The following is a 71,852-nucleotide window of genomic DNA, read 5'->3' as shown; positions in this document are numbered from 1 at the left end:
GTATGACATCTGAGCCCTGTCCCCAAGGCAGGGCCGTCTCTCTGGTCCCACTACTTGGTCAATCTCTTGCTGTATGAGTTCCGCTCCATCCGAAAAGAGGTGGGAAACAAGAGTCCTGACCACGGGAAGGGGTATTGCCCTGGGCACCTGCCCGCCTACCTGCCTCCCCTTCCCAGACTTCAAACCAGGATGTGTTAAATAATCTCTCTCTAGCTTCTAAAATGGGTGTTCCCACCAGGCATGGTGGCCCACACCTGTAATCCCAGCAGCTCAGGAGGCTGAGGCAGGAGGATTGCAAGTTCAAGGCCAGCCTCAGCAACTTATTGAGGCCCTGAGCAATTTAGCATGACCCTGCTGCAAAATAAAATATAAAACAGGCTGAGGATGTGGCTCAGTGGTTAAGTGCCCCTGGGTTCAATTCCTAGTGCCAAAAAAAAAAGTTATTCCTCCAGCTCCCAACCCAACCTCCCAGCAATACATTACAAGTCCTTGGTTGTACCCAGTTTGACATCAGGTTGGGGAGGGAGAGGGCTGGTCCTGTAACCTGTGGGAACTTCAAGTGGATCAGGAGCCCATATCTGAGTGTGGTGCTGGTTGTCTCCATCCCAGCAAAGAAGAGGTCCAGAGAAGAATTCAGCAAATTCTCTTGTGAGGGTCTCTCTGCTCCTGCACAAAAGCACAGAGTATCAGAGTTATAGAAGAATCAGAAGAAACCATCCAGCCCAGGAATGGCAAATATGTGGCATGTGAATGTTCACTTCCAGATTCTTGCCCATAGCAGGCATTACCGATCAATTCCACCACTTTCTATTTTTCGTACCAGGAGCACTTAAACCCACTGAGCCACATCCCCAGCCCTTTCTGTATTTTATTTTGAGACAGGGTCTCGCTGAGTTGCTTAGGGCCTCGCTAAGTTGCTGAGGTTGGCTTTGAACTTGCGATCCTCCTGCCTCAGCCTCCTGAGCCACTAGGTTCACAGGTGTGCGCCACCGTGCTGGGCTGCAGCACTCTTTCACATTAAGCCTTAGAAACCTCCTCAGGTCCCTGTTGTCAAATGAACAAAGATGACACATGAGCTGAACCTGGCTATAGTTGCAAATCTAGACCAAAGCTCCACTATCGGCATGTGGATTTTACTGATAGAAAACTGGAGATTTGGAGAAAATTGCACCTGGTTACACAGGAAACTGAAAGGCACAGGGTTGGGGGGGACCTGTCCCATCTGAGGGTGCTCCAAGAACCTCAGGTCCCAAAGATCCAGAAAGGAGCATGTCTCACTGTGAGCCTAGCTGCTGCATGCGGCTGAGGAAGGTGTCAGTGAAGTCCTGAGGCTGAGCTGCCTCCAGACAAGCCTCGGGTTCCCTCACCACCCGGGCCTCAAACGCCCTCTGCTTCTCGAAGACCTCAAAGAACCAGTTGTGTGGCTGGGAAGGTGCCTCAGGAGAGTGGGGAGGAGACCATGTGCCTAGGGGGAGAAGGAGGCCCTGGGGAGGAAGCGTCTTAGCACCTGCTATTCCCTCTGCCTTAAACACTGTTCCACATCTTTCCTCTCCCCGGGCTCTGCTTGCTCCTGTTCACTGCTGAGGTCTTCACTGGGATGGAATGTCCTCTCTGTCCTTCAGAGAGTCCCCCCTGACCTCTGGACCCTGCCAGGCAGTGCCTCTGAGCTTCCACAGAGCCTGCCCCTCCCCGTCCCATCCCCCACCCTCTCTCTGTGCCTCCCACCCGGCACTGTCCATCCTCAGCGCCCACTGTCTGTGACAGATTCACCCCCCCCCCCCCCCCTTGAGTGAGAGCTTCATGAGGGAGGTCCCCGGTCTGTCTTGGTCACCTCGATGTCCTCAGCAGCCCCTGCAGGCTGGCATGGAGCAGTGAGTTCAATGGACGCTGGTGGGATGGCTGTTCAGTCCCTCACGGCCTTGCCTACTCTGGGTCACCGTGGCTGCCAGCTCAGGAGGACAGGGCTGGGGCTGCACCCAGCAGGATCTCACAGTTCAGTGGGACCTGGGAGGAGCCCCAAGGCCTGGGGCGGGGGGGAATGGAGAGGGGATTTAGGCACCTGCACCCCAAACCTGTCCATCTGCTTCAGGGTTTCAGCCAGCAACCCAGGAAGGTCCTGAAGTTCTCATCCTGGTACCGGAAACTTCGGCCCAACAGGACAGAGCAGATGATATTGGCGATGGAGCGACCAGTGGGGAGGGTGGGGCCAAAGGTGTTCCTGTATGGGAGGCCAGCACACGGGTGCCCCAGGTGCCTGCCAGGTACACGCCTGACCACGTCACTCCCCTGCTCTAAAGTATTCCATGGCTCCTGTGTGCCCTCAAGACAGACATCAAGCTCTTAATGTGGACAAAGAGGCTTCCCAAGTCCCCTCACTCTTGCCCCGCCTCTTGCCTGTAGGCTACAGAAAAATTGAACTTTTCATGGTTTCTCCAGAGCACTGAGCTCCCTCTCTGGATCTTTGCCCATGTTAACTCTCCCTTTCTCTTTTCTCTGCAAACTAGAGTCCATTCATCCGGGAGTGTAAGCACAGACAGCTCCTCCAGCAAGCCTTCTGTGCTGTGGTGGGGGAAGCACAGGGATCTTGGGGACTCAGTAGTGGCTCCCAGCCAGCTTTGTACAGAGGTGGAGAAGTGTTGGTCAGTGGAGACTTCCTGGAGGAGCACGTCTGAGCTGAGACCTGAATGGTAGCAGGGTTTGTAGCGAAAGAGGCTAAGGAGGGGGCAAGCACATTCTGGGTCAAAGGTTTGGTTCAAGTAGAGGTCCCAAGGACCCAAATCTGGGAGGTTGTGCAGGTTGGCACTGACCAAAGGTGCAGCATCCAAGGGCACCATTTCCACTGCAGATTCCTGAATTTACACATCTATGATGACAGCTCAGATGTCTTGAGAAAGGGGCACATTTTCTAATTCACAGAGGGGTACCCTGTGGCCTCAGCAGTTGCTCTTCTCTCAGAAGCTCCCAAAGACTTTAAATATAATATGTAATATTTACTATTTACATATGATAAACTAAGGAAAAAGAATGGATGCCAACGCCAGTACTCTTTAAGGACAGGAACCACCAGGGCACTTTCAAGAGCTTCTGGGGGCTTGGAAACTACCAGTTGGAAAATGCCCACTAACTGCCCTTGAAAGTGCGCAGGAACCGAAGGATCAAAGCGGGGAGGGCTGGTCAAGGTTGGGGTGAGAGGAGCCGGGCTGGGGGTCGTCCAGCTTGGTTCACTCCCACGCTTCTCCACCCGTAGGAGCTCACGCGCGCATGCGCCTCCGCACAGCCCGTCCCTCCCCGACCCAGGGCTCTCTCCGCGGGTGGTCTCCAGCTCCTGCTGCAGGCCGCGCATCTCCTCCTGGATCCGCTCTTCCAGGATCGGCTTCCCCAGACCCAGGTCGCGAAGAGTGGTCAGGGCAAACCGCCACTCGCCCTGACCGAAAGCGATGCCTGCCTGCAGGGGGCGTGTAGAATATTCTCACAGCGAGGGAGAGGGGAGGCACAGAAAGGCCAGGTAACCTGCCCGCTGTGGCACAGCGGGAATGGGCCGCACCTCCGGCTCCAGCATGGGGCCACTTACACGTGGCGCGGATGCGTCACCGAGAGAACCGACCCAGAGCTCGGCGCCCTCCACCCGGGCCTCACCGTAGCCTCGGCTGGTCTTGGAAGTGGTCACGTCTGAGCACCCGCTGACCGAGGGCATCCGCCTGCTCCACCAGAGCCTCACGCTCCGCCTCGGAGGGAGCCGCACAGCACCTCCACGGGGGTCGGGCCCAGGCGCACCGTGAACACCGGCACATGCTAGGTGATTCAGCTTCAGGGGCAGGACAGTGACCTGGAGGCCGGAGGGGCTGCCCAGGGCCTGTCCACTGTGCGTCTGCAGGGGTCGTCTCCTGCAGCCTTGGTCTTTGTGACTGCCCCCTGGGGGTCTCCATCTCTCTGTTTCTTTTGGTTCCTGGGTAGCGCTTGTCTCTGATTCTGAGCGGCGCCCTCTACCTTTCTCCACGCTGCCCGGATGTCTCTAGGATCTGCTCTGGGATCGCCTGCTTCCTGCCTGCGCCCGGGGCTGACTCAGTAGGCCACCTCTCTTGATTTCTCCCATCTCACAATGGCCTCTCTAGGTCCCCCATGCCTCCTCTGGTCTCTGAGTCTGAGTGTCTCAGTCTCTCTGTGGCTGCGGGCTCAGTCTGGCTCCTGAGCACCGCAGGCCTGTTTGTCCAGTCTCTGCATCCCTGACTCCGTCTCTCTGTGCGTCCCAGTGTCTCTTTCCTTCTCTCTCTCTCTGTCGCCTTTTCTGTTTGCTTGCCTTGTCTCTGAGTTCCTCTAGGTTTCTGCCCAGGGGTGTTTCTGATTAGAAAACCCTTCTCCCTCTCTCTGCCTTCTCATGCCCCTGTGCCCTGTCCCCACAGTGACCTGTGTCCTGGCTCTGAGCTGCCCTTCCTGGCTTCAGAACCTGGAGGAAGGGTGTTCCCCTCAGCTGCAGGAGGTTGCCCAGCCCTGGGAGGGAGGGTGGACCTGGGGGTAGGCCAGTGCCTGTGACCCTATCCCTGCTCCAGAGGGCGAGGCCCCCCAGCAGGAGGAAGAGGAGGGAGGAGAGGAAAGCCACTGGAAGGGCCATGGGTCGCTGAGAGCAGGGACCAGGGCAGGACAAGCAGGTCCAGGAAGTAATCCCTGCAAGCTCTCGCAAGCCCGAGGTGCAGGCAGGGAGGGGTGGGTGAGGTCTAGGATCCCTCCTGCCCTCAGCTGCGTGGCTCCCAAGTCCTTCCTCAGCCTGTCTCCAGCAGCTCCTTAGCCATCTCCAGTCTCTTCCACTGGTCTCTGGCTCCCCCAGCCTGTCTGTAGCCCCCCAGACCCATTTCGGGCTCCCCGTGTGCCCCCCATCTCCAAGAGTCTCTCCTGTCCTTTATCCTTGGGCTTCCGGCTCCTCTTGCCATCTTCTCACCTGCCTCTGCATCTTGGGAGAGAAGAGGGAACCACAACAGAGGCTGGGCTGTGAGTCCCCATCCTCAGGGACCGCAGTCCTCATCTGCGTGCCTCCTACTCTGACAGTAACACTCGCCGCACCCAAGGCTGGCGGTGGAACTGCCTGGCTCTTAGCATTTGTGGACCTCACAGATCAAAACAGATGCTGGCGGAAGAACACCTGGAAGGCCAGGGCAGCATCACCTTGACACTGCCAATCGCTGTGTCCGTCTGTTTCCCTGGCCTCTCTCCATCCCGCTGGGATGCTCTCTCCGTGCGGCCCGTAGGGTCCACTGCTGGTCCTTGGTGCCCTCCCTGTCTCACCCTCATCTCGCTTGGGGGTTCCACCTCTTTCTTTTGGGCACATCAAACCTCTCTTTCTTGGTCTGTCTGTCCCTCTGCCACCCTCAGCCTCTGACTCTGAGTCTGTGTGTCTTTCCCTGTGGCAATTACGCATCCACTGAGCACTGGCAAGGTGCCACGCCTCGCCAGTGTAGTCCCCCCGTGGTCCAGACGGGGAAACGTGCCATCAAGGCCCAGCAGCCATTTGCCCAAGTGTCGTTGCACAACCAAAGAACAACAAGCTGTGGTGGAGACTCAGGCCCATCTGACTCCAAAAATTAGCACTTTATTCTGACTCATAAGCTCTTCTCAGACTGTGCCCCTCAGAGCCCTAGACTGGTGAGGGAGGGAAGAGGGCACCGATGGAGAAAAAGGTTGAGAAGCCCAGTAGGCTGGGGAGTGGCTGTCAGACCCTGCCCCCTTGGTGAGTCATTTATAATGCACACATTGGCACTCTAAAGGCACTGAGTAGTCCCGCAAGTAAGAAACCTGTTAACCTTCATTAGCCCTGTCTCTCCCTTGCTTATTTATCCATAAACCCTTTATCCAGAACTTATTTTCTTTTTTCTTTGTTTCTTTCTTTCTCCCTTCTTCTTCTTCTTCTTCTTCTTCTTCTTCTTCTTCTTCTTCTTCTTCTTCTTCTTCTTTCTCTATCTCTCTCTTTCACAAAGGGATTGAAATTGAATGTAGGGGGTGGTTTACCAGGAGTGATATCCTTAGTCCTTTCTATTTTATTTTGAGATGGGGCTGAGGCTGGCCTCAAACTTACAATCCTCCTGCCTCAGCCTCCCGAGTTGCTGGGATTACAGGGGTGCACCACCATGCCTGGCTCTCTTTCTCTTTTTCTATCTGCTTCTCACTCTCTGCTATCTCCATGTCTCCATATCTCTCTGAGAGGGGCAGCAAGGCAAAGTGGTTAAAATAACAGGTACTCAAACTAGTCTGTCTGGGTTTGACACCTATTCTATAGCTGCCCTCGTGAGCTTGGGCAAGGTCTCATACTCTGTGCTTCAGTCCCTCCTTCTGTACACAGGGGAGGACACAATACCTTCCTTGAAGGGCGAAGACTCAGTGAATTTCTTTATGGAAAGCACTTCACTGCTTCCTGGGCCTGGAATGAGGACCCAGGCTCAATGCCACAAGACCCAGCCCAGCAGGAGCAAAGTCCTGAGGTCAGGAAAGTCCATGGTGGCACCTCTCCCAGGTCGGGAGCACACACAGTGCACTTTGCGGCCCGTCCTCCTGGACAGGGCGGCTGGGGCGAGGCAGGGTCTGGGAGTGTGGACTCTCAGACTCACATAAAACACTGCCTTCACCTCAGCCCCACGCACGTGGGTGAGTCAGCCGTCCCCACTCCTTAGAGCAGGATCTTTGGGGGCGGCAAGTGGTTAGTTTGGTTTTGTGGGTAATGTGTCCGCTCCCTATGTTAAAAGAGAGAGAAAGAGAGACAGAGGCAGGCAGATGTGGTCACCTTCATTCACATATGGATCAGGACCTGACCCCTGTCTGGGACAGGGAAGGTGCAGACGCATAGTGATGGAGACCGTCCACCACGGTGGACCCGACTCTGTGCTTCTGGAACTCAGAGAGCAGGACGGAGGGAAGGAGGGAAGGAGAACGGTGGGGGCGGGGAAGGCACCTAATGAGAAAGGCACAGAAACGGGAGAGACATGTCCAGCTAAGTCAGAGAGGCACAGGACACAGGCCTCTCAATGGCTGTGTCCTGATGTCCCCAGTCAGAGTCCCACTGCCTTTCTCCACCCCTTCCGCCCTGGCCTCTGGGTCTCACCTACTAACCTCTCTCTGTTCATCTCTGGGTCTATGTTGGTCCCAGAAGAGGAGAAGTGACAGAGAATGAAATGGATCATCAGCAGAGACCAGGACACACACACACACACACACACACACACACACACACACGACAAGCAGCGCCAACACACAGAGGAGGACACACCACACCTCCACACAGATGCAAATGAATGGTATCTTATGGCCAAGATGAAGTCACAGTGACAGACCAACCTTCCCACAGAAACAACCAGACAACGAAAACCACGTATGCAAAAACAGTTTTCAAGGCACAGGGCATCAGGCAATTAGGTCAGCGGTCCCTGAGGAAGGGGTAACCAAAGAGAGGAACCCATAACAGCCTCAGATAGTGGCCTTAGCAGGCCCTCCAGGCTTCAGTGCAGGAAGGAGGAACCCAGTGCAGCCCAAGGCACTCCCTGAACTGAGAGGAGAAGTGGAGTCTTCATGGACCGAGGCAGCTAGATTCCCAGGACAGAGTGTGGGTTTGGAGCTGCACAGGGAGGGAATCGTGAGATCTTCAGAGGATTCTGTAGAGTGTGTAGCTGAAAAGTGGTTGGTGCATGTGAGGAGATCACCTGAGGTGAGGGGAAGAACCTTGAGAGGATTGGAGGAAGCTGTTCCAGTTGCTCACATAGGGTCAGGATAATGTCTGTTGCTATCAGCCAGACTGAACAAAGTTCATGATTTATGGGACATTGGGACGCAGGGCAGTCTTGTCTAGTGATTGAGAATAATTAATTGTGATCTAAACATATATCAAAACTCACTGAACAAATCTTACAAACAAGATCAAGAAGGAATAAATGTCATTCAAATAACTTATTTGCACCCAAGAACAATGCTCTAGAGTATTTATATGACTATAGTCAGCACCTAACAAGGTAAGAATCATGATTTCTGAAATTGAAAAAAAATTGCCATGCATGAGAATAAGGAGGAAAAATACAGATGTTATAACCAACTGATACAGATGTTATGATGAACAGACAGGAGATTAAAAGAGTCACATGAGTTGAGGAATATACTGGATTGTATTTATGGTAGATTAGACATTGCTGAAGGGAAGATTGGTGAAGTGGAAGTCCTAGCTATAGGAACTATTCATAGTGAAATTCAGAGGGAAGAAAAAGTTAAAACAGAGCATTAAGGAATCCTGTGACAGAATCAAGTGGTCTCACATATGTAAAAATGGAATTCCTGAAAAAAAGGAGGGAAAGGTGAGGGGAGAAAAATGTTAGAAGAAAGAAGGTTGAAAATTTTCCAAATTTGGTGAAAATTATACACATAGACCCAAGAATATTAAGGAACTTCAAACACAAAATTGTGATAAAATAAAACAAAATCATACCAAGATGCAGAATAACCACATTGCTCAAAATCAATATAAAAAGGAAAATCTTTAAAGCAGACTAAGAAAAAGACACAGTACATACAGAGGAATAAACATAAGGATGATAAAAGATTTCTTGTCAGAAATAGGGCAAGAGAGAAAACAGTGGAGCAACATCTTTACTGAAATAACCAATTTCAACCAAGAATACTACACCCAGGAAAATGTTTTCCAAATTGTAAGACAACATAGTAATGTTTTTAAAGACTTAATCACCAGTCAACCTTCACTATAAGAAATGTTAATGGAAGTTCTTCAGGTGGAAGGAATAAAGTAGCAGATGGAAGTATGAATCTACACAGAAGAATGAAGAACACCAGAAATGGTAACTATATGGAAAAATATGTGAGTTTACCCCCATTATTTAAACCTTTAAAAAGAGAATTGAAAGAGATGAGTGGATAAAGAAAATGTGGTGTATATATGCAACGGAGTATTACTCAGTTAAGAACAACTTTATGGCATCTGCTGGTAAATGGGTGGAACTGGAGACTATCATGCTAAGTGAAATAAGCCAGTCCCCGAAAGTCAAATGTCAAAATGTTTTCTCTGATATGCAGAAGCAAATCCAAAATAAGGGAGCAGGAATAATAATAATAAAAAAGAATAGTAAATTACTGGAGTAGACAAAAGGGAATGAAAGGAAGGGAGGAGAGATAGGGTAGGAAAAGACAGTGGAGGAATCTGACAACATTCCTAGGAAAATATATGAATATGCACAGTAAATCTCACCATCATGTACATCCACAAGATACTTATTAAAAAAAAACAAACCTGTAAGTAAATAACAGAAAGGTCAGTAGAGTGGAGGGAAGGGAACCGGGGGTGGGAGGGAAGGAGGGGACAGGGAAGTGCTGGGGACTGAATGAGAACCAATTATATTCCATTCCATGTTTGTATAATTAGGTCAAAGTGAATTCTGTTGTTATGTAGAACTAAAAGGAACCAATAGAGAGAGAGAGAGAGAGAGAGAGAGAGAGAGAGAGAGAGAGAGAGAGAGAGAGAGAGAATGAGAAAGAGAGAGAGAGAGAGAGAGAGAGAGAGAGAGAGAGAGAGAGAGAGAGAGAGAGAGAATTGACTGCTTAAACAAAAATAGGAACAATGTGGTGTGAGGTTTACAGCATATGTCAGGGTGAAATCTCTAACAATAGCCCTTGGACCAGGATATTCTACAGAAGGCCCTTATACTTCAGGTGAAGAGGCAGATGATTGCTTGAAGGCAGACCGTGATAAGGATGTGCACTGTGAACTCCAAATCACCCACCAAAAGAACAAAGCAAAGAGTTCTAGTTAGTAAGTCAATGAAGGAGGTCAGAAGGAGCTGCAGAGTATGTGATAAGGTCAAAATGTATACGGTGTATCCTCAAGCAGTCGGGAGGATAGCCAAACAAGGAGCAAAGAGTTCTAGCTAGTGAACCACATGACAAAACACGATCATGAAAAATATTTAATCCAAAAGAAGGCAGGAAGAGAGGGAAGAGGGGATAAAGAAGAGATGGGACAAGGACCTTGTGTATACACTTATACCTGCCTGGTAACATCGATCATCAGATTAGATGCAAACTGTCCAACTATCCAGACTAAAATGGTAGAGAAAAAGAAAAGCCACACCCAGCTATCCGTTGCTTATCAGAGACACTGAAATGCAAACACACTTTCAGTTTTACAGCAAACGAAGAGCAAAGGAAATTCCTCAGCCCAATAAGACATCTATGAAGATTGCTGATAAAATCATACTTACTGCTTGCTGTAGTGTGGGTGTGGAATGTCCCCCAGATGTTCATGTGTTAAAGGCTTGGTGCTGGAAATTTAAGAGATGGCCTTAGTGAGAAGTCTGCAGGTCACTGGGGATGTGCCTTGAATGGGTTAGGGATATCCTCCTTACTCCCCTCACCTCTTTTTTATTTTGGGGGAACTGGGTATTTTTCCTAGAGTCTTGAACATGTTAGGCAAGTGCTCTCTTACTGAGCTACATCCCCAAACCATTTTATTTTTTTTTTGAGACAGGGTCTTGCTAAGTTGCAGAGGCTGGCCTCAAACTTGTGATCCTCCTGCCTCAGCCTCCTGAGTAACTGGGATGGTAGGCAAGCATCACCTTGCCTGGTCCTCCTTCTCTTTTCCATCCTAGCCATGAGGTGAGTACTGTTGCTCTATCATGTGCTTCTGCCACAATGTGCTGACCCCAATTAGACCCTGAGTTTAATCTCCAACATGCCTTCCCCCAAAGGAAATTGACATGTACGTATGTATGTATGCATTTATGTATGTATGACATGTATGTATGTGTGCATGTGTGTATATCAGACTTTTTTGGTGTTGGAGATAAAACCCAGGATCATGTGCTTGACAGGCAATCACTCTACCACCAAGTTACACCCCCAGCCTCTAGTCAGCTTTCTGTTTTTTTTTTGAGATGGGATCTTACTATGTTGCCTGGGTTGGTCTTGAACTCCTTGGGTTCAGGAATTCTCCCCCAGCCTTTGCAATCCAGGGGCTCTTTAATTCGATGCTACCCCACTTATTGCTTCTTGGCTTTATTTCTTAAGCTTTAGGGGTCCTGTTTAGGAAGTGGGTACCTGTGCCAATATGTTGGGGTGTTGGCTCTGTGTTTCTTTCCTTTTTTAAAAATAATTTATTTATTTTGATTCTCTGTGTTTCTTAAAGCTGTTTTTAGTCTAATTCCTAGGTCTTTGATTCACTTGGAGTTGACTTTTGTGCAGGGTGAAAGACAGGAGTATACCTTTGTTCATCCTACATAATTTTCCTAGCACCATTTGTTAAAAAGATCATCTTTTCTGCAGCACATATTTTTGACACTTTTGTCAAGTATTGGATGACTGTAACTAGATGGGTTTGTCTCTGTGTCTTCTATCCCCATTCATCTTCATCTTCATCTTCATGTATCTCTCCCCCCCCCCACTCTCCACACACACACACACACACACACATACACACACACACACACACAATATAATTTTTTTTTGATACTGGGCATTGAACCCAGGGACACTTAACCAGCCCTTTTTTGTCTTTTATTTAGAAACAGGGTCTCACTGAGTTGCTGAGTTGCTAAGCTGCAGAGACTGGCTTTGAACTCACAATCCTCCTGCCTCAGCCTCCCGAGCTGCTGGGATTACAGGCATGTGCCACTGAGCAAGGCACTACTGGATTTTGTCAAAGGCCTTTTCTGCATCTATTGAGATGATCATACGATTCTTGTCCCTGATTCTATTTATGTGGTGAATTATATTTCTTCATTTGTATATGTTGAACCAACCTTGAATGCATGAGATAGAACCCACTTGATCATGGTGTACTATCTCCTTGATGTGTTTTTGTAGTTTGCTAATATTTTATTAAGGATTTTTGCATTCATGTTCATCAGGGATATTGGCTTACAGTTTTCTTTCCTTTGTGTGTCTTTTTTACTTGTTTTTAAAAATCGGGAAGACATAAGAGGTGAGACCCAGAGGCAGGGGTGGAAGAGGTGGAGAAAGGCAGTGAGACTCTGACCGGGGGACATCAGGACACTGCCATTTGAGAGGCCTGTCTTTGCAGTCCTGTGCCTCTCTGGCTTCATAGGATGCATTTGGGAGGGTTCCCTCCCTTTCTACTTCATGGAGTAATTTGAGGATGACTGGTATGGTTTTCTTAAAGGTCTGATAGGACTCCTTCTTTTCCTGGGCTTTTCTTTGTTGAAAGCTTTTAATTGCTGCTTCAATTTCACTGTCTTTTTTAAAAAATATATTTTTTTAGTTTTAGATGGACGTAATACCTTTATTTTATTCACTTATTTTTTAATGTGGTAATGTGGTGCTGAGGATCGAACCCAGTGCCTCACATGTGCTAAGCAAGTGCTCTACCGCTGAGCTACAACCCCAGCCCAGTCGCTCTTTTTTTAAAGATGTGATGTATCGTTTCCATTTTCCCTATAGATGGGGGTCTCCAGGATTGGCACAGCTTCCATTGGATATCCAGTGCTTTGCTCAGATTTTGGGTCACATCTACAACCAAAGATGTTTCATTTTAACTTTGCGTCAAGCAAGAAAGCCCATATCTTGGGATCAGCCCCTTCCTAAGTCTTTTCTCTTCTGGTAGGGTAAGCCTTGACCCACACAGAGAAGTGCTTACCAGTACAAGCAAATATCTGAAGTTTCCCATGGCATAGGACATTTAGGTAAAATCTATTTGCCAATCATCAACAGGCTGAATTTTTATATATTGTATCCCTTTTACTGTAGGCTGTCTTTTAGTCTTTGAATTGCTTTAGGTGCACAAGACAGTTTTCAATCACCTGCCGAAGAGTCTGTTGACACGATCGTTGCCCATGGGGAAGAGTGAAATTTCCCAAGGCACCCCTCTTCTGGTAAGTACTCTTGTGTGAGTATCTTACCAAGAGCCAGACGACGAGCCCATGGGAACCCACTTGGCAGTGTTGTATCAGGAGTCAAAACCCCTTTCTTTGTCTCATTCCTCATCCTCCTCAGCATAAAAAGGTTTCTGAGCAACTTAGCAAGACCCCATCTCAAAATAAGAAATAAAAAAGGGCTGGGGATGTGGCTCAGAGGTTGAGTGCCTCTGGGTTCAAGCCCTCATACCAAAGGAAAAAAAAAGAAGAAAAAAAATTTGTAGTGGTCTGATTTAAGCTGTGGTATTAGGACCAAAATAAACTGTTCCTTGTGGCCCTTTTAGCTGTTCTCTCAGCGGCCTGGTTTCTCTTGGCCACATAAGTCTGACCAGGATGGTGTATAATTGCTACCTACTCTGATTTGGCCACAGCCTGTATTAACACCAGGATTTCAAGGTCATGCTCAATGTCCTTATTTTCAGCAGTAAGGAGCTGCTTTCTTATTGCTGAAAACTCCATGTGCATGCTCTATCACAGAAGCATATTTTGAGCCAATATAAATACTTACCTTCTTTCCTTTGGACATTCTGAGAACTCTTGTCTTCTGAGCTGATGTTATTACAGCAAAGCCTCAGCTTTAAGTGCCAGTTATCTTGTGACCACAGTGAATTCAGCTATCTGCTGACCCTTGTCTATGAAGCTGCTCCTGCCAGTGCAGAGGTCCCAGGCAGGCTCAGTGATAGGCTGATCTAGCAAATCTAATCTGCTAAGCAGTCTCCTAGATCTCTGAGCAGTAATGTTGTATTGGCGCACTATTATCTGCTGGCGAGAGGCCTGCTGGATTTCAGGTGTGCATAGTTTTAAGGTTGACATTTGGATTGTCTAGTAGAATGTTCTGGTATAACCCCACCCTCCCAGCAGTCAGTCAGTTGTCCCCCTTTAGCTGTGTGGTCAAGCTGTTTTGACAGCTTGGTCGTGACATGTCTCCCAAATGCCTGTAAGAGAACCCCACAGGCTGGACCTTGTTCCTCCTGCACAGCTAGTCTGAACTCCTTTCTTAAGTCAGGCGGGCCTGGGGCAGGGGCAGTCATGAGACTTTGTTTTAACTTCTCAAAGGCAGCTTGGCACTCTGGGATCCAAATCAAAAGTTCTATTTCTGTTTCTTTTAAGGTCTTATGTAGGGGTTTGAGTATTAGTTCAGAATTAGGAACCCAAATATGGCAGAATTCTGACGTTTCCCAAGACCCACAAAACCATCTCTTGTTCCTGGCTTCTGTCTGTACAGCTGACATCCACTGCCATGTCCCTTTTGCCCCATCCCCACCCTCCAGCAAAGGAGGCTGCGGGGCAGGGCAGAGGCCCATTCCTCTTTGCTCATTTCTCTACAGCCCAGGCAGCTGCTCTGGTTTCCCCCAGCCCAGGGCGACTGTTCTTGATCCGCAGTGGGGTGACCTGAGGCTGCTTGGGGCCAGGCTGAGAAGCAGTGCTGGGCCTGCTGGCAATGTGTTAAGAGGATTTAAATCTTTTAAAACTTTTTTTTCCTTGTGTCCTGCTATCCCTGCACACCAGTGACAGTGTCTGTTTTGCACCATCAACTTAGTTTCTGCCTATTCGAACTCCTTATCATGCAACTGCATAAACTCCGGCACCTACAGACTTTTTTCCATTCACCTGACCTCTGATAGACCAATCCAACTGCAGGGTTGTACAATACCTCAGAACACCATTAAACAGCCAGACTGTGTTACAGTCATAGGCTTATAGCTGGATGTGCCTTATTTAACAAGATCTTCCCCAAGAGACTACTGGTGGGATCAACACAGCATTGCCCATGTCTTAAAGGACCAGTAACAGATACGAACAAAAACAAAGAGATAGACAACCAGAGGGAACCCAAAACCAGGGCTGATAGATGGAAGCCTTTGAAACAGACATACCAAATGGGAAAAAAAATTCACTTAGGTTCTCTACTGCCACTTAACTGTGACTCCACATCCATGGTACCAAAAATGTCCTCATGGAGAGGGACCAGATGTGTGGAATCGAGGGTCTCGGCATGCACACCAGGGGGGCTTACCAGATTGTCTAGGTGTCGCAACTTTACTGCATTCAATTTCTTTTTCTCAAAGTAGATGAACTGGTGGAGCAACATGTACCATTCAGGGAGAGAAAGCAGGAGTTCCCTGAGGCAAAAGGAGCCTCAGCAGCTGCTGGATGGTCTCTCAGTGCTCCCTTTACTTAAAGGAGCAGTTCCTCTGTTTCAACCCAACGCAAACTCTCCCCATCTCCTCATTCTCCAGTGATCAGCTCTCAACAAGCTCACCAAACACCTTGCATCCTTGGCATGGAATTGGTTTTTCAGAGTGCTGGCCCTGCCCAAGAAGGCCATACAAAGGACACCCTTGGGTTCCATCCAGTGTGATGGGCTGACAGATCTGGCTCCATGAGAATGTTGTAGGCCAGACTCTAAGGGAAATGACTAAACAGACTCCATTTTGCTCTGAGACTCCATGTTATGTAGGAAATAAGCTTCTCCCATGGGAACACCCCACCTCTGTGCCCATCATCAGTTACTTAGCGTGACATGTTGAATAATATACAATGGCAACTCCTATTAGTAAAGAATTGCTCTCTTTTGATTCCTATTGCTCCTAAACAATGTACCATGTGAACAGTGATTGTGTGGATGTTAGTAACCATTCTTTAGTTTGTACTTAGGTAAGGGTCATTTTGACCCACTTCCCCCTCTGTTGATGATCTCATGATGTTAGTTTGTAATTTCGAATCATAGCAACAGACACTTATGATTGATGTGATTTTTGGTATAAGAACCCCTACAACCCTGTGGTCGAGACTGTTCTCCCAATAGCCATTTTTTTGGGCATTGTGTGAGACAGTCAGCCGGCCGGCTTAATAAAGACTCTCAAATTTGGACTTCTCAGAGGTGATCGGTCTGTACTTAAGTTGCACCCCACAACATTTGGTGGCCCCAGCGAGATCCTCGCTGCCTGGTGAGCAATCACCGCTCACCACTGACCTGGAAACGCCTGCGGAGGGGAGAGGCCATAGCATTGCTCCTAGGGGAAGGCCTCTGAGGGACGTTCCTCAGCCCCAGGCTGCACGGTCTGTGGAGCCCCGCCCCAGGACTGAACTAAATTCTCCAAGAGAGTCACCTGTTTCTGCACCCCTGGGGGACCGGTAAGTCTGTTTCTGGCGGATCCGCCTCTGGGGACTCTGAGGAAGGCTGGACGCAGCATTACTTCCTGAGTCCGGGACTGGCAAGACTTTGCTCAGTCCCTCTGGTCTGGAATCTGGAGTGGCCACTTGTCTGTGTCTTTGGTGTCTTATCTGTTCTGTGTTTGTTTGTCCTTTCCTGTTTTTTTCTGTTGCCTTTAAGTGTAAGCATGGGTCAGTCTCCCTCACGTCAGTCATGTGCTCCCCTCCAGTGCATGTTAACTCACTTCCAGGAATTCCAGAAGAGAGGCAGGGACTACGGAACCCTCTGCAATCAATGTCTTTTCTCTCTCTAAATTCTGTGAGAGAGAATGACCAACTTTCAAGGTCAGATGGCCCCCTCAGGGGTCCACCAAATTTTCTTTGGGCAGCCTGAATATCTTGATCAAATGTTTTATAGTCAAATTTGGGGAAAAAATGGTTAAAAGGATTTTTAACCATGTTCACTAAAGCTTACATTAAAATGTAAACTGCTGCCAATAGAAACTTCTAACTACTGGAGTTGGTCCACCAAAATGCCAGGCTAAAATTTTGATGGCTGCTATCCAAGAGACCAGGAAAACCAGTTTAGAACAAGATCCCAACCTGAGGGGGCTCTCCCAGGAGACCAATGGAAGCAACTCCCTTGCTGTCTCTTCGGGAAACTCCTTCAGGAAGGGATAGGGCATAACCTTGTCTATATTCTCTTAATTCTTTTTCATCTCAGGATGGAGGCCAAAAAGATTTAAAATTCTATTGTTTTTGAGTTCATAATTTTGATCTGGTGTACCTAGGTTAATTTTTAATCAGACCTATTTTATCCAAATATAAAGTTTTCTTAATGCTCTGTTTCATTCAGAGGCCAGTTTACAAGGGTTAACTCTCAATCTAATGGGTTTAAAAAATAAGCTATAAGGCCTTTGTCCTTCTGTTTATTTTGTATATATGTACACCGGTGTATTGTCATGTCTACATATATTTGGTACCAAAGTTGACATGTGAGCTCATAAATTAAAATAAAAAAAATGGATCCAAATTTTTTTTTCTCTGCCTCCTCCTTTTTCTCCTTCTATTTTTTTTTATTGTAAACTAATGGGATACATGTTGTTTCTCTGTTTGTACATAAAGTAAAGGCATACCCAAATATTTTTGATTCACATGATTTAAAAGGTTTTTAAATTGGGTAAACAAAAATATGGCTTTCAAGTTACTAACAGTTTTGTTTCCAGGTGGTCAAAAAATAAATAAAATGTTAATTTTATAAAATGTCTAATATCCATTGTTTTTAGGTTTTTCTTCAATAGGAAAGAAATGACTGATATGGCTCAATACAATTCTGTGATAACTTGACTTTTAAAAAATAACTTAATTAGATTTAACATATATGGGATTGATCGTGGATGTGTTTGTTAGAGACATCTGATTGGTTTAAAAAGTTAAAATGCTAACTGTTAAATGTAACATCAAGTACTCTTAACTCCTTAAATTCCACAGGGTAACATACTTAAAACATTTTTGGTGTTTTCATAAATTGGTAAATAAAAAAAGGGTTTAAATTTACTTCATGTTATCATTAAAAACATGATTACTAAAAGTCTTAACAGGTATTATTCTATATAAAGGGTCCAAAAGTTTCAACTATATTTAAATAGAGTTCTATAAGTAACAAAATATTTCATCAGATTAAAATGGACTAATTTATCTGAATTCAGAAATTTATAAGGGTTGTTTCAAAATATAAATTTTAAAAAGGGGATCAACAGATTAAAACATTACAAGGTTTTAAATATAAAAATATATTTAATAAAAATTTTTCTAGATAAAAATGTCTTTATGTGATAGAATAAAACCATAATACAGCTAAGTGAACAGTAAGAGGGTCTAATTAAGAGATTAAAAAAGTGTAAATTAAGAGTAAATTTTAAAAAGTTTATGTGTATATGTAAGTAACACAATAGTTAAAACTATTCAAGGTTTTTCCTAAGGTCAAATATTAATGTACTGATATAAACCAAAGTTCAGTCTATATGCTGAAATGACCAATACTTCTTAAAATATTAATTTACTCTTAACATTGTGTCTGTTAAGTTTTATTCTCTAGAGCAACTAGTCTTAAAAATTGGGGGTTTATACAACTCTGGTTAAACAGCAACTGTTAGAGTATTGTACTACATTACAAAGTCTAAATTTTCTTTAAAAGTTAAACATGGTTAATATAAAAACATCAATGTAAATATGATTCTATTACTCTTATTTATATACTACATGTGTTCATATCTTCCAGGTGTACAAGTCTTTAAAAGTTTCAAAAGAACATTTTATCAAGCTGGTGTTCTCCAACCTAAAGTTGTAATGGTAATTTTAAACTTACCAGAATAAGAAATTTTATTGGGGATTTATTTATATCATTTAGTGTTCTGTAACTGGACCTGAACCTTATGTTAAAAGATAATGAGAGTCTAATCTGTTTAAAGGTTAATATCATGAAACAGGAAAAACATTTTGCCACTTTACTACACAAAAGGAAAATTAAAGCTCTCTCAGCTTTCTTTGATTTATACTTTAGGTGTAATATCATTAACAATACTGTGTTAACTAACATTCATATATTTATGAAGAGCCCTGCCTTACCTGAGATAAGGTTCTGCCTCCCACCTTACTACATGTTACAGTGGCTCCAAAATAAATCAGACTTCAGTTCACTTAAAATTATATTCAAAAGATTGTTTTTTTATTGTAAAACTACTGTAATCTCAAACAGGGGATATAATATATAGCTCAGTCAAAATTTAAGATAGCTATTATACAACTAAATATGTTTTTACTGTTGTTAATTCCATTTTGTATTTTCCTTGTAAACTCTGTAACTGTTGACTGATTAATGTTTTACAGAGTTACTGCTTCAAGAACAATCTAAATTAATTTGAAATAATAAGCCATCACCTATAGGACAGATAATATAGACCTCAGTTTAATAAAAGTTGGTAAATATAAAGTCATAGACATTAAAGTTAAAACCCAGTACTCTTACTGTATGACTGGTGAAACTGACTTGCTGGATGTTTAAGATCAAAACTTAAAAATTGAGATTGAAATAAAGGGGTCAAGAGAATCAATATTTGGCTCTTGCCCTCAGAGTCAGCCTAAACCCAGGGAACAAGAGAACTTCTCTAAGAGCTTTACAACTCTGGACCACACGACCTTCCAATCAGGGAGATTAATGAGATCACTAGAGGATGAAAAATCAATCAGTGCACTTGCTGCAGAGGAGGGTCCTTGGGACAGGGAGACATCCCTAATGCTTCCAAAGGAAGCCACCTCATCAAGGAGACCCTACCAGGTGAATGGCACTAAAGGAGCTAAGAAGCTGCTCTCAAGTTCCCCAAGAGTGACCCCTGTGGGAAGTCAGCTGACTTAACAGCAGATAGGAACAAGGTCAATTTTACCAGCTTGATCTTAAACACCTAGCAAAAACAGTTAAAATGAAAACACAGTCATTCTTGGACATTTTAAGTAAAACTAGAGGTAGCAAAAAATATTCTTAGACAAAAGTGCCTGATAACTATCAAGAGAAACTGCCAGAGTTATAAGTTTTCAGTCAGTTTAAGGCCTGCAGATCATCCTAACCTCTGATATAGGTAGACTTAATCATGTTTGCTGGTATGATTCTCTAGCCCTAAGTAACAAAAATAAAGGGATCTCTACTAAACAAAAAGATCATGCCAGTAAAAAGATATTTTATAAAAATCAGGTGACATTAAGTAACTTAACTAAATGTTGTGCTTACATTTCTGATAACTCTGACAGTGTTAACACTTACAATTGAGGCCTTATCCTCTCCAGCCTTGTTAGACATTGTTAGGCCTTTTTATGGGAACAACGTCTCAGCTCTTCTACCTCCTGGTAAGAGATTATTAATTTCTATCATCTTCATGATATTCATTGACATGTTTCAGATGCTATTTATTTTGTACTTATGGTTTTTTGTTTCTTTCATAAAACAAGACTTTTATGCCTAAAAAGATCCAATTCCTAAAAAGGAACTTTTTACTGCTTACCCCACCCCACATAACCCCCTCTCTGCTCGAAGCAGCAAGAGTGGTCATCGCCCTTTTTCCTTACAGCAGTAAAAAGTCCCTAAAATTAGAGGGGTAATAATAAAAATTTTAAAAAGACAGTCAATATAGATAGGTAAGTTGTGTTAAATCCCAAAAATAAGGGCCAGTTTGGGACCAGAAAGTTGGAAGTAAATGACCTCTGAGAGATTAAAATGTTAATGCTTCCAGAGCCCTCCCTCCACCCTTACCAAGAGCCTGTTCCTGTTCTAACCTGTTGTTAAGTCTCTCCAACAGGTTCAACTTATGAGAGAACCAGCCCCAAGAGACCACTGATTTCCAACACCCATTTCAGTCAAAAGACTATGTCTACATCAAATTGTTCCGGAAAGGACTAACACCCGGCTGAAATGGAAGGGACTGTACTCACAACATGGACTCATCACATTTGAGTTAAGACAACAGAAAAATGGACAGCCCTCAGAGACCCCAACCACTGTCTAAAGATAAGACTGAAAAAATGTTAATCATGTTTTTTCTCTTACACTAATAATGAATCAATGATTTGATTATGTACAAAAAAGCAGTGGGGAATGTGATGGACTGACAGATCTGGCTCCATGAGAATGTTGTAGGCCAGACTCTAAGAGAAATGACTAAACAGACTCCATTTTGCTCTAAAACTCCATGTTATGTAGGAAATAAGTTTCTCCCATGGGAACACCCCGCCTCTGTGCCCATCATCAGTTACTTGGTGTGACATGTTGAATAATATACAATGGCAACTCCTGTGTAGTAAAGAATTGCTCTCTTTTGATTCTTATTGCTCCTAAACAATGTACCATGTGAACAGTGATTGTGTGGATGTTAGTAACCATTCTTTAGTTTGTACTTAGGTAAGGGTCATTTTGACCCACTTCCCCTTCTGTCGATGATCTCATGATGTTAGTTTGTAATTTCGGATCATAGCAACAGACACTTATGATTAATGTGATTTTTGGTATAAGAACCCCTACAACCCTGTGGTCAGGGCTGTTCTCCCAATAGCCATTTTTTTGGGCATTGTGTGAGACAGTCAGCTGGCTGGCTTAATAAAGACTCTCAAATTTGGACTTCTCAGTGTGATCGGTCTGTTCTTAAGTTGCACCCCATAACATCCAGGTCACCAAATTTGATACTGAAAGCTTGGTCCTTGTCCCCAGTCATGATTCAGTAATGAGGACAAAGTTTTGACAAAAAGGAAAAAGAAGTTTAATTGCTTTGGTAGCACAAGGGAAACACTCCTGTCCCACAGGCTGTGATTCTGACTTCTGTGATAAACAATAGCTTTTAAAGAGGGGACACAAAGGCTACATCCAGTTGTGGCAGGAGTCATAATTCATTTGTAGCCTTGGGAGATAGTCATTTCTCTGACCTGCAGGGACCCGCCCCCAAGTGTGATTGCCTTCACTCCTGTGGTCTGTGAGACAAAGGGCAGATAACTCCTTTTATTTTTTATTTTGAGACAGGGTTTTGCTAAGTTGCCCAGGCTGACCTTGAACATGTGATCCTTCTGCCTCCGCCTCCCAAATTGTTGGGATTATAGCTGTGTGCTACTGAGCCCAGAGTTATTCTTGATGACTGTCATTCTCTGTGTGGACGATATATCTAAACTTACCAAATTGTACATTTTGATTACATACAGTGTACTGCTTGTCATTTATTGCTTGGTAAAGCTGTCAAAAATTAAAAAAAATAATAAAAGCACCCTTTTACATATAAAAACAAGCACTTTCACAGATGCAAACTCCACCTGGAAGCTTTAAAAGTCTTTAGCAGCACAAAATGACTGAGGGTAGGAGTGGGGTCTGGTCTGGTGGGCACAGGGCTTTAAGGGCCCTTTAGCTGCAGGGTCAGGGTTACCACAATTTAAGGTCCACACTGTCCCCTTTTCTAAGACCAATATTCAGAAGATGAGGGGTGGTAGGATGGATTCAGGGTTATTCCAGTGATGGCATTCTGTAGAAGATAGAGGGACTCCGGCCTCAAAGTTCCATCTTGGGGAACTCAGAGGTACAAGGGCTTTTATAGAGAGGAAAAGGAATTACAGGTAGACAGTGGGCAGTGAGGCTACATGCCAGCGAGATCTTTGCCGTCTAGGGGCGTATCTCCTCTTCCCTCTCTCATCAGAACTTGGAAATGGACCTTGACCATGGCTAATCCTGTGTTTTCTCAAAACAGACATCAAGTTAATTAAATCTCACAACAAGAGACGCACTTTGTGTTGGTACTAAGATTAAGGAGGGGTTTTATGAAGGTCATCAGCCTTCTGGGTTCCATGCCTCTGTGGGAAGATTATTCAGGAGTTCCCATTACCATCCAGGCAAGGCTTTGCTTTAGAATTTAGAAAGCCAGGCCCAAAGGGAGGGACTGTGAAAGGATTAGGGCAGGACTCTGCCAAGGACAACTCCCCAAGAGAGCTGCCCTTGTATAATAGGGAGGCAGGCCCAGGGAACCTGTCTGGATTCCTGCTGGCTGACTTGGAGGAGGCCAAAGTTCTTTCTGGATCAAATCTTCATCTTTCTCAAAGCCGGCTTTGAATAAGCATGCTTTCCTTGCCAACTGGTCTCTTGAATTTTTATGTACTGCCATGCCCAGCTAGAAATACTTGATCTGTATTTAGTTTTTTTTTTTTTTTTTTTCAGTGCTGGGGATTGAACCCAGCACTCTACCAACTGAACTAGATCCCCAGCCCAGTATTTAGTGTTTATATGCTTCACGATTGAAAAAAAAATCATTCAACCACTTCAGTTGTTTCAAACATACTTAGACATTTTCCAGTAGCTGAATTGAGTATCAATATTTAAAATTAAATTAAATTTAAATTTCTTTAATCAGACCACATTTCAAGTGTTGAATGACCATGTGCAGCAAATTTGCTACCATATTGGGCAGTACAGCTTCAACCCACTGAATGAACTTGGACAACCTCTCTCTTCTTTACTCTCTACATCTACAAAACAGGAAAATATCAATACTTCCTGGAAAGGGTGAAGACTCAGTGAATTTCTCTGATGAAAGCTGGGGTTAGAATGAGGACCCAAGCCCAATGCCACAAGACTCAGCCCAGCAGGAGCAAGGTCCTGAGGTCAGGAAAGTCCATGGTGGCACCTCTCCCAGGTCAGGAGCACACAGGGTGCACTTTGTGGCCCCTCCTCCTGGTCAGGGGAGGCTGGGGCGAGGCAGGGTCTGGAAGCTTGGACTTTCAGACTCGCATAAAACATTTTGCCTCATTCTCATCCACCCCTATCTCCTAGATCAGGATCTTTGGTGGTGGCAAGTGGTTTGTTTGGGTTTACAAGTAAGATGCTGTCTCCCTATTTTAAAAGATAGATAGATAGATAGATAGAGAGAGAGAGAGAGAGAGAGAGAGAGAGAGAGAGAGAGAGACCCAGAAACAGGCTGAGATAGTCTTTTGTTCACATATTGAATAATTAGGACCTGACCCCTGTCTGGGACAGGGATGGTGCAGACTCACAGTGACAGAGACCAACCAATCGATGTGGTGGGATTCAATCACACTGGACCCAACTCTACTCCTGGAGCTCAGAGAGTAGGAAAGAAGAGATACAGAGCAAGATGGAGGGAAGAAGGGAAAGAAGGCAAGGGAGAGAGAGGGAGGAAAGGGGGGGAGAGAGAGAGAGAGAGAGAGAAAGCAAAAAAAAAAACCACTTAGATAGTGAGACACACAGATATAGGGAGAGAAAAGTCTATGTTGGTCCCAGAAGAGGAGAAGTGAAGGAGAAAGAAATGGATCATCAGCAGAGACCAGGAAACACACACACACACACACACACACACACACACACACAGGACAAGCAGAGCCAACACACAGAGGAGGACACACCACACCTCCACACAGATGCAAATGAATGGTATCTTATGGCCAAGATGAAGTCACAGTGACAGACCAACCTTCCCACAGAAACAACCAGACAACGAAAACCACGTATGCAAAAACAGTTTTCAAGGCACAGGGCATCAGGCAATTAGGTCAGCGGTCCCTGAGGAAGGGGTAACCAAAGAGAGGAACCCGTAACAGCCTCAGGTAGTGGCCTTAGCAGGCCCTCCAGGCTTCAGTGCAGGAAGGAGGAACCCAGTGCAGCCCAAGGCACTCCCTGAACTGAGAGGAGAAGTGGAGTCTTTATGGACCGAGGCAGCTAGATTCCCAGGACAGAGTGTGGGTTTGGAGCTGCACAGGGAGGGAATTGTGAGATCTTCAGAGGATTCTGTAGAGTGTGTAGCTGAAAAGTGGTTGGTGCATGTGAGGAGATCACCTGAGGTGAGGGGAAGAACCTTGAGAGGATTGGAGGAAGCTGTTCCAGTTGCTCACATAGGGTCAGGATAATGTCTGTTGCTATCAGCCAGACTGAACAAAGTTCATGATTTATGGGACATTGTGATGCAGGGCAGTCTTGTCTAGTGATTGAGAATAATTAATTGTAGACTAAACATTTATCAAAATTCACTGAACAAATCTGAAACACAAGAGGTGAATATATGTTACTAAGTAACTTATCTGTATTTCAGAACAAAGCTCTAGAATATTTATATGCCTACAAATATCCAGCACCTAAAAAGGTAAAATTCACAGTATCTGAAATTCAACAAAAATTATCAGTGTATTGCAAGGAAGCAGAAAAATATGAGCCCAAATGAGGAGGAAAAGAATTAGTCAAAACCAATACAGAGCAGGGCACAGTGGCACATGCCTGTAATCCTAGAATCTCCAGAGACTGAGGCAGTAGGATTGCAAGTTTGAGGACAGTTTCAGCAACTTAACAAGTCTCAGGCAACTTAGCAAGGTGCTGACTCAAAATGAAAAATAAAAATGGCTGGGGATATGGCTCAGTGGTAAAGTGCCTCTAGGTTCAGTCTTCAGAACTAAAACAAACAGACATACAACAAAGCAAAACAGAACAGCAATAAAAAAAGTTACAGATGTTAGGGTTAGGAGATAAAACATTAAAACAGGTTTTATAACTTTATTATTTCAAAGAGTTATGTAGAAATATGGAAGACTCAAAACTTCTAGAGATGAAAAATCTAGTACGTAAGCTGAAAAATATACTAGATGGGATTCATGGCAGATTAAACATTGCTGAAGAAAAGATTAGTGAAGTTGATGTCATAGCAATAGAAATTTTTCTAAGTGAAATGGAGAGAAATGAGAATTAAAATAAAGAGCACAAGTGAACTCTGAGATAACATCAAGTTGCCTCACATATGTACAAACTGAATCCCCCAAAGAAAAAAGTGAGAGGTAGGCACAGAAAAATATTTGAAGACTTGAAGGTGGAAAAATTTTCGAGTTTCGTGAAAAGTATAAATGCATAGTTACATGAATATTAGGGAACATCATGTATAAGAGAGATGAAGAAGTGCACCAAGATGTGTCATAATTGAAGTTCTCAAAATCAGTGTAAAAAAAACTTAATAGCCACATTAAGCAAAGAAAAATAAAAATAAGGATGCTAGAAGGTTTCTCATAGAAACAGGGAAAGAGGGAAAACAGTGGAGTAACATATTCAAAGTACTGAAATAACAAATCTATCAACCTAGCATTTTATATCCAGCAAAAATTTTTCAAAAAACTGTCAAAATAAAGATGTTTTTAGATATACAAACATTTGAGTAATTCATTGCTAGCAGACTTGCACTGCAAGAATTGTTGAAGTTCTCCAGTCAGAAGGAAAATAGTACCAGATGTTAATATCAACACAAAGGAATGAAGAGCACTAGAATTGACAGTTAAATATATGTGTGATTGTTCCTTATTAAACTTTTAAGAAAGATAGTTGCTTAAACAAAAATAGTAACAACAGAAGGTGAGGTTTATAGCATATGAATAAGTAAAATGTATGACAATTATAGCCCAAAGCTTCAGGGTATAAGATTATAATGTTCTGATATTATATGTGACGTGGCATGATATTATTTAAATTCAGACCTTGATAAGTTGTGTACTATGAACCCTAAAGTGGCCAAACACACACACACACACACACACACACACACACACTCACTCACTCACTCACTCACCAAAAGTGTTATATTTAGTATGGCCAAATGAGGAGATGGAATAATAAAAATAAATAATAGGTTAAACATATATAGAGAATATCCTATAGCAATCACAAATATAACAAAACAAAGAGAGATTCTATGATCCATTTTCCAAGTTAGAAAATGAAGTCATGAAAAATATTTAATGTAAATTAAAGCAAAAATAAGAGGAAAAATGGAAGATAAAACAGATGGGGCAAAGAAGTTACACATAGACTTAAGTAACATTAGATACAAATTGTCTAAATACTCAAATTAAAATATGGTAGACTGGAGAAAAAGAAAAGCAATACTCAATTATATATTGCCTATGAGAAACACACTTGAATGCAAAGACATGATAAGTTATAAAGCAAACTAGGAATGAAGGAAACTTCTCAAGCTGATAAAAGGCATCTATGAAAAAAAAAACCTGCAGCTAATATCATATTTAATGGCAAATGATTGGAAGAAAGTCAAAGATGTCTGCTTTACTACTCTTCTTCACGATAGCACTGGTGGTCTAGGCAGTGCAATAAAGCAAGAAAAAGGAATAAAAGTAATAAATGAAAGGAATGGAAGGTTTGCAGAATGGAAACCTGGAAGTAAAACCAAAACAAAACCACAACCAAACTGTGAACCACAGACGACTTAGTTTCCCCAACAAGGAACACCTTCATTGCTTAATGAAATGGTGGCAAAGCTTATCAGAATAAACTTCTTCTAAAAGAGAATAAGCTAGCACAGTTTAGTTTTCATGTAACAGGCAAAGTGGTTGAGTCACTGAGAAATGTAAATGGCATTTTGAGGAAAGTAGGTAAATACAGGGTGCAGGAAAGATGAATGGAGACGCTGTGTGACTGTTGAAGGGTTCCTGGTGTTGCATGTCTTGGCCACGCATTGAATTCGTCACATGGAGACACAGAAAAGATCAAATTGACTTTGGAGCTGTTCACAGAAACCAAAACGTGCTACTGTTTGCTTGCAAGCATCCGCCCAGGAAGGACTTTACCTTCCAGAAGTTCTAAATGGGCTCATAAATGCTGATATGACTGACTTAGTCTATATGTTCCAGTTGGCACAGAAAGTGGGCAGAGTGTCCACTACCTATGGTGGTGACACAGCCTCTGGAAGTGACTTTTATCTCCTGTCCATGAGGTCTTTGGTTCCCCAGTTCAAAGCTTCACAGTCACATATTCACCAAATGTCCATTCCACACAATCTGCTTAGCTGAAGCCATAGCCTCAGCATACTTCTCAGGACCACTGTCCATGCCCACCCACTTAGTAGGCATGCCAGGGGACGTGGTGGGTCGGCCATCATGGCATTCTCATTAGATTTGCCAGCAGTGACAGAGTCATTGGGTAAGTTAATATTCATACCATTTTTTCCAGCTTTGGACATTAAGTCTTTGATGATCATCAAACAGAGAAATGCCAATCTCTGTGTTGTTGAGCATGATGAGGAAAGTGAAAACCCTTCCATCATCAATAAGAACCTCTTTGATTTTGTCCAGCATATTATTGATCAATGAATCTTGGTTACGATTTTTGCTCTGCTGGGATGTCCAGGAAGTATTTCTTTAGCCTTTATGAAACCTTGGAAAAGTAGATCAGTTCCTTCTTCATCAAAACCCCACTAGCCTTTTGTAGCAGATTGGCTTCTCCCTGAAACCACACATTAAGTAAACAGGGCCAAAAACATCATTGGCATAGATGTCCGCCCCCCCTTTGGAACATGAAGCATGGAAAGATTCTATTCTGGGTGGTTTGACCTTATCCTTATTCTTTCTCTATCTGAAGATGAAGGTTTTCCAGAAGGGTGCCTGGGTTAGCATGGGTTTTCTCCACTTCTAGGTGTTCGCCGTCCTTCAAGAACAGAATATTCTTGGGGCTGGACTTGTAGCTCAGTGTTAGAGTGCTTGCCTGGCACATGTGAGGCCCTGGGTTCAATACTCAGCACCACATATAAATAAATAAGTAAAATAGAAGATTAATTGACAACTAAAAAAAATATTTAAAAAAGAACAGAATATTCTTACCCAGCAGAGATTTAAGTTGGGAAGCAACTTAAGGAGTATTTGTCAGGCCTGGAGACACAGTCAGGTCAGCCTAGGTGACTTCTAAGGACAACTGACTTGTTGTCTAACAAAATTTGATGGTTGGCAAGGTAGACTTTATCCTCTGGTTCTTTGTTTCCTCATTGTTCTTTAGAAGAACATTGAAATCCACTCTCATAATGGACAGCTCTCTCCTTATGTCCAGCTTCTTTTTGTCAGTAAGGAATGTTTTTGGCAACACAGCAGAGACAAGAGGTTGGGCACCTGGACAGTGGTGAAAAGAGCTGTGGTTGTACACTCAGATCGCATGCAGAATTCTGAGCACCACATGGGCTGGAACAACCTCATCCATATGATTTCTTATGTGGAAAATCTAATCAGATTTGTAAAAGAAAAAAAAAAAACCCAACCCATTAGAAGTAGTAAGTGGGGGGCTGGGGATATAGTTCAGTTGGTAGAGAGCCTGCCTCACAAGCACAAGGCCCTGGGTTCAATTCCCAGCACCGCAAAAAAAAAAAAAAAAAAAGAAAAAAAAAGAAAAAGAAGTAGTAAGTGGGGTTACTGGAGTTGCAAGATTCAAAACCAATACTAAAAAAAGAAGTGTATTTTTTATTGTATCAATGAATCAGAATGGGAAATTTAAAAATAATATTTATTATATCATCAAATATATGATATAGGAATGAATCTGACAAAACAGTGCAAAACACTTGTACATTGAAAGCTACAACCCGTTGTAGAGAGTAATGAAGGAAGGCTGTGTGAGTTTTCCATTACTGCTGTAAAAAATTACCACAAATTTATCACCTTACAGTTCTGGAAGTTGGAAGCATGTCATGGGACTCCCGGGTCTAAAATCATATTTTCAGTGCCGTGACCAAAATACCTGACAGCAACAACTTAAAGGAGGGGAGTTTGATTAGGGCTCATGGTTTGAGAGTTTTCAGGTCACGGTTGGCTGACTCCACTGCTTTGGGCCTGAGGTGAGGTAGGACGTCATGGCGGAAGAAGGCTCCTCAGCTTACGACAGCCAGGAGGTAGAGTGGGGTGGTGGGGAATAGGGACAAGAAATACTCTCCATGAGTACACCCCAGTGACCTACTTTCTCCAGTGAGGACACACCCCCTAAAGTTTCCACCACCTCCCATTGATGTCATCAAATTATTAATTCATCAATGGATTAATCCACTGATGAGATCAGAGCCCTCAAGAGCCAATCACTTCCCAAGAGCCCCACCTCTGAACCCTGCTGCCTTGTGGACCAGGCCTTCAACACATGATTCTTTGGGGAACATTCCAGATCCAAATCATAATACAAGGTATCAGTAGGACTATGTTCCTTTCTGAAGATTCTAGGGAAGAATTTGTTTCCTTGCCTTTTCTGCAGCTTCTAGAGCCACATGCATTACTTGGCTCATGGACACCTTCCTCCACCTTTAAAACCAATGACATTGTATCTCCCTGAACCTTCTTCTAGAATGTAAATTCAAATGAAAAAGTTTTTTTTTTTTTTTTTTTTTTTTTGGTACTGGGGATTTAACTCAGGGTTGCTTAACCACTGAGCCACATCCCTAACACTTTTTATTTTTTATTTTGAGACAGGTTCTTGCTGAGTTGCTTAGGGGCTCACTAAGTTGCTAGGGTTGGCTTTGAACCCATGATCTTCCTGCCTCAGCTTTGGTTACTGGGATTACAGGCATGCACCACCACACTTGGCTCAAATGAATTTTTAATGCAAATTCAAATTGAAAGAAGAGAGTCTCATCTCTCTCTGACCCTCTCTTCTGTCTTCCGCTTCTACTTACTTATTTTGGGAGGGTGGGTACGGGGATTGAACTCAGGGTCACTTGGCCACTAAGCCACAATCCCAGTCCTATTTTGTATTTTATTTAGAGACAGGGTCTCACTGAGTTGCTTAGTGCCTCACTTTCGCTGAGGCTGGCTTTGAACTCACGATCCTCCTACCTCAGCCTCCTGAGCCCCTAGGATCACAGGCGTGCGCCTGGGTGCCCCGCCTGCACTCACCTTTCTTGTGACGTGAGCTGTTACAGTGCCTACGTGATGAGATGAAGTCAGGTGTACAACAAGGAGTTGTGATGTGACCTCAGGCTCCTGTCGATCGGATGGTGCGTTGGAGGGACCCTCTGCTCCGGGTGATCCTGCATCATCGAGCCATGATGACTTTGAAGGTGGGATGCCAGGAGCAGATGAAGTTGATGCTTGGGGACCCTTGACAGTTGAAATGTCTTTCCTTGACAGAACTTTGGGAGGAACATGAGGAACGTGATAATCAGAAGTGGAAGTTGCTTGTTTTGATGGCACATGCCTGTGATCCCAGATATTGTGGAGGTGGAGGCAGGAGGATCACAAATTTGGGGATGACCTGGGCGACTTAGCCTGACCGTGTTCCCCCCCTCCAAAAAAAAATTAAATTAAAAGGGCTGGGGGCGTAGCTCAGTTGTAGAGCACTTGCCTCGTATGTATAAGGCCCTGGATTGAATCCCCAGTATCACATGCACAAAGAAAAAAGTTGCAACTCTTTTATTTATTTATTTTTTAACTCATCAGTGTTGCTGCAGACATTGTCAGTTTGTTGATCACATGGGTGACTTCAGTGCTGCATTTCATCAGCATTGTCCTTTAATGTCTGTGAAATTTGAAAATGTCCACAAATTTCAGTAATGCCTGCATTGCTGGTTCTGCTTCAGCTTCTTCTTTCTCTTCCTCTGCACACCATTCGACAAGTTCTTCCGATTCCTCATTTGTTGGCGTTTCTTCCTGGTCTCACTTCTTCTTTTTTTTTTTTTTAACTTCTTTTTTTAAATTTATTTTTATTGTAAACAAATGTGATACATGTTGTTTCTGTTTGTACATGGAGTAACAGCATACCATTTGCATATTCATACATTTACATAGGGTAATGATGTTTGATTCATTCTGTTATTTTTTCCTTCCCCCCACCCCTCCCACCTCTCTTTTCCCTCTATACAGTCCCTCCTTCCTCCATTTTGTCCCCCTCCCACCCCCCATTATGTGTCATCATCCACTTATCAGTGAGATCATTCATCTTTTGGATTTTTGAGATTGGCTTATCTCACTTAACATGATATTCTCCAATTTTATCCATTTGCCTGCAAATGCCATAATTTTATTATTCTTTATAGCTGAGTAATATTCCGTTGTGTATATATATACCACAGTTTCTTTATCCATTCATCAATTGAAGGGCATCTAGGTTGGTTCCACAGTCTGGCTATTGTGAATTGAGCAGCTATGAACATTGATGAGGCTGTATCTCTGTAGTATGCTGATTTTAAGTCCTTTGGGTATAGGCCGAGGAGTGCGATAGATGGGTCAAATGGTAGGTCCATTCCAAGTTTTCTAAGGAATCTCCATACTGCTTTCCAGAGTGGCCGCACTAATTTGCAGCCCCACCAGCAATGTATGAGTGTACCTTTTCCCCCACATCCTCTCCAACACCTATTATTGCTTGTATTCTTGATAATTGCCATTCTAATTGGGGTGAGATGGAATCTTAGTGTAGTTTTGATTTGCATTTCTCTTATTACTAAAGATGTTGAACATTTTTTCATATGTTTGTTGATTGCTTGTAGATCTTCTTCTGTGAAGTGTCTGTTCATATCCTTAGCCCATTTGTTGATTGGGTTATTTGTATTCTTGGTGTAGAGTTTTTTGAGTTCTTTATATATTCTGGAAATTAGTGCTCTATCTGAAATATGCGTCTGGCCTCACTTCTTCATCAGGCATTTTGGCAAATCCTCTCCACCAATGAGTCTTGTGGCCTCATCAGTAATTTTTGGATTTTTCTGTTCAAGCTGACTCCTGAGTCTGTCGAACCACTCCTTTCTCACTTGCAGTAAAGGGCTCAATGTCTCTCATTTCAGGGGATCCGTCACTGAGCTCCTCATTAAAGGCTCAGTGCTCTCTAGTAAAATACACTGCCTTCAGTCAGAACAGGGTCTTTCTTCCTGTCTTCCTTCTACAAACGTGGATGTCCTTTCCATCTTCAGTAAGTACTTATTAACTTTTGCTTTTTTTGGTACTGGAGGTTGAACCCAGGGGTGCTCTACCTCTGAGCTACACCTCCAGCCTTTTTTATTTTTTCATTTTGAGACAGGCTGGCCTTGAACTTGTGATCCTCCTGTCTCAGCTCCCGCATTGCTGGGACCACAGGTGTGGGCCACCACACCTGGCTACCTTTTGTATTTTGAGGTGCAATAGCAAGACTGGCACGATTTCATTTTCTCTTGCTTTATGGTTAGAAGATTCGTTCCTACTGTAGATCTTAGTGACCTAGACATGAGATTTTATTTTCCTTTTCCTTCTTAAAGTCCAGAACTTTCACCCTTCATACCTTCTGACTTGCCAGCATCACTACTCTTACACTTTGGAACCGTTTTTTGGAGTAAAGCAAGGGTCACTTGAACACAGCCACCAAGGCAGGGCAACGTGGGTGGTGTGTGTCACAGCAGGAGGCTCAGGATGGTGCACAATTTAACACATAGGACATGTTCATTTCTGGAATTTTCCATTTAATATTTTTGAATGACAGCTGACCCTGGGTAACGGAAACCTCAGAAAGTGCATGTGTGTAAAGGGGGAATGACTGAATTTTGCAAGTGGATAACTCCTATTGACCTCACAGGCTCATTTGCCTCAGGATGAATCATGACTTGAGTCTTAACCTCTAAGTGACAAAGACAAGACTTTGGACTTTTGAGTTGGTGCTGGAACAACCAGTTAGGACTCTGGGGCTGTTGGGAATGAATGTATTCTGCATGTGAAAAGAACATGAGTTTTCTTTTTTTTTTTTCTCAAAGGAGGGGGGACAAAGTGGAGTGATTGAGTTTGATAGAGTTTGAATGTGCCCCCTAAAACTCATTTTGCTGTTCTAACATTATTAAGAGAGGCATTTAAGGTCATGAGGGCTCTGTCCTGTGAGTGGATTAATGTTCTTGTGGGAGTAGGTTAGGCATCCAGAGACTCGGACCCTACCTTTTTCTCTCTTAGGCGTGTTCCCTCGCCCTTCTGCCATGTTACCATGCAGCGTGAAGTCCCTCACCAAATGCAACTCCATGCTCTTGGACTTTTCAGCCTGAATCAAATAAATTTCTGTTCATTATCAATCACCCAATCTCTGAGATGCAGTTACAGAAAACAACAACAACAACGAAAAACAGACTAAGACACAGTCTCCACACTCTTGGAGCTCAGGGTCTAAAGGGCTAGAGAGACAGCAAGAGAGTCAGAGAATTTCCTGCCCTGGCAAGATAGCCAGAGGCAGACAGGTAACCCACCCAGCACTGGTCGGAATCACCAGAGACCAGGAGACCAGCTGCTCCTCCTGCCAGGTCTCAGACTTACTCTCTCTCTCCACCCGACTCCCTCTGGGTCACACCAGTCCTGTATCTCTTGCTCTTGCCTCTGTTCTCCCATCACTCCCACCTGTGTCTGTCACAGAACAGAGAGTGAAAGGAAGAACCTGGAGACATCTACGCCGAACATCTGCAGGCTTTACAAGGACCGGGCTAGGAGATGCACACAGCTCACAGACTCATGCACAGGAATGTACATCACCACCAACTCCCCTACTCAAATGCAAAAGCCCCTTCACATGTGAAACCAAATGAATACATAGAAGTCTCCACACATGCAAGAACTTCTACCTGAGAATACTCAGACTCCTATGCAGAAATGCACACCAGCTCCTTCGTGTAAAAACGTCTATTGGAGGAGCCATCTTGGGACTGCGGCATGGCGGAGCCTATGGAAATTGAAACCCAAATTTGTGAGGTACTGGAAACCTTCAGGGACACTATAAATCTACAGGGTAGAACATGTACTACTTCAGATCCCCATGGCTAAATGGGAAGACACACAAACAAAATGAAAAAACAAACAAACAAAAAAAGGGAATAAAGCACTCCAAACAAACCAGGATGCTCCAATTATAGATTCAATTGACAAACCAGTAGAAGAAATGTCAGAGATGGAGTTCAGAATATACTTAGTAAAACTGCTTCACGACTTTAAGGAGGATATAAAGAGTGAAATCAGAGCTATGTTTCAGGAGAGGGAAGATATCTTAAAGAAAGAGATAAAGATTCTCAGAAGAAATCTAGAAGAAATCTTTGAAATGAAGGAATCAATAAACCAAAATAAAAATTCAATGGAAAGTAGCACCAACAGGGGAGACCACTTGGAAGACAGAACTTCAGGCAATGAAGACAAAATATATAATTCTGAAAATAAAGGTGACGGAGAAGATGATAAATTGCGTGATGTTCCCTCACCCAAACACAATGCCTGAAACCAACTGAGTGGAGCTACCGTGACTACTTCTGGGTTGATAAGAAAGACCCCCCAAGGCAGTGGCACCATGGCGGGGTTCAAACTGCTGCTCCAAAAGCAAATGAAGGGCAAACAAATGCAGAAAGAAATGTCTGAATTCGTCCGAGAGAGGATAAAGATTAAAGAAGAATATGCAAAGAACTTGGCTAAGCTCTCTCAGAACTCGTTGGCTGCACAGGAGGAAGGCTCCCTTGGAGAAGCATGGGCTCAGGTGAAGAAGACCTGGCAGATGAAGCAGAAGTTCATCTCAAATTATCCACCAAGCTGCACAGCGAGGTAGAGAAGCCCCTAATGAACTTTCATGAGAACGTCAAGAAAGACAAGAGAAAGTGTGACCACCATATTGCTGACCTCCGCAAGCAACTCGCCAGCTGCTATGCATTGGTGGAGAAGGCCCGGAAATCCCTCACAGAGTGGCAGAGAGATCTGGAGATGAAGACCCAGCAGCTGGAGATCAATCTGAGCAACAAGATGGAGGAGGACATCAAGAAAGCCCGGAGGAATCCACACAGGCTGATGATGACCTCATGTGTTGTGTGGACCTCTACAATCAGGCCTAGTCCTAGTGGTTTGAAGAGATGGTGACCACCACTTTGGAGCTGGAGCGACTGGAAGTGGAGAGGGTGGAGATGATCCGGCAACATTTGTGCCAGTACACACAGCTGTGGCACAAGACGGACATGTTCAACCAAAGCACAGTTGAGCCTGTGAACCAACTGCTTCGAAAAGTGGACCTGGCCAAAGACAGAGAGCTGTGGGTCAGAGAGCACAAAACGGGCAACATTCGCCTGTGGACATAGAGATCTAGACATGCCTGTGTGGCCCTGGGGGTCCTGCCCAGGAGAGGGACTGGGTGTCCCATGGAGAGGAGATGGTGTCTCCTGCTGAGTGAAGCTGCCCTCCCACCCACTCTCCTGTCCACTGAGGAGAGAGGAGAGAGCTGGCTATTCCAGAAGGGCGATCTGGATGTCCCAGGTGGGAGATCCCAAATATTTCCAGGTCAAGAAGACAGACTTGCAACCCTGCCCTTGTCTCCAAGACTGAAGCCTCCAAACCCCATGCCATGTTTGTTGCTGTGAGAACAAACTGAGGCTGGAAAAAAAAAAAGTCCGTTGGCATAGAAGACATCCCTTTGCATATCAAAAGTACGCAAGCACACACGGTAGCAAGCAGGCATGGACATGCATGCCAGCATCAACAGGCAGACAAAACTCATGGTCAGCTGCATGCCCAAACACACCCACACTCACAGAATAAAAGATGCAACAACACACACAGCATCACCCTCCATGCACTGTGTATCTCTTTCACAGAATCCCTGCCAACATGTAGGGAGGGGGTAGAGAGGAAGGGAGGGGGTAGGTCACTGGGCCAACCAAGCAGGAAGTGTGTGCATCCAGCACCTCTGCTACCTTCACTCTCCTGGACAATGAGGAGAGGGAGGCGGGAGCAGATGGAGTTGCATAACTGAATGGGGAGGAGGCTCAGGATAAAAGGTCCAGCTGAGGCTGCTGCTGGTGGACAGTGGTCAGACCTGGACCATGGAGCTCAGTGTTTTCCTCTCCCTTGTTCTGCTCACAGGCCTCTTTCTTCTGCTGGTCAGGGGCCGCCCAAAAGCCCGGGGCAACCTCCCACCAGGGCCCCGGCCTCTGCCCTTCTTGGGGAACCTGCTACAGATGGACACAGGAGGCTTGCTCAGTTCCTTCCTGCGGGTGAGACACAGATGGATGGGTCCCGTGGTGGGCTGGTCTCTGCCTCTGTGTTTGGGGATCCCTTGCAGGAAGAGCAAGGCCTCCTTCCAGGTCTGGGGGGTTGGTGGGTGGGGGACACCTGGTGTGTGAAGGGTCTGAGCTTGAGCCTTGATGGGGAGTGGTCAGATGGTCAGCTGCATCCTGCTCAGATGGAAGTGTGTGTGAGGGGCACTGTCCTCGAGAGGCAGGTGGACGTGCAGAGGTGTGGGGTGTGAGCCTTGGTGCAGAGCTTCCCTCTCCTCTGCCACCCTCTGCTGTGTCCCTGGTGCCTGCCTGTCCCTGGAACAGAGGTGAAGGGCAGATGGATTTTGTTCCTGCCAACGAGAGAGAGCAAAGGCTGGCCTGAGTCAGTGCCGGGACAGAGGAGAGGGAAGGGGCGGGGAGGGAGTGTTTGTTAGTATAAACCTTCTACAGCACGGCAGTTGACACTCCTGGTTATTTACCAGGCCCTGTGTCAATACTCTGATGCATGATTTTGTGTTTAATTATCTGCTTATTAATAATTAATTGGCATCCGTGACCCCACTTTCCAGTGGGAGAGCTGGAACCCTGACTGTAACTCCCAGCTCCTCTGTCCCTTTCCCTTGCCGTGGAGGCCACACCCTGGGCCTGTTATCCTTTTGATAAAATTTTCTCTGATCAGTAGTCTATTAATTAATAACATTTTATTGTTGCCATTTTTTGGTGCTGGGGCTGGAACTCAGGGCTTCACACATGCGGGACAAGTTCTCTACCAAGGAGCTATACCCTCAGCTCCTTCTTAGTGTCTTTTAACAAAAAATATTTTTCAGTACAATACTTATTTGAGAATAAAAATTATTTGCTTAAGGAGTGCATAAATGATGAATGATTATAATCTATGTAGACACACACACACACACACACACACAAACACGTATTATTATTATTATTTTTTTGATACCAGGGATTGAACTCACAGGCACTCAATCACCGAGCCACATCCCCAGCCCTAGTTTGTATTTTATTTAGAGACAGTTCTCCCTGAGTTGTTTAGTGCTTCGCCATTGCTGAGGCTGGCTTTGAACTCGCAATCGTCCTGCATCAGCCTCCTGAGCTGCTGGGATTACAGGTGTGTGCCACCATGCCCAGCTACATATATATTTATTATAGACAATTCAGTCAAGCATGTGGTCCCTGGTGACTATTTGACATTATCCACTACACCTGAGAGATGCAATGTGTCTGGGTCTCAAACTCTCAAGTTATGGGACATTTTGAATTTTTCAGAGGAGTTACATGGAAGAGGTAAAGAGTCTCATGATCAGATAAGATGTTGTTTGGGTTGTGTTTGTGCTGGGCAGTGCACATAATCATAGTGTGAGCAGTGCCAAGATTTGGGAAATTGGGTTTAAATGAAGTTGGTTCAACTTCTGGACAAAGACCTCCTCTTTTACACAATTCACTGACACTTCTCTTTTATAAAAATGTTTTATTAGTGCATTATAGTTATACATAACAGTGGGATTCATTTTGACATAATTATACATGTATGAAATAATATTTGCTCTATTTCAGTCCCCAGCATGTCCTCTCTCGGTCCCCTCTTCCCTCCCTCCGTTCTCCTTCCTTTACTCTATGGGTCTTCCATTTATTTATTAATTTATTTTTATTTCATGCTTTACATAAAGGTGCAATTCACTGTGGTACATTCATAGGTGTACATAACTTTGTCAATTTCATTCTAGTTACTTCCTTTTCCTATCCATCCTCCCTGCCCTCAATCCTTTCCCTCTACCCCACTGATCTCAATTCTGTTTTTATGGGATCTACCCTGACTTCTTATTTTGCTTTAGCTTCTGCAAATGAGAGAAAACATTTGACCCTTGATTTTCTGAGTCTGGCTTATTTCGCTTAGCCTGATGTTCTCCAGTTCCATCCATTTACCCGTAAATGACAAAATTTCATTTTTCTTTATGGCTGAGTAGAATTCCATTGTGTACATATACCACATTTTCTTTATTTGTTCATCTGTTGACAGGATTCTGGTCTCCTTATTTTGGGTATTATGACTTGCACTGCTATAAATATTGATGTGCCTGTGTTACTATAAGATGCTGATTTTAGTTCTTTTGGTTGATTACCAAGGAGTGGGATAATTGGGTCTTATGGTGGTTCCATTCCCAGTTTTTGAGGAATCTCCATTCTTCTTTTGGGAAAATGGTTGTACTATTTGCAATACCACCAACAATGTGTGAATTACCTCTCCCTCGCAAAATCAACAAATGTAATTCACCATATAAAGAGAATTAAGGACAAGAATCATGATCATCTCAATAGATGCAGAAAAAACCTTTGACAAAACCCAACACTCATTCTTGTGAAAATTCTGGAGAAATTAGGATAGAAAGAACTCACCTCAACATTGATAAAGGGTATATATGACAAACCCAAAGTCAACATCATACTGAATACAGAAAAACTGGAAACATTTCCTCTAAAATCAGAAAGAAGACAAGAATGTTCACTCTCACTACTTGTATTCAATATAGTTATTGAAACTATAGCCAGAGCAATCAGGCAAGAGAAGGAAATTGAAGGGATACAAATAGGAATAGAAGAAGTCAAATTGTCTCTTTTTGCTGATGATATGATCCTTTGTCTAGAAGACCCCCAAAATTCTACCAGAAGACTTCTAGAGCTGATAAATCAATTCAGCAAAATAGCAGGATACAAGAGCAACATACCAAGATCAATAGCTTTCCTATACACCAGTGAAACTGCTGAGAAAGAAGTCAGAAAAGCTATCCTGTTTACAATAACAAAAAAATGAAATAAAATAAAAACTTGGGAATAAATATGATCAAGGTGGTGAAAGACTTCTATCATGAAAACTATAGAACACTGAAGAAAGAAATAAAAGACCTTGGAAGATGGAAAGAGTCCCCCATGTTCTGGTATAGGTGGAATTAACATTGTTGAAATGGTCATACTACTAAAACTGTTACCCAGTTCAATTGAATTCCCATGAAAATACGAATGATACTCTTAAGATAGCTAGAAATAGCAGTTCTAAAATTCATTTGGAAGAATAATAGACCCAGAATGGCCAAATAAATCCTGAACAAGAGGAGCAATGCAGGAGGTATCTCAAATTATACTCAGATTATGCTACAGAGCTATAGTAACAAAAACAGCATGGTATTGGCATCAAAACAGACATGAAGACCAATGGAATGGAAAAGAAGACCCAGAGGCAAATCCACATAGATACAGTCATTTGATACTTGACGAAGGTGCTAAAAACATACATTGGAGAAAAGATAGACTTTTAAACAAATGGGACTTTAAAAACTGGATATGCATATTAAACAAATGAAGATTCCTGCCTTTCATCCTGGTCAAAATTCAACTCAAAGTGGATCAAAGACCTAGGAATTAGACCAGAAACTTTGCAACGGCTTGAAGAAAACACAGGGTCAACACTCCAATATATTGGGTCAGGCTCCTTAACCAGACTCCTAAAGTGTAAGAAACAAAACAGAGAATCAATAAGTGCAATAGCATCCAATAAAAAAACTTCTGCAGAGCAAAGGAAATGATTAAGAGCATGAAGAGAGAACCTACAGAATGAGGAAAATTTTTGCCAGGGGGTTAATATCGAGAATATATAAAGAATTTAAGAAGCTCAATATCCAAGAAAAAAAAAGTTCAATCAATACATTGCATTTCTCAAAAGAAGAACAAACTTTTCTCAAAAGAAGAAATACAAATGGCCAACAGATATCCAAAAAAAAAAAAAATGCTCAACATCCCTAACAACCAGGTAAATGCAAATAAAAACTACATTGAGATTTCATCTCACTCCTGTTGGAATGGCAATCATCAAGAATACTGGCTCCCTCTTCAAGGGGAGTTTTCAAAGAACTCAGTGGCTTACTGGGTGCCAACCAGGCCACCACTGGTAGCATTTGCTGCCCCCTTCAGCTCTTGGGGTCTTACTGTCTCGTTTCTTAACAAGACTTAGTTAAGATGTTGGCCATAACCATCCTTTACAAATTCTGAAACAGGTTAAACTGACCACGAAATTCTGATCGGCCTAGGACGTGAGTTTAAAAAGACTTGGGGCCATCTTGTCAGAGTTCTGACAGCAGGGACTTCTTAGGAAGGGATTTTTGTATGGAGTGTGGAAGGGGTGGACCTTTGCTGATCTCAGAGGCATCTTTCACTGTAAGAGTCTATGATCCGAGGTAGCCTGTATATTTTACAAAAGTAGTTCAGACTTTATGTGCTAATCATTTGTTGGAAAGGCAAAGTTAGCTTTGTGTCATAGTAATCCAAGGGTGTTACATCTTGTCCTGGAAGAGGTGATGTCTGGAGATAGTGAGTAAAAGGATATCACGAGTGGTGAGACAGTGTGGCTTGGCCCAGAAATTACTGCTGGTAGCTGGTGTGAGGAGGTGGTCTGGTTGCCCTTCTACCTATAACTAATGCAGATAAAGAAAGTTTACAAACCTAATTCCACTCTGTATTAGGACCAGTGGTAGGTTCATGCAGATAAGCTGCAGGACCTACCCTTGAGGAACAGACAGTCTGCTTGGAGATACAAATAAACACAAAAATGAATTAGATGACCATTAGGTGCTCTCTTGCATGGTTCCAAATACAAATGAAGAAACATGCGTTTTAAGATCATTTGAGGGTCCAGAAAGGGTTTATATAACAGGTAGGACATGAACAGAGCCTTAAAGACTGGGTGGAGTGAGGATGAGTGGGGAGGAGAAGCCATTTCTGAGGGTCTTGGGGGAAAGGTTAGGACGGAGTAGGCCTAAGTGAATGAGAGCATGACACATGTAGTGGAGAGGAGGCAGAATGGAATTATGGCAGCATGACGAGGAATTGACTTGTCTGAAGCCAAGGGGAGCAGTAAGAAATAATTTACTCCAACAGGCAGGAAAGATAGTCTTATGGTGTAGTAGTCTTTTTTCTGTTGCTCTAACAAAATGCCCAAGTTCAGGTACTTTATAAAGTAAAGAGGTTTATTTGACTTATAGTTTTGGAGGCTGATAGTCCAAGATCAGGCAGCTCCACCTGTTCATCCTCTGGCAAGGGTCTCTTTAGGTGTGTCACAACATGGAAGAGGAGAGGAAAGGGAAGCAGAATGTGCAGAAAAGGCCAAACATGTGGGGTGGCCTCACTTTATAACAACTTAACCTCTCAAGAACTAGCTCACTCTGGAAGACCAGCATTAATTCCATGAACTATTTGTCATCTCCAAGAGCCCACCTCTTAAATGTTCTACCACCTTTCAACACTGTCACATTAGGGCCCAAGCCTCTGGGACATGAACCCATGTCACATAAAATAGGAGGGAAGTCAGGGGGTAACTATTCCACATAGAAAGTTCTGAGTGCCAGGTGCTGGTTATCTCCAATGGTGATCCCTGGAAAGAGCCAGTATGGGTCTCTCAGGCACACTGGAAATGAGAGGTTTGTGGCCTGCTTCATATACAGCTGCCAATAGCCATATAAGCTTGGAATGGTACAGCTCTTTTCCACCTGGCTTTGCATACCAGCGTGCTCACAGTCCTGGGCTTGTGGACATGTCCCTTGGAATAGTGTCTGGTGGTTTCAGTTTTGGCTTAAGAAGTCCAGGACTGCTCCCTGGGGCAGTTGTGTCTGGGAGGTGGTTATGTGGGCTTTGGTTCAGCTGTGGGCGTTACTAAGACTGACGATATAAGTATGTATTGGGGTTTCCTAGATCTGCAGGAGAGTGTTATTTCCATTAGGAAGTCATTCCTGACCCCCAGATGTGGTCAGATCTCTATCACGTGTCACTTACATCTCCTTACTGGGTTGATGTCCATGACAATGCTACATTCGCCTTAACCCACAGCATGTGAATGCTGTGGTTCGGGTCTGGAATGGCTCCCAGAGACTCATCTGTTGTAGCTTGGTCCCCTTTGTAGTCATGTTCAGAGGTGGGGATTTTAGAAAATGATTGGATCATAGGGGCTTGAGCCTATGAATTGGTTAATCTGCAAATCAATTCATAATTTCATGGCATTATTGGCAAATTGTAGAAATGGTAGGAGATGGACTTAGTTGAGGGAGTAGGTCCTTGGGGTCATGCCTTGGGTCTATATTTTGTCCTACCCTGGACCCCTGCTTCTTGGCTGTCATGAGCTGAACAGATTTCCTCCACCATACCCTTCTGCCACAATGTTCTGCCTTGCTTCAGGTCCAAAGCAATGGAGTTAGCTAACTATGAACTGACACTATGAGCCAAAATAAATATTTTCTCCTTTAATTTGTTTTTCTCAGGTATTTTGTCATGGTAATGGAAGCTGAATAACACAGAATATTGGTGTTGAGAAGTGGGTTGTTGCTCTGATTACACCTGATCATGTTTCAGAAGCCCTTGGAACAGGTTTGCAGGAGGAATTTCGAAAATCTTGACAACAAGGGCTGAGAAGCCTGAGAGTGTTGTGAGCAGAGCCTAAGGGACATTTTTGGTGCCAGATCAGAAGACCAGAATGCTGACAAGAATGAAGGTAGCGAAAACTGTGCTCATGAGGTTTTGATGGAGTAAGGACTCTATTGGGTATTGAACTGGAGGCCATTTGCGTGACATTCTGACAAAAACTTTGTACACATTTTGTCTATACTCTGAGACTTTGTGTGAAGTTGAATTTAAATTAATCTGGAAAAGGAAATTTCAAGGTAGTACACCATTCAGGAAGCAATATGTGGATTGCTGACTGCTTTTAGCTATATTTACTATGCAAATTGAGAGCAAGAAGCAGAGCAGAAAGATTTGAGAAACTTGGAGTTTGGTTAAAGTTGGGGCCAATGAAAGTGTGGTTGCCTCAGGACTTGGCTGCTCTGAAAAGAAGTCAAGTACATTGCAGCTGGACGATAGGAAAGATGTTTCCAGGGTGTCTCAGGAACTGACCAGACCCCACTCATCGCTGGCTCAGGGTGTAAAAGTGTAAACTCCTTTGAAATAATTTGCCTTGAGAAGAGAGTGCCAGGGCACCCTGCTCCCTTGGGGCCACCTAAGAAGCTGTTTCCCCAGGAATCTTTTCACTGTGTTGGCCTTCCAGGCATTCAGAGGCCATTGAAACCACGGTCCAATGGGGCCTGGCTACCACTGCTCTCGCTGGTAGCAGAGCAGACCTTGGTATCATCCACATGGTGCTGATTTTTCAGGAATGCAGAATCCTAGAGTTATGGGGTCATGAGGTTTTTCCTCCAGATTTCCCCCTTCTTAACACCAACATTCTGTGTTATTCAGCTGGGAGACCAGGCAGTGTGTGACGGGATCAAAATTCCTGTGGTAAGCTCCTAAGAGGGTGATGCTCGAAGTGATGAGAGTGAAGCCAAAGCTGCAGTGGAGACCCTAGGAAGTCGGAGAGGACAGGAATGCAGAATGTCTGCTGAGGAAAGCAGCCAGCGGTGAGCAGAGGCAGCCCAGGACAGAGGCTCCTGCCACTATGCTCAACACAGAGCTGTAGGATATAATGTTTGCTGTTGGGTTTCAGTCTTGCTCTGGTCTCATCCGTCCCTTTTGGAATAGCAATGCTTACCCATAATGCATGTCCCTTGCTTTCTGCTTTTCACAGGGACTCCCAGAGGAGAGTTTGCTTTGAACCTCAGAGTAACCTTTGAATTTGGACTTTCAAGAAATGGTGGAACTGCGAAGTCTCTGGGGATTCTTAGAGATGGACCGGATGTTTTTTGCATTGCAAAATGGGCATGAGCTTTTGGGGGTCAGGGGTCAAATGTTATGATTTAGATCTGGAATGTCCCCCAAAGGTCCACGTGTTGAAGGTTTTGATCCCCAATGCAGTAATGTTCAGAGTGGGAGTTTTAGAAAATGATCGGCTCACAAGGGCTCTGATCTCATTAGTGGATTAATACACTGATGGAATCATACTTTGATGACATTATTGGCAGGTGGTGGAAAATGTAGGAGGTGGGGACTAGAAGGGAGTGGGTCCTTGGGGACTATATTTTGTTCCCAGTCTGTCTCTCTCTGCTTCCTAGATGTCATGAACTGAGCAGCGTTTCTCTGACACACCCTTCTACCATGATGTCCTGCCTTACCTCAAGTCCAAGGCAGTGGAGCTAGTCAATCACGGATTGAAACCTTGGAAACCATGGGCCAAAATAAATATTTCCTCTTTAAATTGTTTTTCTCAGGTGTTTTGTCACAGTGACAAAAAAACTGACTAACACACGTGAGCACAGTGCTGCACATAGTCCCTGGCATACAGTAAGTAGGTGCTTAGTAAATATGTGCACATGAGTGAGTGAAGGAAGAAGTGAATGAAAACACCAGGTTCTCCCTGGCTGGTCTTGCTATAGGAAGGGAACTGCTGGCTCTGAGGGCCACAGACCAGTGCCTGCCCCTCTTACTGAGCTTTATCCCATAGGCAGAGATCCTGAGTGTATATTGTTTCATTTTAATTGCTTTCCATATATTACAGGATACTGTGGTGTTTTCCCTGTTAGTTTTTGGGCTTACTTGGGACCAGTTACCCCTTTCTTCTTGCTTATTTCTACCTTTTGGAATGGAAATGTCTTCCCTATGCCTGTCTCACCATTGCAGTTTGGAAGTCCATAACTCTTTCAATTTTGCAGGCTCACAACTGGAGGGGAATTTGCCTCAGAATAAATTGTGCCTTGAGTCTTAAGACTTTGGTGGCTACTGGGGTGGAACGAATGTGTTTTGCATCTGAGAGGGACATGACGTATTGGGACCAGGGGTGCAATGCTAGGGTCTGAATGTATCCCTCAGAGTTTATGTGGTGGAAACCTAATCCCAATGCAATGGTGTAGAGAGGTGGGACATTTAAGGTGATCAGGCCCTGAGGGCTTTGCCTCACGGATGGATTAATGTCATTACCACAAGAGTGGGTGAGTTCAGCCACCTTCTTGTGTTCTCTTGCTCTTCCGCTAGAGATGTCACACCAAGGCCCTGCCAGATACCTGTTCGCTTGGACCTTAGACTTCTTAGCCTCAAGAACTGTAAGAAATAAATCTCCATTTTAAAAATAAATTGTCCAATCTCAGGCAATCTTTCACAGCAGCACAAAGTAGAGTAAGATGGACGATGAGGCTCAGCATGGGCGAGGCACTTAGCCACAGGTACAAAGATGGTAAGAGGGAAGCCGAGATCTGGAACTGGAGGTCTCTTTGTCTCCAAAGCCCTCCTACACTAGGTCACTTAATAATATGGGGATCACTGAATCTGAGAAGTTGGTTAAAACCTCTCCAACTGTGCATATACATTTTTACAAAATAACTCAGGTAAATTTAATTCTAAAATCACAAGGAAGAAAGGTACCAATTTTGGTGCATGGAGACTTCTGTGCTTACTTTTTTTTTTTTTTTTTTTTTTTTTTTTTTTTTGTGGTGCTGGGGATTGAACCCAGGGCCTTTTGCTTGACAGGCAAGCACTCTACCAACTGAGCTATCTCCCCATCCCTCTGTACTTAATTTTGACTGAACTTCATATACAAAATGTGATTCATGGGGTTGGGGTTGTGGCTCAGAGGTAGAGTGCTTGCCTAGCACGTGTGAGGCACTGGGTTGAATCCTCAGCACTGCGTAAAAATGAATAAATTAAATAAAGGTATTGTGTCCGTCTACAACTAAAAATATTAAAGAAAATGTGATTCATGTGACTTATGATTGAAAATCCAAATAACCTAGGTTGTGCACATACAATTTTATATAACATCCTGAGGATTCACAGGGTCCCTAAAGCACTTTCATGGACCCTCCCAGAATCTTCTAGGTGTCCACCATCCTCCATTTGAATGGACTGCGGCGTGGGAGGGAGAGTATGGGCATGTGTGTGTCATGATTGGATGGACTGGGGAGGGTGCTGCTGTTCCTTCTCCATTCCCCCAAAAGCCCCCCCAATCCCTCTGGAGTCAGAGAGATATGGATTTGTGTCCAAAATTCAACTCTTCTCGAATCTTCTCTAAAACGAGATGGTGCCCATAGAAAAGCGTGACTCCCACAGTTGATGTGAAGATCAGATGATCAGATGGGATGCTGCCTAGACGTGGTGTCCAGTATGTGCTCACCCTGTGACGGTTACTTAGACCCACTCATCCATTTATTCACTAACTGAGCAATATTTCACTGGCCAGTTTCATTCCACACTTCCTCACGTTCCTGTCCCTCCCTGCTCCTCCTTGATCCCCTTCCTCTACTGCACTGTTCTTCCTTCTGTTTTTATGAGATTCACCTTTTTGTTTCTTATTTTTCTCTAATTTCTACATAGAAGAGAAAACATATGACCCTTGACTTTCTGAATCTGGCTTACTTCACTTAGCATGGTGCTCTCTGCATTTACCAGCAATTGATATTTTATTCTTCTTTATGGATGGGTAGCATTCCATTGTATGTATGTGTCTCTATATCTATATCTATATCTATCTAGCTCACATTTTCTTTAAACACTTTTTCAGCTGAGGGATAGTTAAGCTGGTTCCGTAACTTGGTTATTGTGAATTGCTTTTATATGAACACTGTAGTGCATATATTATACAGCACACTTATTTTAGTTTTTTTAATAAACACCAAAGAGTGGGATAGCAGGGTCATATGGTGGTTCTAATCCTAGACTTTTGAGGAACCCACATATTGGTTTCCAAAGTGGTTGTACTAATTTGCTGTTCCATCAGCAATGCATGAGAATACTTTTCCCCCCAAATCCTCATCAGCGATTATCATTATTTCTACTCTTGATGATTGCCATTCTAACCTGGGTGAGATGAAAGCTCAGTGCAGTTTTGATTTGCATTTCCCTGATTGCTAAGGATGTTGAACATTTTTCCGTATAGTTGTTGGCCATTTGTATTTGTTCTTCCGAGAAATGTCTGTTCAGATCATTTGTCCATTTGTTGAGTGGGTTATTAGTTTTTTTTAATGTTAAGTTTTTTGAGTTTTTTAAAAAATATATTCTAGTTATTAATCCCCTGTCAGAAGATTGGCTAGGAAAGTTTTTTTTTCTGATTTTGTAGGTTCTCTCTGCACATTCTTAATTATTTCCTTTGTGGTGTAGTAAATGCTTAAGGTCATCCCATTTATTGCTATTTGGTTTTATTCCTTGAGCTTTTAGGAGTCTTATTTATTTATTTTTGGCAGGGGACTTTTTTTTAACAAGAACATTATAATTATATATGGTATTTGGAATTTTGACAAATTCATGCATGCAAGGATTTAAAAAAAATTTTAGTTGCAGATGGACACAATACCTTTATTTTTATTTAATCATTTTTATGTGGTGCTGAGGATCCAAACCAGTGCCTCATACATGCCAGCCAAGCTCTCTAGCACTGAACTACACCCCATACCCTGCAAGGAATTTGATTTCAATCCCCAACCCTGATGTCCCCCCCCCTCCCCCATCCTCCCTCCTCTACTCTACTAAACTTCCTTTCTCTCACACATACGTAAAGGTGAAATTCCTTTGAATTGAAGGATTATTTGAAACTAGCCTTTCCCTGAGGTCCCTTCTGTCATTTCAAATATCACCATTAGTGGTGCTTTTTTGTAGTTTAGTATTAACTCCACGAAATCCCTGTGAGATGGAGCCAGTTTTGGCGTTGGGGTGTGAGTAAGACATGTGAGTACCCATTAAGCTGGCACTCATGGGAGTGTCTGATGAGCAAGCTCTCTCACTTCCTGTGAGACAGGAAGGGACCATATTAACAAAGGAGAATAATTAAGAAAACATGGGACCTAAAGCTTTTTTTCTGGAAGAGCAGGTTCCTATAGGGCCTCATAAAGTCCGTTGAGTATCTGGGTCAAGGAGCTGGCTTTGAAGCATTTTTGAGGAGTCTTATTAAAGGAATTGGTTGACCCTATGTTTTTTCTAGCAATTTCAATGTTTCTGGTCCAATTCCTAGGGCCTTTGATCCACTTTGAGCTGATTTTTGTGCAGGGTGAGCTACAGATCTGGTTTCATTCTTCCACATATGGATATCCAGTTTCTCCAGCACAATTTTTTAAAAATCTATTTTTATTGTAAACGAATGGGATACATGTTGCTTCTGTTTGTACATGGAGTAAAGGCATACCATTTGTGTAATCATACATTTACATAGGGTAATGGTGTTTGATTCATTCTGTTATTTTTTCCTTCCCCCACCCCTCCCACTCCTCTTTTCCCTCTATACAGTCCCTCCTTCCTCCATTCTTGCCCCCCCTCACCCCTCATTATGTGTCATCATCCGCTTATCAGCGAGATCATTTGATCTTTGGTTTTTTGAAATTGACTTATCTCACTTAGCATGATGTACTCCAATTTCATCCATTTGCCTGCAAATGCCATAATTTTATTATTCTTTATGGCTGAGTAATATTCCATTGTATATATATACCACAGTTTCTTTATCCATTCATCAATTGAAGGACATCTAGGTTGGTTCCACAATCTAGTTATTGTGAACTGAGCAGTTATGAACATTGATGTGGCTGCATCTCTGTAGTATGCTGATTTTAAGTCCTTTGGGTATAGGCCAAGGAGTGGGATAGCTTCTCCAGCACCATTTGTTAAAAAGACTTTTTCCAATGCTCATTTTAAGGAACTTTTGTCAAGGACCCCATGACTGTATGCTCTGCGAATGTAAGAATGTATCACAATGAAGTCCACTTTTATGTATAACATACCGATTAAAAAACAATACATAAAAAATAGAAGGGAGACCAAGAGAGGAGAGGAAGGCTTCAGGGGGAAGGAGGAGGGAAGGGAAAGGGGAAATACTGGGGGTTGAAATGGAGCAAATTATGTTGAAAAAGAAGGATATCTGTTGTTTGTGGTGTCCATCACTGGAGGACATTAAGTGAAATAAGTGGAGAACAGAAGGACGAATACTGAGTGATCACACTTATTGTGAGTGGATGTACAAATGTCAAGCTCATGCAAATAAAGGGTAGATTGCAGGCTATCAGAAGCTGGGGGGACTGGGGAGATGTTGGTCACAGGATACAAATTTCAGTTAGACAGGAGGAAGAAGTTCCAGAGATCTACTGTTCTTCGTGGTGACTACAGTTACTAACAATATATGGCAGGGGTAAAAGTTGTTATGAGAGGTGATTTTATGGGTTCCCATCATGAAGAAGTGATGTGTGTGAGGCAACTCTCTTAGTCAGCTTGATTTAGCCATTGCACAATGTACACAGATGCCAACACATTATGTTGCATGCACAATTTCACTTGTCAAGTGAAAAATAAATTAAAATATACATATGTAAAAAAAATTCACTGGGCACCTTCTATGTGCTGGGGAATAGTCTTGGCACAGATGATGTGGTATCTTCAACGGGAACATGAGGTCGCAATGCTCATGGATATTCTACTGGGAGAGATAGATTAACAAAAAAATAAACATAAGGTGCAGTCAGGTAGACGAGCTATGATGGAAATAAAGCAGGTGACGCTCTAGAAGGTGTGGGAGAAGTTTCAGATCACGAGGTCAGGGAAAGACTTGGTCTTGCTATATTTCTGGACAGACCCTGAAGGGAGCAGATGTGTGGCAGCAGGTGCAGCAGGTGTTGTTGGAAGAGCCTGAACAGGAAGGAGCTCAGGGAACAGCATGGAGGTTGATCAGAGCGGCCAAGGCATAAGGGGCGACAGGAAGAAGCCAGAGAAGTGAGGGACCACATGGTTTGTGACTGTGTGGACCAGGATGGAGACGGTGGTGTCATTCTCAGCAACATGGGGACAATGGAGGGCTTGGAGAGCATCAGGGATATCAAGTGATTCACACTTAAATAGGATTGCTCTGACTTGGAGAACGGTGAAGCCAAGTTAAGAGGCATATGAACGGAAGCAGAGAAGTCAGCGAGGGGGCTTTGCAGAGGTCAATGCAAGACATTTTTTTTTTTTGATACCAGGGATCAAACCCAGGGGCACCTAACCTCTGAGCCACATCCCCAACCCTTTTTATATTTTATTTTGAGAGAGGGTCTCACTAAGTCACTTAGGGCCTCACAAAACTGCTGAAGCTGCCTTTGAACTTGTAATCCTCCTGCCTCAGCCTCCCAAGTTGCTGGGATTTCAGGTGTGTGCCAACGTGCCTGGCCATTTTTATGATTTTTGAGTCAAGTTCTTCCTTAATGTTTAACTCATCCTAAAATGTGCACAACTTAATGAATTTTTACAAACAGCACACCCATCTCATTGACATATAGATCAAGTAACAACAGATCTGGTCCCCAGAAAACCTTCTTCTGAACCCTTCCAGTCTCTACCCTCCCACTTACTCTGACACCATAGATTGGTTTTCTCTTTGAACTTCATGTAAGTAGATGTAAGTGTAAACTGACTTTGCTTTTGTGACTTGTAGCTTCCACTCAACATTAGGTCTGTGAGTTTTTTTTCACAGTTACTGGTTGTAGCTTGTAGTTTGTTCCTTTTAAATTCTGCATATATTCCATTGTTGGAAATGGTCACTTCATTTATTCTACATCTCCATTGATGAACATTTTGTCAAGTAGTCTTCTATGACATTTTTTAATATATATTTTTTAGTTGTAGGTGAACACAATACCTTTATTTTATTTTTATGTGGTGCTGAGGATCAAACCCAGGGCCTCATGTGTGCTAGGTAATCACCCTACCACTGAGCCATAACCCCAGACCTGTGGTTGACATTTTTGATGGACACACACAAGTGTGTTGGGCAAGAACTCAGGGATGAAGCTGCTGAGTATGCATATGTTCAACTTCGATAAATATAATTTTCCTCCATAGCTGAATTTTCTATATCTACAGATTCATTCAACTGTGGATTGAATTGAAACCACTTGAAAAAAGTTGTTTACTTTGAATATGTAATGACATTTTCTGTTGACATTATTCCCTAAGCAATACAACTATTTCTATAATATTTGCATTCCTTTAGGTACCTAAGTAATCTAGAGATGACATAAGATATATAGGAGGATGAATATAAGTTATATACAAATATTATCCCATTATATATCAGGGACTTGAGCAACTGAGGGTTTTGGTATTACTGGGAGGTCCTGGGACTGAATCCCGTAGATGCCAAGGGGTAACAACAGTATTGCCCAGCAGTTTCCCAAGTGGCTGGACTGATATGATGGCTCTTACCATTTCGTGAGCAGAGCTAGAAGGCCCTTCGCATCTGCCAACTGGGTGGGTCAGAGTCGTTCTCTCAGGAAATGGTCAGGAGGCAGAAAGCAGTTGGGTCACAGGAAGGATTATTTGATTGAGAGGCCCAGGAGATCTGGCTGGACTCAAGGGTTCAGGCAGGATGATACTAGAGATATTTAAGCATTCGTATGCTTAGGAACCCAACCAATCAGAGCAGACCTGGCTAGACTCTGCACTGACCCTTGAGTGGCTGGGTTCTGGGAAGGAGGATGGCAGCTGAGGGAGGAGGGTCTTGTGGGAGACACCGACGTACCAATCTGCATCTCAGCACCTCATGGTGTAACAACTGAGGTGTCTGGTGACTAATGTCAACCCTGGTGTGGATGTGCTTGGCAGCTTCGAGAGAAATATGGGGATGTGTTCACCGTGTACCTGGGACCAAGGCCTGTGGTCATGCTGTGTGGGACAGAGGCCATACGGGAGGCCCTGGTGGACCAGGCTGAGGATTTCTCTGGCAGAGGAAAAATATCCATCATTGAACCGATCTTCCAGGAATATGGTGAGGACCTCAAAGGCCCTGGGATGGGGAGGGTGGAAGATGGGACCTGGGAAAGGGGGGTCTGAGAAGGGAGGACAAGGGGTGGGGCCTGACCCAGTCTCCAAACTTCCTCTGCAACCCATGCCTCTCCTGCATCCCCAGGTGTGATCTTTTCCAATGGAGAACGCTGGAAAACCCTTCGGAGATTCTCTCTGGCCACCATGAGGGACTTTGGGATGGGAAAGCGGAGCATTGAGAAACGGATTCAGGAGGAGGCTCAGTGTCTGGTGGAGGAGCTGTGGAAATCCAAGGGTGAGGACCAGGGATGAACAGGGAAGAAGACATTGAACAGAGAGGGATGTGGGGTGCACAGCAATGGAAAGAGACGCAAACGTGGGCAAAAAGGAGGATTAAAGATAGAGAAACAGAAAACCAAAGAGAGAAAGAGAGAGACCGAGAGAGGCAAAAACAACAACAAAATACCAAAAAAACCCCAAACCAAAACAAACAAAATAAAAACCCCCAAACCAGAGAGAAACCGAGTCAGAAAATTAGAAGGACAAACAGACAAACTTCAGATTAAGGTCTCAGAGGAATGAGAGAAAACAGTGAGACCCAGAGAGAGGGGTCACACTCACCTGAGCTTCCTGGGCTCCCAGCCCCCTCCCTCCCAGCCTCAGAAACCAGGACTGTGCCTGCCAAGCACAGGCATCAGTGAGAAGGTGAAGAATGATTCATGCAGGACCAGAGATCCCCTGGGGTGGAGAGAAGGGAGGATGTGGGTGTGAGAGGGAGGGATGCAGCCAAGGGGCTTTAAATCTGCACAAGGGGTTGACTGAACATGGTGGTGCTCCTAGGACTTGACTCCCTGTACTCACGGTCAGAGATGGACCCGGAGCAGAGGCAGGGGAGTGCCCTGCAGCACTGCTTCTGTCTCTGGGTTTGAGCCTGCCCTTGGTAATGAGAAACTACCGTGGACAAATTATTTAACCTGTCTGACTGTCCATCTATAAAGTGCGTATGGTCTGACACCTGGTCTGTGCTAGCGAGTGTGAGCGCGATGGATATTCTCACCTGTTATTACTGAGCAGCGGTGGACGGTCACAGAGAGGTGGGGCAGCAGTCAGTTGTCCCCAGGCTCTGGAGTCTCTGACGTGGGACCTGCTGCCTTGTCCTCCTAGGAGCCCTCCTGGACCCCACCTTCCTCTTCCAGTCCATCACCGCCAACATCATCTGCTCCATCGTCTTTGGAGAACGCTTTGACTATCAGGATGGCCAGTTCCTGCGGCTGCTGGACATGTTCTATCAGTCCTTTGCACTCATGAGCTCCTTCTTCGGCCAGGTCATGGATAGGAAGGCGGGTGGGGGTCAGGGGGACATCCAAGGTAGTGGGATTGGATGGTCAGCTTTCAGAACTGCACCTAGGATTGGGAGAAAGGCGATGACTCACAGAGGGTCGGAGATGCTGGATGTGGAGGGAGGGAGAGATGGAGAGCAGGGATCAGAGGCTGAGAGAAAGGGGAGGGGGAGGAACAGAGTCACAGAAAATGAAGAAGCTTGGGGAAAAAGAAAAGAGGAAAAGAGAAGACAAGGGAGTAAGACAAAGGGCAGAGGTAGATTCTGATGAGAGAAAGAGAGAGAGACAGAGACAGAGACAAGGTGTTGGGGCCCTGGATGGCTCCCCCTCCCGTGACCTGCTGGCTCAGCCCCTGGGCACCCTCACCACCCCTTCCTTCTTGCAGGTGTTTGAATTATTCTCCGACGTCCTGAAGCACTTTCCTGGCACACACAGGCAAGTCTACAAAAACCTGCAGGAAGTCATCACCTTCATCGGCCACAGTGTGGAGAAGCACCGCGCAACCCTGGACCCCAGCAACCCCAGAGACTTCATCGACACCTACCTGCTCCGCATGGACAAAGTGAGGCCTGGGGAGGGGAGCGGGGAGTGAAAGGAAGATGAAGGGAAAGGAAGGAGGAACTGAAATGAGAGGGAGAGGGGACAGGGCGCAGGTGGATGGAGAAATACAGAGCAAGGGACAACAAGAAAGAGGAAAAGACCCTCAGAGGCAGAGGAGACTGGGGGATGAAAACCAAGACACAAACCAAGGAGATGGAGAGAGACACCAGGCCAGACAGAGTGAGGAGGCTGAGGGAGACAGAGTCTATGCTGAGAAGGAGGGACCCCAGGGGTGAGACCCAGAGACAGAGGGAGGCCTGGCAGGCGGGATGAGTCCTCAGTGGGCTCTGGCCCTGACCTGCCCCTCCCTCTTCACACCTCCGGACCCAGGAGAAGTCCAACCCGCATAGCGAGTTCCACCACAAGAACCTCATCATCACCTTGCTGTCCCTCTTCTTCGCTGGCACTGAGACCACCAGCACCACTCTGCGCTACGGCTTCCTGCTCATGCTCAAGTACCCCCACGTTGCAGGTTGGCCAGGGACGGGCGTGTGGGGAGGGTCCTGGGATCCCCTCTAGGGCTGCAGAGCGGGGGCTGGGGTCCTTTGTGGATGAGAGGCTCCTTTTTGGAGCTCTGCAGGCTCTGGGTGGCCTCCTGCTGAGCCAATCCTGTTGGCTGATGAGTGAATGTGGAATTTGTTGACCTGTTCTTTCACGGTTTTCTCTCATCCATCATTTATTTATCCAAGCTTTTATTGATTCATTTATGTGGACACTCACTGATTCTTTCATCTATGATTCATCCAAGGTCATACACATTCCTTCATTTATGTGGATTAACTCATTCATGAGTTGACCTTTGGATAGTTAAATGAACTCCTTGTCATTGATTCATCAGCTCATCCTTTGGCGTGCATCCAGCTATCCTTCCCTGAACTAGGTCTCATTCCTTAATCATTCCATCAACCAGTCTTTCAATCCATCCTTCTTGCATTAAATAACTCATTCATTCATCCCTCATTTATTTAGCCTTTAATCTACCCATTTTTTCCTTTATGCATCCCTCCACTAATTTATTCATCCATGTATTCCTCCCTAAGTCAAGCATTCATGTGATTATTGACTCATTGGATTCATTGTTTTTTGTCCAAGAACCATATATTAATGTATTTGTTCATGGATCCATCTATTGATAATTTGAATACATCATCCATTCATTGACTTGCTCATTTCACTAATTCATTAATCTTCACATTCAGGCACTGATTTATTATTGATAGGATTGACTTAGGTGGTCATTTCTTTCTCTAGTTGTTCATGGATTCACCCATTGGTCTGTTCCACTGTTCAATTCCTGAGGACCTAGCACAGTGCCTCAACAGTAATGCACCCAGGACAAATAGTAGATCATTTTTTATTTGTCTTAGAGGGATAGGTTTAACAGGATTTTAGGTTGGAGTCCTTCATCTAAAATTGCATGCAAAATCATGGAGTGTGTGTGCGTGCATTTGCGCACAGGGCAGGTGGGAGATGATTCATCACGTTCATTAGAATTCTAGCCCTGGAGTTCTTGTTGCAGTCTCCCTCTTCCCATCCCCCTGATTGCTCTGAGGGTATCAGTGATCTGAGCCTCGCTGTAGGACTTTCATGGCTCACTGTTCCACAGAGAAAGGCCTCGCTGCTGAAACTGAGCTCATTGGTCCCCTTTTCTGTGCAGAGAGAGTCAAAGAGGAGATTGCACAGGTGATTGGCTCACACCGCCCACCTGCCCTCGATGATCACTCCAAAATGCCATACACGGAGGCAGTCATCCATGAGATTCAGAGATTTGGAGACCTCCTCCCCATTGGCGTACCCCACATAGTCACCAGAGACACTCTCTTCCGAGGGTACCTCATCCCCAAGGTGAGACCAGCGGGGCTCCATGTCTGCTCTCCGTGGGCATCTTGGATTCACTTAACTCCTCGTCTCAACCTCCTGTGGGTTTCTCAACAGGGCCCCTTGTTCTCATTTTTGTTTGTTGCATTGGTTTATTTATTTTTCATGGGGCCAGGAATGGCAATGTCCTTTGACCCGTCAACCTTTCCTCAGAACACTGAAGTATACCCCATCCTGAGCTCTGCTCTCCATGACCCACATTACTTTGAAAAACCAGACGCCTTCAACCCTGACCGCTTTCTGGATGCCAATGGGGCACTGAAGAAGAATGATGCTTTTATTCCCTTCTCGGCAGGTAAGCTGCACCTAGGATCCCTTAGCAGACACCAGGGGCAGGTCCCAACCTCTCCTTGAGACAAACAATCACAGGTCTTGTTTTTCCAGCACTTGGCACATTCCAGTTGCTTTACCTCTCCTGTCACATTCCATCTTCACTATGACCCTGAGAGGGGACTCGAGGAGTGACACTGTGTCCCAAGGCAAGCCTTGATAAGCAGGACCTTGGGCAAGTGCTTGGAAAATTTCCAGATCTGAGCAAAGTCACTTTCTTAAAAAACAACAACCAAAAACTATTTATTAGCACGACTTCAAGTCCAGTACTTTACTAAGGGCTAAGATAATGCGACTAATAACTCAGAGAGGTTTCATTCCTAGTCTTTTGCCTCCGCATGACCCAGCTATCCCACTCCTTGGTTTTTATCCAGAATTAAAAACAGCCTACTATAACTGTAAATGCATACCAATGTTAATAACAACACAATTCACAATAGCCATGTTATGGAACCAGCTTTGGTGTCTGTCAACAGGTAAATGGATAAAGAAAATGTATAGTTACTAGGCACAACTAATCCCAGCAGCTCAGGAGGCTGAGGCAGGAGGATTATGAGTTCAAAGCCAGCTTCAATCACTAAGAGGCACTCAGTGAGACCCTGTCTCTAAATAAAATATAATAAAGGGTTGGGGATGAGGCTCAGTGGTTAAGCACCCTTGGGTTCAATACCTGGAACCAAAAAAAAAAAAAAAAAAAAAAAAAAGAAAAAAGAAAAAAGAAAAAATGTGATATACACACACACACACACACACACACACAACAGGGCTTTATTCATCCATACAGAAGAGTGAAATAAGATCATTTGCTGGTAAATGGATAAATGGATGGAAATGGAGTACATTGTGCTAAACCAAATAAACCAAGAAAGTCAAGGGTGGGATGTTTCTTTCATAAGTGGAAACTATGGAGAAAAAAGGAATACAAAAGTGATCTCACAAAAACAGAAGGGAGCCCAGTAGAGCAAGGAAGGGGATCAAGGTTGAGGGCAAAGGAGAAGGAAAGGGAGCTACTTGGGAATAAAACTGACCAAGTTATGCTCTGTGCATGTACAAATCCATGAATCCCACTTTCATCTATAATTGTAATAGAACCATTAAACAATAAATAGAGGGGAGACCAGTAAATTAGAGGAAGGGGGTCAGGGGGAGAGAGGAGGGAGGAATGGGGAAGTCCTGGGGAATGAGAGTGTTATGTGCACATATGAATATGTCACAGTGAATCAACGATGTCTGATTATAATGCATGAATAAAAGCACAAAAACCCCAGATCACATACAGACACAATTACTCCCCCAGGAAACATAGCCCAGCAGGGAGAAGGATGTTCATCAAATGGTCCCCAAATAATGATATTATTAAATGAGTTAAAGCCTGGCACTTAGAACTGCCTGGCACAAAGTAAGTGCTCATGTGGGCAATTATTATTATTCATAATCAGGCATTGGGTGCACAAAGAGGGAGTACTAATTTTGGTGGGTAGGTGAGGAAAGCTAACATGAGAAACTGGTTTCCAAGCCAAGTTCTGGTGGGTGAGTGTTTATCAGCTACGGGAAAGAAGGTTCCAGGTGGAGGCAATAGCACGGAAGAGCCAGGTGGCTCATTAGAGAAACTGTAAGAAGCTCCTGACGTACTTTAGGAAAGGGGCTGAGGGCGAGGAGCTCAGTTGGGCAGGACCTGGAGGGTTGGGGAGGAATTTGGAATGATCCTTGAGCACTGGGGCTGGAGAAATTTTTTCTTTTCTTTTCTTTTCTTTTGTATCAAGGATTGAACCCAAGGACCACTTAGCCACACCCCAGACTTTTTCCCTTTGTATTTATTTGTTTTTTTACTTAGAGACAAGTTCTCACTAAATTGCTTGGTGCCTCACTAAGTAGCTGAGGCTGGTCTTGAATTTACAATCCTCCTGCCTCAGCCTCTGGGATTACAGGCGTGCACCAGTGTGTGGGACTTGAGGAACATCTTGGATACACTAGTCCCTGTTCCCACTCTCCACTCTTGCTTGGTAAAAGAAAACTTCAGACAAATTAAATTTTGTAGAATTTATTTGAGCAAAGCAAGATTCATGAATTGAACCCTATCCTGCAGCGGTGAAGATTTATCGAATTCTGCCAGCGGCAGGGCAGGGAGCTACGTACGGAAAAACGAAGCAACAAGCACAAAGCTCGGTTGGTCCAGCTCAATGTGGCGGCCTTTGGACCGATCTGAGCAGTTTGCAGTGCTGTAATTGGCTGAAACTCAGTGGTGGGGGCTGAAGCGCAGTGGTGGGATAGGCTGAAGCGCATCGCTGGGATTGGCTGAAGCGTCTTGCTGGATTGGCTGAAACATAGTGCTGGGATTGACAGCCTAGGTTACCTTTCCCAGGAATGTGCTCTCAATTTGGTTGCCGTTTGTTTAATATTAACTTAGGGTGCAGGTTACTCAGTGGGGTTTAGGCCAAATTTAAATTGAAGTTTCCACCTGAGGAAACCCCAACATCCAGGCTTCTCATCTTTGCAGGGGAAGCAAGGTCCCAGGAACAGTTTCTCAATGATGAGCCTCATCATTGACTCTAGGGGTGCAGGGTCTGTCCCAGCCCCCAGCTCTGTGGATGCGGACTTCAGTGTCCTCGTTCTGTCTTCAGTGAGAGCTGGGAACACCTGGGGTAGTGGGTGAAGGTCAGCTCCCACCCAATAATCCTGCCCTAAGTTTAGGGAGAGGCGGAGACACAGAGAAGTAGGGACCAAAACAGCTAAGCAACGGAGACGTTATGGGGACTAGACAGACAGAGGGACAGAGACACAAATAGAGACAGGGAGATCATAGCAAAGAGGAGACAGTCTGTGAGAGATGGAGGGAGGGAGGGAGAGAGAATGAATATGAATGAATGAATATGTATATAGATAGAAAAGTGAAGAAGAAAATTTAAAATGGATAAAAACCCAGTGCTTCTTAGATATAGACCAAACAGAGGTAGAGTACCCTGAGCAGAAAGAAGAACAAGGTGAACCAAAAGAGTGTTGGAATAAAAGACATAGCAAGTGATGTTCAAACAGACAACCCAGGAAGGGGGAGAGTGTGCTGAGAGGTAGATAAGTGACCTTAGACTATTGGGAAGATCTGGATCCAGAGCCAGTTCTAGGAGAAGATCCAATCCAGACATCTGCCCTGAGTACTTTGACGGTCCCATCTCCTGACATCTGGAAATACCAAAAGGACATGGACCCCTTGCCAGATATATGCCCGCAGGGACAACTTTGCAGTGGCTGGGAAGGTGCAGGGGATGCCGGAATTCCAGTCTCCACTGGGCCTTCCCAGGGCTGTCAGTTTGCAGATGAGGAAGCACTGAAGCAGCCGGAGATCTCTCTGTCCTCCTTCCTCTATAAGCCTGTGGTCTGTAAACAACAGGGATTTTCCAAGCTCCTCTGCAAGTCCAGGGGAAGCCATAGAAACCCTGCTCATGGACCCTGGTCCTATTTACAATTTTATGAACAATTTTTTTGGAGTGAATTCATGGAGCTGGTGGATTTCAGGTTGAAACCAAAAGACAGCCCATAGACAGACATAACACAGAGTGCCAGAAACACACACACATACACACACATGCTTATTGGCTCTTCAAAACACAGCAGTAACTACACCTGTAGGATTCCTAATGTCAGCCAGGTGTTAGTCTAGGAGTTTCTGCAAGTACCAACATTAACTTCAGTTGCCTTGCTAGTGCCTGATAGGTACTATTCTTCTCATGAGAAATGAAGAACATTAAAATGTCAAGTCAGAAATATGCACACACTTAACTACATACACAGACACACCCAAACACAAGTGGGTTCTTATCTCCCAGGGGCCACTGAACCCTTTGAAAAGCAAACAACAGTTGTAAACTCTCTCCTATAAAAATCAACATGAGTACACCCAAAGGTCTGCACCTGAAGATTTGGGCACTCCAGAAGGTCCAACAGGTTACAGGTCAAGCCTGTGACAATCCACTGCAGTGCACAGGTGCCTGGGCTTTGGGGTGTGGTGGGCAAGCACGTGCACTGGCCCCGTGCCCACATGGTGACCCTCTGTGCCCACAGGGAAGCGCATTTGTCTTGGTGAAGGCATCGCTCGCAACGAACTGTTCCTCTTCTTCACCACCATCCTCCAGAACTTCTCTGTGGCCAGCCCCGTGGCTCCCGAGGACATCGACCTCACTCCCAGGGAGAGTGGTGTGGGCAGAGTACCCCCAACATACCAGATCCGCTTCCTCCCTCACTGAATGGGCTGAGGGAAGAGGGCCAAAGGATTCCAGGGTCATTGTTTCTACCTGTGTAGAGAACGACCCTCCCATGGCCTCCACATCTTCCTGCCTGAGAACCAGCATCCTCCCTGTCCTCGTTTGCATCAACGGGGGAAAGTCCCCTGTGTAGTCCTACTTCCTTCCCTCATGCTGTAGCTCTTCCAAGGCTCTCAGGCATTCTCCTTTCCTGTATTAATAGAATTGCAGAAGTCAGAAGCAAGCTTGAAGATAACCAAGCCCCTTCCTAGGTGTGTATATAGTCACTGGGGGCAAAAGGGGGAAACTGGGCTCTAGGTCCTTCTGAAATTCTGCCTCCCAGGCACAGCTCATGCCGAATAAATTCTCTCTTGCCCAGAATAAGTATGGTTCCATTTGTCCACTCCATGTGCTCCATCATCTGTGCTGAAGCTTTGCATATGACCCCCCCCCCCTTTCATTTTGGTAGCAGGGATTGAATTCATGGACTCTTAACCCAGCCCCCTTTTAAAATTTTTATTTAAAGACAGGGCCTCACTAAGTGACTGAGTCTGGCCACTTGTGATCCTCCTGCCTCAGCCTCCTGAGCCACTTGGATTACAGGCTGTTGCCCCCTAAACCTGGCAGCCCTTTCAATACCACTCCCCAACAGCCTCAGTGGTGGGTCGTGGTGACCAAACATTTTATAGATCAGTAACAGAGACCAGGTGAGGGCATCCTCGTCTGAGGTCACAGAACTAGCCAGTGGAGAACCCAGGTTACCCTTTGACTCTAGAACCCAAACTCTCCACAGCACCTTCCTATTTGTATTGAGATAAATTAACAACACAAAATCAACCATTATGGAGTGTAGAATTTAGTTCATTCCCAAAGGTGTGTAAGTACCACCATCTTGTTCCTGATGTTCATGTCACTGCCCCCAATACCCCGGTACCCATTGAACAGTCTCTCCTCAGTCCCGTTCGCCCAGGCCCTGCAAACACCAACCTCCTTGTCTCCATGGACCTGCCTGGTCTGGCCCTCTCACATTAAGGAATTATCTGATTCTAATTGCGTGTGTCTGACTCTTTTCTTCACACAGCACCTCGAGGTCCCCACACTGCAGACTCGGTCACGCCTGCTGTGGTCCTCCCTGCTCCTGTTCCTAGTTACCTCTCCCTGTGGATTCTCTCCAGGGAAGCGCCTCCTCACCCATGTGCTGTGAGCATCATGGTTCCACAGTGGCACCTTGGGTCTCTCGATAAATTTTTTCAAAATCTTCTGAAATCAAACCAACATCCAAAGTCCGACTCCTGCATCAGGAGGGGACCCCACCATTTTGCCTGTGGCTTACTGGTTCTCAGGTCCCCAGGTGCCTTTTCAGAGGGACTGCCAACTCTGTGAAGGGCAGCCTGCTCTCTCCTTCACTGCTGCAATGAGAGCACCCACAGTCGTGTGAGGCCTCTGAGAGGCGTTCAAACTATTTGGTGAGGTGTGGGTGAATAAATTAATCAAAGACAAAATCAGTCCCCCCGCCACAAACGGAACCAGACCTCTTGCACCAGCCCATGCCACCTTCTCCATAGGTCACTTTCTTTTAATACCCAGAATGCCTTCCTGCTCCAAAGTGCACAGGGAGGCCCCCCTCTTCCTCCCTCATGCTGGAAGGCCACTCCTGACGAAAACGGCTGAGAGCCACTTAGCAGGGGAGCCACTTGAAACCAGCCTGGACACATCCCCGTCGGTATGTCCTTGAGGGACATGTTGCACATTCCAGGGTTTTCCTCATGGAGATGGCCCGGGCAGCTAGTGGCCAATGGGAAGCTGGTTCTGGGACTCAACACTGAGAACTAATCATGGGCCCCACAGTGCCTGCCTCCCTTGGGTTCCCTGCAGAGTTAGTAGGAGCTCTGCTAAGGTAGATTCCTGGCATGACCTCCTCCACCAGCCACAGATATGGTGAGGAGGGAGGGTGGGTGGGGGAGAAACAGCTCAAGGCAGCAAGGCAGTTGGAGATCCAAATTTGGGTGAGAGTCTCACACTGGCTTGGCAATTCTCTTCTTTCACAAGAATCTTGCCCAATATGCCCCATGGAGAAGCTTCTGGAGTTCCTAAGAGAATGCAAGGAGGAGGATTGGTTGGAGGGGAGTCAGACTTGAGGCTTTAATTTGGGCCTGCAGTGGGGGGAGGAGAGTTTGGGTATGGGGAGTGGTGAGATTCGTAATATGCAAAGTCTGGAAGGTCTTCGGGAAAGCTGAGAGACAAGGACACTTGTGGAAGAGCATGTGTGTGAGGCTCAGATGAAGCCATGGAGTTCAAGGGTTGGTTCTTCCCAGATGGGGCTACAGCCAGTGGGGCTCATGATCCATTGGAAGGTGTCATTCAGGTGTGAGTGGGGAAGATGCCTCTCTTCGGTTCGATAGTGATATCTAGATCCTGTCTCCACAGATGCATGAGAATTATAGGGATGACTTCACAGTGCACCTGTGACCACATCGCACCATCATCCTGTGTGGATACGAGGTCATACATGAAGCTCTGGTGGATCAAGCAGAGGCTTTTCCCAGCTGAGGGATTATTGCCATCACTGAGTCCACCTTCTAGAATCTGGAGAGTGGGGGACTGGGTGGGGACTGGGCATGTGGGTGTGCATGAGTCCCGTCAATCTTTCCTCCATGCTCCTCCAATCAGGAGTGAGCTTCACCAATGGAAAGCCTTGGGAAGTCCTCCAGAGGTTCTGTCTGACCACCATGAAGGACTTTGGGAGGGGGAAGTGGTGTTTTGAGGAGAAAATCAAGTAGCAGGCTCAGAATTTGGTGATGAACTGTTTGGTGAGGATGAGCCCCTTGGACTGGGCTGGGGGTCAGCAAGATGGGGACATTGAGAGGAAGAACATAACTGATAAGAACTGGAACAGAGAGATGCAGGCGGATTCAGGGAGAGAGGGAAACAGAGTCAGTGAAGGGAAAAGGAGTGAGGAACATAGAGACAGAAGAGGGAGGGAGAGAGAAAAAACAAGACAGAGAAAAGCCAGGGAAGCAAAGATAGATCTAGAAAGAGAAATTCCAAGGAACAGATTTACACATGAAAAAGCTAAAGCTAGAATCAGGGGAGAAACAGAGGGTTAGTGGGTTGAAGGGGAGGGGGATCAAAGACAGAAGGTCACAGAAAAGAGATTGGACATTCTCAAAAAAAGGGTCAGAGATGACTAGAGAGAGACACAGATGTGCAAAGGAAGTCAGACCAAGACAGACACTGGAAGCAAAAGAGACAGAGAGGGACGTAAAGAAAGGAAAACTTAGACTCAAAGGCCAAGTGATAGATGGACTGTCCAGGAGACAGAGAAATCAACCTTATGGGGAAGGTGGTGCCAGCCAGGTCAGAGTCACCTAGAAGGACAATGCAATGGAGGGGACATCCAGACCTGCACGATGGACCTCTCATGTCCAGGGACCTATCTGAACCTGGCCCTCCTCTTTCACTCCATCACGGCTGACATTATCCACTCCATTGCCTTTGGTGAACACTTCAATTACCAGGACCCCAAATTCCTACATCTGCTAAGTTTACTGAATGAAAATTCACCATCCTCAGTTTCTTCTATAGCCAGGTGAGGTCAAAGATTTCAGGATGGGCCAGGGATCTGGGTGGATGGACCCTGGGATGGAACTGGGTGCTCCCTGTCTAGAGCTCAGGAGCAAGAAGGCAGGATGGATTTGGATTTTGGAAGTGGAGGAGCTTATTTGATTCTCTCCCTCTGAGGAGAGTAACAGGCCTACAAGGCCTCTGCTAGCATCCACGGTGTCTTTAAAAACATTTTTTTTTAGTTGTTGATGGACTTTTATTTTATTCATTTATTTGTATGTGGGGCTGATAATCGAACCTGGTAGAACTCTTGCCTTTTTTTAGAACTCAGCTTTAAGTAATATATTTTTATGCACATTTTGTTTTGTCCAGAAACAAAATATCTAAATACAAACAATGTCATGTTGCACAGATATACCTTTCAACAATACCTGAGCTGAATCTGTAAGGGATCTCATGAAACCATGCAGGACACAGGAAATCACATAAGGGAGTTTATTAAGCAAACAGAGTGTCTCCCTGCAGGGTAAGAGAGAAAATGAGAGGAAAAGAGAAAGGAAAGAGAAAGAGCGCACGTGCTAGAGAGAGTGGAAAGCGAGGAGGAGAAAGAAAGTGAGTCAGGGGGAGAGAAAAGCAAGAGAGAGAAAAGATGACGGGGAAGCTATCTTTAAGAATCCCACCCGAGCCAACAGGGGACCAATAATGGAGAAGGATACTTGTAAGCTGACCAATGAACCAATAGCTAGCTAGGATGTTCACAGACTGACAGTAGTTGGGAGGTGGGGAAAATGGCTGTCCTGGAAAGGGCGGGAGAGCAGTTTTCAAACTGACAAGCTAGGTTGTGATGCGACGGAAAGGGCGGGGGAGCAGCTTTGTATTACAGAATTGATGCTTTGGACACGGCTGATCTTTTTCATGGAGTTCACAGCTACTGATGAAATGAATTCCTCGTATATTTTTTTCCCCTTTTGAACAAATAACAAGCAGAAAGACAAGTGCAATTTAATGTTAATAAGAAGCTCAAGTAACACTTGGTCAAACTAGGTGAAACACAATCCATTCGTGCAAATGAAGACTGGGATGTTGAATTTGTTACTCTCTGTGTAGTAAAGATAAGACAGACATTTATTACTGCCTGGTGTTTGCCAAGCATTTCCCTTCCTATATATGATCAGAACTTGTTTGAAGTGGCCTTCGGGGTCTCAACTTTGCAAATATCCAATTATTGGAGATGAAAGCTGTAACCCCAGTGTCTGCCCACATGTCAATTCCGAATGTTTGCTCATCTTTACTGAAAACAGGCTCCCTCCACAGGGGGACAAAAAGAGAGTCATCTTGTATCCCCTTGAATGTGCCTACTGTCTGCTGGAGAAAAGGTGACCACCCTTAGTTGTGTTCATCAAATACAGCATGCAGAGCTCTGAAGACACAGCTTTCCCTTTTAATTAGCATATGTAGTATTGTTAACCAGTTTAGCTCCTTTCAGCACAGGAATGCTTTTTTGGGAATTATTGATTAGCATAGGCTTAAGACTGTCAAAGGGATTTCCAGAACAGTGAGGGTTAGAAACATTTTCTGCTTAGTCCTTTTGTTTGATTATAGTTATCCTGAATCATCATGAGTCAGACAATGAAAGTCCTCTTGATAGATGATAGATGAATGTGTGTTTGTGTGTCTGGAGAGATGTCCAAAAGTGTGACTTTTAAAATCTGTGGTGACGGTGGAGTACTACTGAGCCATAATGAACAACGACTTTATGGCATTTGCTGGTAAATGAATAGAACTGGAGACGATCGTGCTAAGCAAAATACTCCAGTCCCAAATGGTCAAAGGCAAAATGTTTTCTCTGATATGTGGAAGCTAATTCAAAATATAGGGGGGATTAAAAAAAGAAGAGAAGAAAGATTAGTGGAGAAGGCCAAGGGGAATGAAGAAAAGGGAGGAGGAATAGGAAAGGGAAAGACAGTGGAATGAATCTGACCTAACATTCCTATGTACATATGGGAACAGACCACCATGAATCCCATCATCCTGTGCATTCGAAAGTCACTAGTTAAAAACATGTATAAGTGAATAGCAGAAAGTTCAGTAGGGACTAGGTCCTACCTAGGGAAGAAAACTGAGGGAGGGAAAAGGGAGGGAAAGGGAAGTTCTGGGGACTGAAGGAGAACACACCATATTCCATGCTCTCATAACTTTGTCAAAGTGAAGCCTAATACTATGTATCACTAGGAAGTATCAATAGAAATGAATGTAAAAATCAGTGGTGTTTACAACCATCCTGAGAGATGAAGCTGACTGGGCAGGAATGACATCAGATTGCTTTCCACAGCAGTCATGCAACACATGGAACAATCTGATTCCACAGCAATCTGATGGAACAGCAGTGTAGACACATTCCCGACCACAGCTGTGACCTTCTTCATTGTGAAACAGCCCTGTCACATGACCTTTTGTTCCTCAGTCCTTCCCTTGTTCTCCTCATCCCCAGGAGAGGTCAGGTGTGGCCACTGTCATTGGGACACACTCTCTGTACTTGTTCATAATCTGTATTATAAAAGGGAATGTAGGTACGGGTCGCCTTGAGGGGCCTGGAGCAGAGCCAGGGAACTTGCTGGCATGCTTCTGGGGACAGGTGTTTGAAGGGTCCTTTCTGCAGAGTGTGTTCTTGGAGCCTTGTCAACCTTTCATATTCCACACCACAGTTACAGGACGTGGGATCTTGGCAGCAATCACAGTTGGTTGTGCCAAGTCGAATTCCACAATTTTTGTAGGAGGCACCAAGCTGACTGTTACCTTCCCCCAACTAGTGGATTTCTGCCCCATTGCCATGATCTACAATTTCCCAGTGTCAAAAGGTTCTGCTTTACTGTTTGGATGTTGGAATGAGGATCCCCCCATGGAAACATTTTTTTAAACCTGCGTGTCTTAACAGTGGGTCTGCTCTGAGCCCTGGGCCAAGGAGTTCCTCAGCTGGTCCCAGAGGCCTTGCTCAGAGGCAGGCTCTGGGTGTCAGGTCATAGGTCCAAATCTACATCATTTTCTTTGCTCTGAATGTCTGTGGCAGGAGTTGGCTGTTAGGTAAGTGCTCACTGATTTCTGAACACATGTGCTTTAGTGTGGATTTGCTGCTTCTGACACCACAAGTTCTGAGTTTCCATCATTTGTGGAATTGGCACATGTGACCATCTCAGAGGTTCAGTCCGTGGTGGGCCACCTCCACAGCTAAGGGCCAGAGGGGAGGCAGAACGTCATGATGGAAGGGCACAGCCGAGGAAAGCATCTCCAGACCCGTCAGGGAGGAAGCAGAGAGCCCCTGGCGCCTTTTAAAGGAACTAGAAAATGGCAGCCCTCCCTTGAGTAAAACTGCTGCTTAAGTTCACTCATTATTGCACAAACCAGGAAGCTCTGTCAAGTCCTGGCTGCAGGTACACATGCAGGCTCCCGTTACCTGCTGACACCCTCTCCTGTGTCTGGATCTGAGGTACACACGCCACCATCTCAGCACAAATGTCACCCCTACTCTCTTCAGATGAGAAGATGAGTCAGGTTGGGTGCAGGAATTAGGTCTTCGAAATTGGATGACTTTGGATGTAAGAGTGACTGGACAGCCTGCAGCTGAGCATGTGGCACCGCGTGTCCCCTGCATCATCCTCCAGTGTGACTCTGACCTGACTAGTGCCATCTTCACTTGTGTGGTTGGATTCTCTGTCTCTCACTGGGTCTTTGCATCTACATTTTTCTTCCTTCCTGTCTCCCCCTCTGTGTCTCTTGAGCTTTGGGTGTCTGTCTTGGTTGAGTTTCTCTCGTCATGTGTCTGAGACTGTGTGCATTCCCTTCTCTGCTCCTGTCTTCTGTCCCCCTTCATCCATACCTTCCTAATATTTGATGTCTCCCCTGAGTCTATTTCTATTTTTTTTGTTTCTTTGTCTTCTCTATCATATACCCTTTAAGTGCAGGCCCCCAGTGGCCTAAGGACCTCCCACATAGTCCCACCTCCCACATATTCCATCACCTCCCAGGGTCTCACCACCCTGGAGACCAAGCTTTAGACACTTGAGCTTCCGTGGGGAGACCCAAAGCATTATCCAGACCACAGCACGTTGCTTTCTATCTTCATAGTGAGAGAACCACATTTCCTGACTCTTTCTGTGGTTAAAGAGAGTACAACAGTACGCTCCTTTCTCTGTCACTTCTCTTTCACAGGTGGGTGGAGCTGTTGAGAATCAGGATTTCTCTGTGTCCCAGGTGTTCATTTTAGGACTTGAGGTGGGGGTGGAAAGGAATACTCTTCTAACGGACCATAACAAGGGTAAGGTCTTGTGCAGTGAGTGGTCTATGAGAAAACACTTGATCAAATCATCACTGCTTGCGGATGATGTAATCCTATACTAAGGAGATCCAAAAGGTTCTACCAAAAGACTATTTCAGCTAACAAACAAAGTTTGTAAAGAAGCAGGTTACAAGATCAACATACAAAAATCAATAGCTTTACTATATACCAATAATGAATCTTCTGAGAAAGAAATCAGGAAAACAATCCCATCCACAATAGCCTCAAAACAAATAAACAAGCAAACACCCTGGCATGATTCTAATCAAGGAATTGAAAGACCTCTACAATGAAAATATATAGCACACTGGAGAAAGGAATTGAGAAGACCTCAGATAATGGGGAGACCTCCCATATTCATGGGTAGGCAGAATTAATATTGTTAAAAGGGTCATACTACCAAAAACAATAAAAAACCCAGAACAGCCCAAAGCAATTCTAAGTCAAAAAAACCAATGCTGGAGGCATCTCAATAATTGGTTTTAATTTATATTACAGAATTCTAGTAATAAACGCTACATGGTGTAGGCATAAAAACAGATACATAGACCTGTGGTATAGAATAGATACCACAGAAACAAACCCACCTGGATAGAGTCATCTGATCCTTGACAAGGTGCCCAAAATATACATTGGAGAAAAGACAACCTTTTTAACAAATGGCTCTGGGAACACTGGTCATCCATATGTAGAAGAATGAGATTAGACCCTTGTCTCTCACCCAGCACAAAATCAACTCAAAATTGATCGAAGACCCAGGAGTTAGACCAGAAATCATGCAACTCCTAGGAGAAAATGTAGGGTCAACACTCCAACATACAGGCAAAGAAAACAACTTTCTCAATAGGACCCTAAAGCTCAGGAAATAATGCCAATGAGTTAATCAGTGGGATGGCATCAAATATAAAGCCTCCACACAGCAATGGAAACAGTCAGGAATGTGAAGAGAGAACCTACAGAATGGAGAAAATTTTACTAGCTACTCTTCTGACAATAGATTAATATCCAGGTTATATGTAAAGAACTCAAAAAACTTAACACCATAAGAACAAATAACTCAATTAAAGATGAACAAATGAACTAAACAGATGCTTCTCAAAAGAAGAAATAAAAATGGTCAACAAATACATGAGAAAATGTTCAATGTCATTAGTAAGAAGGAAATGCACGTCAAAATTAGACTGAGATTTCATCTCACATTAGTCAGAATGGCAGTTGTCAAGAATACAATGATAATAAATGCAGAGTAGGTTGTGGAGAAAAAGGGAACACCTTACACTGTTGGTGGGACTGTAAATTAGTACAACTGCTATGGAGATCAGTATGGAGGTTCCTCAAACGACTAGGCTTGGAGTCATACTATAGTGGAGCCATGTTTATAGCAGCACAATTAACAATAACCAAACTATGGAAGCAGCCTAGGTGTCCATTGGTGGATGAATGGGTAAAGAAAATGTGGCATGTATACACAATGGAGTTTTATTCAGCCATAAAAAGGAATGAAATGATGTCGTTTGCAGTGAAATAGGTGGAAATTGAGAACATCATGTTAAATGAAATAAGTCAAACTCTGAAGGTCAGGGGTTGTATGTTTTCTCTTATATGTGGAAACTAGAGAGGAAAAAAGAAAGGAAAAGTAGCAGTGGTGGGGATATCTCATAGAATAGAGAAAAGGGACCAGGGGGAAGCAGGAGGGAAGGAAAGGGGGAATAATGGGGAATGATATTGGTCAAATTATATTGTGATATTGTGGTCATGTACAAATATGTAAAACCAATCCTGTCCTTCTGAAAAACTACAATGAACCAATAAAAATTATGTGAAAAAATCCACTTTGCCACCTGTAAAACTACTTTTTAGTAGAAAAATGCCTGTTTACAAACTACTTCTTGGGTTACAAAACACTTTGAAGTTTACAAATCACAGTTTTTTCCCTTGTACAAAGTACTTTATAATTTAGAAATAATTTTCCTACAAGTTTCTTTTTTTTTGCTTCAGAAATTTAAGAAATTTGTTCTTTGTAGATATACATGATAGTAGAATGTATTTTGACATATTGTACATACATGGAGTATAACTTCCCAATACTGTGCTAGTGCATGATGTGGAGTTTCACTGTTCATGTATTCATATATGAACATAGGAAAGTTATTCTGATTCATTCCACTATCTTCTCCTTTCCCATCCCCAACTCCTTTCCCTCATTTCTCTCGTCCCAATCTGGTGAACCTACACTCCTCCCTCCCTGCTGCCTATTGTGAGTCAGGATTTGCATATCAGAGAACATTTCAACTTTGGGTTTTGGGATTGGCTTATTTCACTTAGCATGATCACCTCCAGTTCCATCCATTCACCAGCAAATGCCATAATTTCGCTTGTCTTTATGGTTAAGTAATATTCCATTGTGTATATATACCACATTATCTTTACCCTTTCATCTATTGAAGGGCATCTAGGTTGGTTCCATAGCTTAGCTATTGTGAGTTGAGCTGCCACGACCATTGATGTGGCCGCATCACAATATGCTTTTTTAAAGTCCTTTGGGTATATGTTGAGGAGTGGGATAACTGGGTCAAATGGTGGTTTCATTCCACATATTCTGAGTAAACTGATATCCATTGTGGTTGTACCAATTTGCAGTTCCACCAGCATTGTATGAATGTACTTTCTCCCACATCCTTGCCCACATTCATTGTTACTTTCTACAAGATTCTTTATCTTTTCCAAATTCTTTTCAGCATGCCAACTATTTAAAAATGTGAAGTATCTTAGGTTTTGGATTTTAAGGTACAATGGGGGACAGCAGAGCAAGATGGCAACTGAGTCAGATCCTTTGGTGATCACCTCCTCCCAGACACACCAATGTGAACCTCTATTCATGAATCACACTTCACAAGGACCAAGGAAACCAGGTGCCTAGAGACCATAGTGCCTGCTTTTATTTTTAACTTATTTTTATTGTAAACAAATGGGATACATGTTGATTCTCTGTTTGTACATGGAGTAAAGGCATATCATTTGTGTAATCAATCATACATTTGCATAGGGTAATGTTGTTTGATTCACTCTGTTATTTTTTCCCTCCCTCCCACTCCTTCCACCCCTCTTTTCCCTCTATACAGTCCCTCCTTCCTCCATTCTTGTCCCCCCCATTATGTGTCATCATTCGCTTATCAATGAGATCATTCTTCCTTTGGTTTTTTAAGATTGGCTTATCTCAGCATGATATTCTCCAATTTCATCCATTTGCCTGCAAATGCCATAATTTTATCATTCTTTATGGCTGAGTAATATTCCATTGTATAAATATACCACAGTTTCTTTATCTATTCATCAATTGAAGGGCATCTAGGTTGGTTCCACAATCTTGCTATTGTGAATTAAGAAGCTATGAACACTGATGTGGCTGCATCTTTGTAGTATTCAGCTTTTAAGTCCTTTGGGTATAGGCCAAGGAGTGGGATAGCTGGGTCAAATGGTGGTTCCATTCCAAGATTTCTGAGGAATCACCACACTGCTTTTCAGAGTGGCTGCACTAA

The 71,852-nt window shown here is 44.3% G+C and overlaps 1 protein-coding gene, 1 non-coding gene and 2 pseudogenes across 3 annotated transcripts; 1 reads left to right on the top strand and 3 right to left on the bottom strand.

Moving 5' to 3' along the window:
• Nucleotides 1-27,383: 27,383 nt before the first annotated feature.
• LOC124966130 (phosphoglycerate kinase 1-like) lies at nucleotides 27,384-34,030 on the bottom strand (annotated as a pseudogene).
• Nucleotides 34,031-36,130: 2,100 nt separating this feature from the next.
• Nucleotides 36,131-61,466, top strand: LOC124966955 (cytochrome P450 2B4-like). 2 transcript variants are annotated; one of them, XR_007105443.1, is made up of 9 exons: nucleotides 36,131-36,337; nucleotides 51,875-52,037; nucleotides 52,179-52,328; nucleotides 53,198-53,358; nucleotides 53,759-53,935; nucleotides 54,304-54,445; nucleotides 55,631-55,818; nucleotides 55,967-56,146; nucleotides 60,238-60,377. XR_007105443.1 is itself a non-coding variant. In XM_047528865.1 (9 exons), the coding sequence occupies exons 1-9, from the start codon at nucleotides 36,167-36,169 to the stop codon at nucleotides 60,417-60,419; spliced, it is 1,476 nt and encodes a 491-aa protein (XP_047384821.1). In that variant the 5' UTR covers nucleotides 36,131-36,166; the 3' UTR covers nucleotides 60,420-61,466. The 2 variants fall into 2 exon arrangements, 1 of the variants encoding a protein (XP_047384821.1); XM_047528865.1 differs by having other exon boundaries at nucleotides 56,005-56,146; nucleotides 60,238-61,466.
• Nucleotides 45,749-45,822, bottom strand: Trnad-guc (transfer RNA aspartic acid (anticodon GUC)). The gene has a single exon. It is a non-coding gene; the product is annotated as a tRNA-Asp (tRNA).
• A 5,011-nt stretch (nucleotides 61,467-66,477) lies between the features above and the next one.
• On the bottom strand, nucleotides 66,478-67,169 carry LOC124966129 (neurexophilin-1-like; annotated as a pseudogene).
• Nucleotides 67,170-71,852: the final 4,683 nt, after the last annotated feature.

This window comes from Sciurus carolinensis, chromosome 16, assembly GCF_902686445.1.
Source record: "Sciurus carolinensis chromosome 16, mSciCar1.2, whole genome shotgun sequence".
Classification (NCBI taxonomy): domain Eukaryota; kingdom Metazoa; phylum Chordata; class Mammalia; order Rodentia; family Sciuridae; genus Sciurus; species Sciurus carolinensis.
Note: the sequence above shows the minus strand (reverse complement) of the source record. Positions and strands in the feature narration are given on the sequence as shown.

Coding starts and splice junctions, on each gene's coding strand:
- LOC124966955 (XM_047528865.1), top strand. CDS start 36,167: ATGGAGCTCAGTGTTTTCCTCTCCCTTGTTCTGCTCACAGGCCTCTTT. Junction 55,819..56,004: donor GAGGGTACCTCATCCCCAAG/GTGAGACCAGCG, acceptor ACCTTTCCTCAG/AACACTGAAGTATACCCCAT. Junction 56,147..60,237: donor TTTTATTCCCTTCTCGGCAG/GTAAGCTGCACC, acceptor CTGTGCCCACAG/GGAAGCGCATTTGTCTTGGT.